This window comes from Triticum aestivum, chromosome 4B (genome assembly GCF_018294505.1).
Source record: "Triticum aestivum cultivar Chinese Spring chromosome 4B, IWGSC CS RefSeq v2.1, whole genome shotgun sequence".
Classification (NCBI taxonomy): Eukaryota; Viridiplantae; Streptophyta; class Magnoliopsida; order Poales; family Poaceae; genus Triticum; species Triticum aestivum.
Genome location: NC_057804.1, coordinates 157,103,319 through 157,175,407, shown reverse-complemented (window position 1 = coordinate 157,175,407; position 72,089 = coordinate 157,103,319). Strand labels below are relative to the sequence as shown.

At 47.4% G+C, this 72,089-nt stretch overlaps 2 protein-coding genes across 10 annotated transcripts; both read left to right on the top strand.

The window, feature by feature from the left end:
- The first annotated feature begins 424 nt into the window (after nt 1-424).
- LOC123091585 (uncharacterized) lies at nt 425-5,489 on the top strand. 8 transcript variants are annotated; one of them, XM_044513151.1, is made up of 3 exons: nt 425-1,980; nt 2,115-2,169; nt 2,301-5,489. In XM_044513151.1, the coding sequence occupies exon 3, from the start codon at nt 2,385-2,387 to the stop codon at nt 3,312-3,314; it is 930 nt and encodes a 309-aa protein (XP_044369086.1). In that variant the 5' UTR covers nt 425-1,980; nt 2,115-2,169; nt 2,301-2,384; the 3' UTR covers nt 3,315-5,489. The 8 variants fall into 8 exon arrangements, with proteins under 8 accessions (XP_044369086.1, XP_044369084.1, XP_044369085.1 ...); XM_044513149.1 differs by having other exon boundaries at nt 2,288-5,489; XM_044513150.1 differs by having other exon boundaries at nt 425-2,022.
- Nucleotides 5,490-34,023: 28,534 nt separating this feature from the next.
- On the top strand, nt 34,024-37,615 carry LOC123094663 (uncharacterized). Of its 2 annotated transcripts, none has more exons than XR_006445908.1 (2): nt 34,024-34,650; nt 35,681-35,763. XR_006445908.1 is itself a non-coding variant. In XM_044516619.1 (2 exons), exons 1-2 carry the CDS (start codon nt 34,270-34,272, stop codon nt 37,412-37,414), a joined length of 459 nt encoding a protein of 152 aa, XP_044372554.1. In that variant the 5' UTR covers nt 34,255-34,269; the 3' UTR covers nt 37,415-37,615. The 2 variants fall into 2 exon arrangements, 1 of the variants encoding a protein (XP_044372554.1); XM_044516619.1 differs by lacking the exon at nt 35,681-35,763 and adding an exon at nt 37,337-37,615 and having other exon boundaries at nt 34,255-34,650.
- The last annotated feature ends 34,474 nt before the right edge of the window (nt 37,616-72,089 follow it).

Below are 72,089 nucleotides of genomic sequence, written 5' to 3'. Positions count from 1 at the left end.
GAAAACGCATTTTTCTGGGTTCAGCTTGATGTCGTATGTTCGGAGGTTATCGAACGTAAGCCTCAAGTCGTCTATTAGGGTTTTGATGTGTCTTGTTTTTATGACCACGTCGTCCACGTATGCCTCCACTATTTTGCCAATTTGCTTTTCCAGGCATGTTTGAATCATGCGTTGATAGGTCGCGTGATAAGTATATTTCACATATATAATTTTGGTACTCAAATATAGCATCTATCGTGACATTTTCGTCCATTCTTGCCATGATTGATTGAATATTGCTTGATAATCATCAAAAAGGATCATTTACTAGTCTTTGGTCTATCTTGCAGAAATGTGCGCAAAGGCACTAATAATCGTCAAGATTCCATCTATTTGGCTATCGAGAAGAGTGAAGAAGAGAAGAGAAGGAAGAAGAGACTTGTGAGATGAAGAGAAGTAACCAGGGGGCTAGATAAAGAAGTGGGAGGACCTTCTTGTGAAGAAAGAAGAGAAGAAAGAGGGCCAAATCACAAAGTGCAGATGAGAGGAGGGGAACAAAATCCCTAGGCGCTGGAGGGATCCGATCGGGCCTGGCACACATCTCTCTCCCCCAACCTCCTTCTCCACCTCCGGCCGCCGCCACGGCCAGGCCGGCATGGTGGTGCGCCAACCAGCGCCATCCATCCACCAGCAGCACCATCACCTCCCAGCCATCCACACAGCCAGTGCCATCAATCATCTCCACCTTCACCCAGCACCTCCGCATCTCCACTTCACCACCACGACATCAAACACCACCACCGTGCCTCCACAGCACCCAGCGCCACCACTCTCAATATCCTGCTGCTCCTAACCTTCTTCTTTCCCCAATCTCGTTGCTGCTCCTAACCTTCCCCGCGCCACCTGCTGCTGCTCTTCTCTGAACCCCGTGCTGCCGCCCTTCTTCTCTTCCTACTGTTACTACTCCATCTCCAGCGCCCCTTGCTGCTGTTGCCTCAACCTGCTGCCCTTCTCTTTAGCTGCTGCTCTTTGTTCTTCTCTGAATCCCGTACTGCTGCTGCTCCTTTCTCCATGCCCCAGTTGCTGCTTCTTCTTTCTCTAATCTCCTGCTGCCATCTCTCTTTCTCCTTCTCTTCTCTGAATTTTTCTGTAGTTTATGACGTGTAGTCTGTAAAATTCAGATTCTAAGAGTACTTGCTTCCTGTACTAGTTACTTCTACTGTCTATTTTTAGTTGTTCAATACTACTCTGTTGATCTGTGATACTAGTCAAGTGGCTTGTTTAATTTGTTTACTTGTGTAACCTGAATCATGGTGTAGTACTCTGTTCGCATATGTGTGCTTATGTGTGTTCTGTAGTCCCTGTGTTAGTTACGTTCATGTGAATATATATATGTTTGTGTTGTGATATATTTCTGTCTCTGTAATAGCATTCTTTCTTCCCCTTTGTTACTTGTATGATAGTAATATATGTGTTCGTGTCCCATTGCTTCCCTTTATGTTAGTGTTTTAGCGTCTCTAGTAAAACAAAATTACCAAAGAAAGTTAGTAAAATCTGAATCTACCTTTGCTTATACGCATTTTCATTGGCGACAATCTTCATAGTTTAGGTTTATTTTGTGTTCCCATCATCTGAATTGTATTACCTAGCTTTAGTCGAGCGTAGCCGCTGATTTCCTAGTCCCTTTGGAGAACACGACATCCGTAGTTTGGGGCGTAAAAACCCCGCTGTACTATCAATTGATCATTTTGGCGCCATTGCTGGGGACTAGCGTCGAGCGTTTGTGTGAGGCTTTAGACTAGGTTTAGCTTGTTTACCTTTTGTGCTTTATATATATGTGATATATATCTAACCCCTAAACCTTATTCCAGTTATTTTCTCTTTCTTTGCTTTGTCATTCTGCAGGTTATTGCATCTTCTCAGATATGGCTTACTATTCAGATCATCATGCTTATGCGAGCAACAGTACAAACAGCACGGAAACTATTCAAGACTTGATAAGTAAGATTTCCCATCAGTTAGATGATTTAGCTCGGCAGCGAGGTATAGTTTTTGAGGATATGTCTAGCTCTTATGATGCTTATTCTAGAGGCCATCCTTATGTTGCTCCTACATGCCATATTTGTGGATTTCAGGGCCATTCACCCGCTGAATGTCAGCGTGGTTACTCTCATCCTCCGGATTGTTTTGGTATGAACTTTTCTCAACAGCATGGCTCATGCCAAAACAATTACTCATATGGGTGGCCTGGAAACCATAATATATCATATAGGAATAACAACCCTGAGATCTCATTGTTTGCCTCTAGTTATCCAATGCAGGGATTTAGGTATGAAGAGGAGAGCCACAACTATGCTCCACAACAGTCTTATTCAGCTCCTATTCATATACCTCAGCACCAGGAGATGTTGCCAATGGAGTTAAATGGTCCTCCATTTGGTCAACCAACACCTTCAACACAAGTGCCCACTCAAGATGAGTTCGATGACATAGACAAGCTCACACTTTTGAGTCTCGAGTTCACTTGGAGTGCCGAGGATGATCCTATTAGGAAGGTTATACTAGATGAAATGAAGAAGATCAAGAGTGGGAATGAGCTAGTGGAAGAAGTAAAGAAGATTGAGAAGAACATCAACGCTGGCAGTACTATTTCTTCACAGCTTGAGTTGAGTAATTCTGGAATTCCCCTTGATACATGTGAGGTTCCAATACCGTCACATCCAGCTGAGCACGATAGCAAGTGCCTTGAGCATGAGATACCTCAGATTGAAGAAGATGAACTAGAAGACAAGGAACAAGATGATCAAGAGCTGCAATTACCAAGTGATCAAGTTGGAGACTCATCATTTACTACTCTCGAAGAAGTACAAGAAGTTGTTGTAGATGAAGATGAAGAACCTGAGATCCATTGGCCTATTGTCATACATGAGCGTGATGTGTCAGGTTTACCCAATCCTCTTGATGACATGATGCCTTGTGATTTCTTTGCTTCTACCTTGCATTGCATGATGCCATCTGTTAAAGTAGATTTGAAAAACTATTTGCTTGGACATGATCATACATACCCTGTTAGTGGCATTGCTCATATCTCTGTTCATGATACTTATGTTCCTGATGCTATACCCATGCTTAATGAAACGTGTGATTCTAATACTAGCATTGAGCTTACTGATTTGTACCATCCTAAACATGTGCTTTATAGCTATGCTTATGTAATTGGGTACTCTATTGATGATTTAGAGGGCATTACCCCTGTCACTTGTATCGCCTCCTTGCTTGAGTGCTCTTTCAGGTTGTTGCTTGTGCATGATCCACTACGTGCTGACCAAGTTTGAGATGACATTCCCTGGGACCCCGGTGGACCCATGGCATGGGGATGAGGAGAAGCAATGAGCACACATGAAGAGAGAAGCTGGAGTAGGCATGAGGATAGAGAAGCAAAAAGAGAAGAGTTGCAGCTTAGAGAGTGATCAAGCGAGTGCTACTTCATAGCGCCCGGTGAGCTGTTTCATGACCCATTCTGAGTATAGCATCCATTGATACATGCTGAAATAAAATGTTATTTGGGTTGCTTAAGCCATGTCTTAAATGTTGCCCCACTGAATTTTATTTGACATATGGTGCTTGATGAGAATATGCGAACTAATTGTTGAATGCCATGTAAACTAGTGATCTACATATTGCTTGCTTTGCTGAAATTAGTGAAAGTTATTAGTTTTGAGTTCTCAAATCCCTAGTACACTAGAAAACTTAATCATTTTCTGCTTTTACCTCAATATACCTAGATCACCATGTTTAGATGTTGAATTTGTGCCAAGTGTGTTCCTTTTGAGAGCAATCACCTAACCACTATGGATTAGCATGTTATGTTCCCTGGATCGGTAGCATGTGAACCAGACATGGAGAAGTGAAGATTCCTTTTTTTGTGCTTATGTGTTGTTCATTCATAAAAAGCATTATCTTATAATGAATAATTATCTGATCTACCTAACAGTAGCATGTCATGTTCCCTGGATCGGTGGCTTGTGAAATCTGGTTGGATCGGATAGGAGTAAATTATATTATAAAAATGTAATTGTAGAACCAGGTGTATACCATGTTCTCGGGATCGGTGGTATGTTACTTTGGGGAGACAGACAAAAAAAACTAATAATTGGTTGAGCCAGGTGTATACCATGTTCTCGGGATCGGTGGTATGTTCCTTTGGTAAGGTCAATAAAATATTATCATTGCTTCCTTCAAATTCAGTAAGTGGTTCAACCACAATGTTCCTGGTAATAAGTGATCAAATCACAAGTTTAAGTTCTTTTTATTTTTTTGGATCGTGCTCTCTTTAGGAACCATTTGGCGCAGTCATCATTTAAACTTGTTGATCCTCTTTTATCATTGTAAAAGTTTAAAATGGTCATGCTTACTAGTATCCTACTGCTTTGTAGCACTCTTAACCATCAATTTTCACTAGCTAAGTCCAAAAGCATGCATTGTTTAGAGATCTGCTTCACTTGGACATTCTTTACTCAGTTCACTATTCACATTCTTGCTCTTGTCATATGCCTTTGCTTGAGGACAAGCAAAGATTTAAGTGTGGGGGAACTTGATAAGTATATTTCACATATATAATTTTGGTACTCAAATATAGCATCTATCGTGACATATTCGTCCATTCTTGCCATGATTGATTGAATATTGCTTGATAATCATCAAAAAGGATCATTTACTAGTCTTTGGTCTATCTTGCAGAAATGTGCGCAAAGGCACTAATAATCGTCAAGATTCCGTCTATGTGGCTATCGAGAAGAGTGAAGAAGAGAAGAGAAGGAAGAAGAGACTTGTGTGATATGAAGAGAAGTAACCAGGGGGCTAGATAAAGAAGTGGGAGGACCTTCTTGTGAAGAAAGAAGAGAAGAAAGATGGCCAAATCACAAAGTGCAGATGAGAGGAGGGGAACAAAATCCCTAGGCGCTGGAGGGATCCGATCGGGCCTGGCACACATCTCTCTCCCCCAACCTCCTTCTCCACCTCCGGCCGCCGCCACGGCGACGCCGGCGTGGTGGTGCGCCAACCAGCGCCATCCATCCACCAGCAGCACCATCACCTCCCAGCCATCCACGCAGCCAGTGCCATCCATCATCTCCACCTTCACCCAGCACCATCATTAACCCTGATGTTTGTTTCCCCTTGTGCCTAGGTGCTAGTTCAACAACGAACATGGGAAGTGTTAGCATACATCAAACTGTGAGACTACATATAAGGAAGCATGCAACTGTAACTTAACTCGAGCAACTACCTTGTTGTTATTGAAGATCACAAGGTTCATCTAATCTTGCCTACTCGTCTTGTGTTAAGAGTGCTTCGGAAGCAGTTTCAGGTGGCAAGGGACCTTGGGAACTTGCCACTAGCAGAGTTGCCAAACGAGTAACTCATGTAGATGTTGGTACTATGGAAAAAGGAGATGTAACAACTAGGGTTGTGGTTCCTTGTTTGGTGGCAGTTATTCGTTTGTGTTTGAATTGTTTTGCAGCTGGCGTAGCATGGGATATCGTGTTTGTACAATTTTTTGGTGGACTTCGACCTTCTATTGCACATCAGTACCAGCAAAATCTTCATAATTCTTTCGCTTCTGTTTCCATGCTTCCTGAGTACTAACACCATCCCCTACCATTATGTGTTCCTCCCTCTTTCTCTTTGCCATGTCAAGTCAAGCCGACAAGAAAAAGGAATAAAAATTTAGTTCTTTAGAACAAATTGATGCATGACAGACAAACTGAACTTTGATATTAGAAAATCGCATGATAGGAGGATGGAATATGTATGAAAAACAGGATGTCATGAGATAATCAACCTATGATATGTAAACTAACCAGAAGGCATTTCAATAAATTAGAAGCAATGCAATGGAAGGTAGACACCATATGATGAGGCTACAAATATTGCTCTGCCAAGTTAACAGTGTCTCTTCATAACTAGCATTTAAACAAATGTGAAGCACTACAAGAAATAAATCATATGCAAGATGCAAACAAGATCATACTGCCAAGTTCAAGGTCTCTCGTCATTAGTGCCATTGCATATTCACAACATTGCATATTCATAGCTATGATGTGTAAACTAAGAAAAAAACATTTCAACAAATTAGAAGCAATGAAAGCTAGACACCATATGTAAGATGCAAAGAATGTCACTCTACCAAGTTAAAATTGTCTTGTCATTACTGCCATTTCAAAAAATTAGTAGTACAAGCTAGAAAATAATCCGAGATGACCTATATCAGACTCCCAAGTTAAACGTGTCTTATGAGAAGTGATTGTTGCAGGTTACTCAACAGTAGTACTTTCATGTAAGAACATGGTGTGATAGACAGATATTGTATGTTCTAAAAACAGCAACACATGTCTTATTCACAAGTATAATGTGTAAAGTAAGAGGATGGAATTCAACAAAATTAGAAGCAATACTATCGATGTTCTGGGAACGGGGGTCCCCAGACTTGCCTGCCTGCAGCCCACGGCGTGGCTCCACCAGTGGCCCAGTATGGCCGGTCTTCATCAGCCAAACACTCAAGACACTCACGAGGCGGACGACACAAGGCCTCCTCAGGCGCGGCCTCACCAGGCAGGCTCGTGAAGGGGCGGAGAGATCAATGCAAGGGGTACCTCGTGAGGTTCCCGTAACACAAGCCATGACAACCAAGGCCAGGCAGGCGCCAGCACGCGCAGTGTCGTCGTTTCCCCTTTGGTGCTAAGGGGGCAAGCGCAGGCATGGAGTACCGAGGCTTCAGGCAAATGTTTCCATATTGGTGCAACAAGACCAAGATCAGCAGGACGGTAGGACGAAGGTCATCGTGGAGCCCCAGATGGCGTCACCACCAGCGCCTTTGACAGGCGAAGACCACCTTTAGTCACGATAGCTTGTACTAGCTGTCCCCTTTCAAATTGGCCGTTGTTGGATCCCTTCCTGCTCAATATTAGGGGAGAGGACCAGGGCCTCTATAAATAGGACTAGCCACCACAGTAGATAGGGGAACGGAGACTGGAACAAACTCAGTTCATCCTCGCATCCACCAAGCACAAGAACACCTCTCCTCAGGAGGCTGTTCTTCCCTTGTACTATTCATCATCAGCACAAGGGGCAATCCACCACCACCACACTGGAGTAGGGTATTACACTACAACGGTGGCCCGAACCAGTATCACTCTTGCATCTCTTGTGTTGAGAGTTCATCGAGCTAAGCTTAGAGATCGCGGAGAGGCTGAGGGCGAGATTCGGTAGGGGGAAATCTTCGTGCACACCCCAGTGTTCGAACCTCAAGGGGTTTGCTGGAACCCTAAATCCGACAAATACAAGCTAGACATCATACATAACATGCAACCACATATAACAGTGCCAAGTTAGAAGGAGCACATGTGATGGTGGACTAGGGGAGACGTGCTCATCATCAACACAGCTACGTTGAGTGTCTATGCCTGTGTTGTCTTGCAAATCTCGTTGGGGGGATGGCGGAGTAGAATCTGTAGAGGCCCTCCATTTTAGTAGGTGGGAAGGAGCACCATTATTCACTTCCTTTCTAATTTCCTTCCGCTTTATTGATTTTCCATTTTCAAGTAAAACCGACAAGAAAAAGCAATAAATTCACTCTTCAGAACTCATTCATGCATGATACTGACAATCACTACTTTGATGTAAGGCAAACACATGATACGAGGATGGAATATGTACGAAAAAGAGGATGCCATGGCATATTCACAACTATTTGTGTAAACTAAGAAGTAATTTAATCAAATTACAAGCAATACAAGCTAGACACGGTATGCAACATGCAAGACAATATCACACTACGAAGCTAGAGAAAGCACCTGGGATGCCGGTTTCGCCGGAAGACCGCCATCAGTTCCTTCCTTATTTTTTTCATTCCTCTTACTTAATTTATTGCCTTGTCAAGTCAATCACATAATAAAAATGGATAAAAATTCGCTTTTCAGAATTCATTGATGCAGGATGTTGATGTGCACTACTTTAATGTAAGGCGACCGAATGATAGGACGATTGAATGTGTAAGAAAAAAGGAGAGCGTTGCATATTCACAGCTATGATGTGTAAACTGAGCAGAAGGCATTTAAACAAAATAGAAGCAATGAAAGCTAGACGACATATGAAAGTGATACGTCTCCAACGTATCTATAATTTATGAAGTATTCATGCCATTATATTATCATTCTTGGATGTTTTACAATCATTTTATAGCACTTCATATCATTTTTTGGGACTAACCTATTGACCCACTGCCCAGTGCCAGTTGCTGTTTTTGCTTGTTTTTTACATCGCAGGAAATCAATATCAAATGGAGTCTAAATCCCGCGTAACTTTTTTGAGATTTTTTCTAGACCAGAAGGAACCCAATGGGCCTGAGCTGCACCTGGGGGGTGCCCCGAGGGGGGCACAACCCACCAGGGCGCGCCAGGGCCCCCTGGCGTGCCCAGGTGGGTTGTGTCCACCTCAGTGGCCTCCTGCACCCCCTCTCTGCACTATAAATTCCGAAATATTCTGAAACCCTTCGGGGTAGCCCTTGATCAGAAGTTTCGCCATCGCAATGTCTTTGTATCCGCGAAAAGCAATCTAGACCTCGTTCCGGCATCCTGCCGAAGGGGGGAATCATGTCCTGTGGCCATCTTCATCATCCCGGTGGCTACCATGATGAGGAGGGAGTAGTCCACCCTCGGGGCTGAGGGTTTGTACCAGTAGCTATGTGTTTGATCTCTCTCTCTCTCGTGATCTATATCGTCGGCTTTGTTAATATAGTCGGATCATATGATGTTTCTCCCGTCTATACTCTTGTTATGATGAATTGAATCTTTACCCTTCAAAGTTTTGTTTTGTCAGATTGAATATTCACATATGAGAACACATGATATATGTCTAGCATTATGAATAGTTGAGGTGCAATGAGGTATATTATTGATTCACTTGATATGTGTTATGGCATTCAACTCGCGGATTCCCACGATGACATTGGGTAGTCTATGCATACGGGTTGATGCATGTTTTTCTCCGACGGAAACATTAGGGTCTCTTTATAGTTCTTTGTGTGGATTGAGTATTATGAATATGAAGTTTCTTTGGTGTTATTCTAGTACGAACTCTTGGATAGATCGACCGGAAAAAATAGCTTTGTGTTATTTTAGTACGAACTCTTTAACAGATCGAACAGAAAGAATAGCTTTGAGGTGGTTTCGTGCCCTACAAACAATTCCTATCTTTCGTTCTCCGCTAATAGGAACTCGGGAGTGATTCTTTATTTCACTCTAAGGCATAATCATATGAACCAACTATGTTAGCATTGTTGAGAGGTTGCACTAGCGAAAGTACGGACCCTAGGCCTCATTTTTAGGCATTGCAACACCGTTTTTGTGCCCGCCTACCTTGCTGTTTTTATTTATTGAGATTATAAAAATATATTTCTACCATCCATATTACCCTTTTATCACCATCTCTTTGCTGAACTAGTGCACCTATACAATTTGCCATTGTATTGGGTGTGTTGGGGACACAAGAGATTTCTTGTATTTGGTTGTAGGATTGTTTGAGAGAGACCATCTTCATCCAACACCTCTCACGGATTGATAAACCTTAGGTCATCCACTTGAGGGAAAATTTCTACTGTCCTACAAAACTCTGCGCTTCGAGACCCAACACGTGTCGACAAGAATAAAGTTGCGTAGTAGACATCAAGCTCTTTTCTGGTGCCATTGCCGAGAAGGTTAGGAAAGAGGCACTCACACCCCATCAACGAAGCTCTTTTCTGGCGCCGTTGCTGGGGAGGTGAGTGCTTGAAGGTACATCATTAGATCTTGCAACTGAATCTTTTAGTTTCTTGTTTTATCACTAGTTTAATTTACAAAATAAAACTACATAAAAAATGGAATTGAGGTTCCATCATATTATTGATCATATTTATAATATATTTCTTGAAAATGATGGATTGGAAAATTGTGCTCAATTGTTAGAAGAAGTTAATAAAATGTTTGGCACAAAATATTTGAATGATGAGCATGGTTGCAATATTGTTGGTATGAACTCTTTGAATATCCATGATGCTAACGATATGCAAAGCCATAAGCTTGGGGATGCTATGTTTGATGAAGATGATATTTTTAGCCCCCCATGTTTGATGTGCAAATTTGTTATAATTATTGCATGCCTCCTATTTATGATGATTATAATGATGAAAGTGGATTTGGAGAGGTCATGACTTTATTTAGTGATGAATCCACTATTTTGGAGGAGGTTGCAATTGACCATGACAACAAAATTCCTACCTATGATGACTATGGTGATGACATGTATGCTATAAAGAATAATAATAACCATGAAATTTGTCATCGTGATTTTAATTTTCAATCCCATGATAGTTATTTTGTTGAGTTTGCTCCCACAACTATGCATGAGAATAATTTTTCTTATCTGGAGAGTAATAAAATTTCTATGCTCATGCATCATGAAAAGAGTGCTTTATGTGATAGTTATATTGTTGAATTCATTCACGATGCTACTGAAAATCATTATGGGAGAGGAACATGTGCTTCTACATATTGCAATAATATCAAGTTTCCTCTCTTTATGTTGAAAGTTTTGAAGTTATGCATGTTTTTCCTTCCTATGCTAGTTAATTCTTGTTCCCATGAATTATTTGCTCACAAAATCCCTATGCATAGGAAGTGGGTTAGTCTTCAATGTGCTTGCCATGTGATTCATGATGCTCTTTTTCATGTTTCAATTCTTATCTTTTATGCGAGCATCATTGAAATCATCATGCCTAGCTAGAAGGCATTAAAGAAAAGCGCTTGTTGGGAGACAACCCAACACTTTTACCTACTGTTTTTGTGTGTTCACATGATTATGATAGTTTAGTAATAATTTTTTATTTCTTTTGTTTCAATAAAGTGCCAAGTAAAGCCTTTGGGATCATGTTGGGTGATAGTTGATTTGATCTTGCTGAAAACCAGAAACTCTTGCGCTCACGAAAATAGCTCTCATTTTTAACAAAAGAGTGCTTTTGAGTTGATTCTTTTTGCAGAAGATTAATATACAAATTTCTCACGTGGTCCAATTTTTTTATAATTGTTGGAGTAGCAGAAGTATGGTTTGAGTACAGATTACTACAGACTATTCTATTTTTAACAGATTCTATTTTCAATGCATAGTTTGCTTGTTTCCTTGTTTCTATGGCTTATATTGCTCAATATAAATTGTGGAAATGATATGATACAGTAGTAATTGTGTGTAAACAATTATTAATCTTGTATTTGACAGTACCAGAAGTGAAATGGTTTGCTCTTTATCATACTAACCTATCTCACAAGGTTCCGTTAAGTTTTGTGTGATTGAAAATTTCATGTTTTGGGTGAGATGTCGATATGAGGAGAATAAGGAGTGACAATACCCTAAGATTGGGGATGCCCAAGGCAACCCCAAGGTAATATTCAAGGAAGATCCAAGCAACTAAGGTTGGGGATGCCCCTGATGGCATCCCCTCTTTCGTCACCAACATTATCAGTAACCTAACTTGGAGCTATGTTTTCATTCGTCACATGCTATGTGTTTTACTTGGAGCGTCAATTTATTTTGTTTGGATTTTCTTGATGTTATTTATAATAATGTTTTGCATCTTTTATTTCAATAAAAGTGGCATTGATAGCCTTTACTATGCTTATTTTACAAGTCTACATGTTGCTGTTTGAAAACAGAAAGTTTATCCATGTTGAAAAAATTCCCTAGAAAAGTCAGAATATGATAAATTGTTGAATTTTTTTGCAAAATAAGCTCTGATAAATTTTATACAGTTTAGTATTTTTCTAATAATTTTTGGAGTTAGGGAAGTATGATGAATCTTGCATTCTTTACATATTGTACTGTTTTGGCAGATTGCTATTATGTTTGCTTGTTTAATGATTCTATTTGAGGATAGGAGTATTAAATATGCAGAGGCATTTAGTATGCAATGTTGAATAATAATTTTACTGATTTGCCACGGTTGAGAATGATAAGGTTTTGCACTGATTTATGCTAACTTATCTCACGAGTTCTTGTTGAGTTTTGTGTGGATGAAGTTTTTGAGATTTAGGGAAACCGTTATATAAGAGGAATTAAGGAGACACAAAAGCTCAAGCTTGGGGATGCTCAAGCCATCCCAAGCTAATATTTTAATAAGTCTCAAGAATCTATGCTTGGGGATGCCCCGGTAGGCGTCCCACCTTTCTTCTTCAACAATTACCGGTTAGTATCGGTCGAGCCTAAGTTTTTCCTTCTTCACATTAGTTGTGATACTCTTGAAATGTAATATTATTTTCATTTTGCTTGTTGTTTTAATAAAATACTTAGATCTGAAAGTTTTTGAATAAGAGAGAGTCCTCAAATAGCTACCTATTTACTTAACTACTCGCATGATCTTCACGTATATCTTTTTGGAGTAGCTTGTCATTTACTCTTGTTCTTCACTTATATCCTATGAGTAAATTGTTGAATAAATTTAATGTCATGAAGTTTAAATCATATCATGCCTAGTGGTAGCTTCACATTGGGTTTAGAAAGTGAAATCTTTTGGGGCTTGACAATCACAATATTGGTCATACAAGCAATTCACTAATAATTAGTATAAGGAAGAGAACCTTCACATGCAAATATACTATCATGGAAATCTTTTGTGATTCTGAGCCCCCATCAAAATATTATATGCCAAAATTGTTGACGTTGGACAAGGAAGACAACGTAATGATTTATGTTTTCCCATATTCACCTAGAAGTTATATTGTCATAGATCCTTCAACATGTGGTGCTTCCCCCCATCTTTGCTAGCCAAAAAATCCGCACCAAGTAGAGATACTACTTGTGCATCAAAAAACCCTTAAACCTCTTATTTTCAAGAGTCCACCATACCTACATAAGGATTGACAAAGATCCTTCAAATAAGTTGTCATCGGTGCAATAAGGCAATAAAAATTGCTTCTAAAAGTGTTAGATCATTTAGTGTAAGAGAAAATAGAGTGTTGTACGAACTTATGATGGCAAAGCAATAAAAGCGACGGACTGCATAATAAAGATTGCTATCATACGGGGCAATATAACGTGACGTTCTTTTCACTAAGAGGTTGAGTATACAAACAAATAAGCGCATGGCAACCTCTGCTTCCCTCTATGAAGGGCCTATCTTTACTTTTTAGTATTTACTTTTATGCAAAGAGTCAAAGTTTTTCTCTCTATTCCTTTTTATTTTTCTCTTTTGGCTATGTCCAATTGAATATGGGTAGCATGAGTTATTATTGTTGACATCACCCAAAGGTGAATACGTTGGGAGGCGAAATTATAAGCCCCTATCTTTCTATGTGTCCGGTTGAAACATTTTGCTCATGCGTATGCGGTGAGTGTTAGCAATCATAGAAGACTATAAGATGGTTGAGTATGTGGATCTCTTACTGACTCTGTTGAATAAGTTGAATTGCAATTGCCTGGTGACTGAGAACATAGGTTGTTCAGTTTCAAGGGAGTTCATTTGAACCTTAACATGAGAAATTTTATAAGAAAAGATTTATGTTATGATGATAGGAAAAGTGATTGAAATTGTCATTGATCAAACTTATGCACTTTGCCAGCATTCACACTTCATAAATTATTTCTTTTATCATTTACCTACTCGAGGATGAGTAGGAGTTAAGCTTGGGGATGCTGATACGTCTCCAACCTATCAATAATTTATGAAGTATTCATGCCATTATATTATCATTCTAGGATGTTTTACAATCATTTTATAGCAACTTTATATCATTTTGGGACTAACCTATTGACCTAGTGCCCAGTGCCAGTTGCTTTTTTTTGCTTGTTTTTTACATCGCAGGAAATCAATATCAAATGGAGTCCAAACACCGCGTAACTTCTTGGAGATTTTTTCTGGACCAGAAGGAACCCAATGGGCATGAGCTTCACCTAGGGGTGCCCCGAGGGGGGCACAACCCACCAGGGCGCGCCAGGGCCCCCTGGCACGCCCGGGTGGGTTATGCCCACCTCGGTGGCCTCTCGCACCCCCTATTTGCACTATAAATTCCCCAATATTCTCTAACCCTTTGAGGTAGCCCTAGATCAGAAGTTCTGCCGCTGCAAGGTCTTTGAATCCACGAAAACCAATCTAGACCCCGTTTCGGCACCCTGTCAGAGGGGGAATCATCTCCGATGGCCATCTTCATCATCCCGGCGGCCACCTCAGTGAGGAGGGAGTAGTCCACCCATGGGGCTGAGGGTTTGTACAAGTAGCTATGTGTGATCTCTCTCTCTCTCTCGTGGTCTATATCATGGGCTTTGTTAATATAGTCAGATCATATGATGTTTCTCCCATCTATACTCTTGTTATGATGAATTGAATCTTTACCGTTCAAAGTTTTGTCTTGTCGTATTGAATACTCAGAGATGAGAACACATTATATATGTCTTGCAATATGAATACTTGAGGTGACAATGAGGTATCTTATCGATTCACTTGATATGTGTTATGGCATTCAACTGGCGGATCCCCGCGGTGATATTGGGGTAATCTATGCATAGGGGTTGATGCACGTTTTTCTCCGACAGAAACTTTGGGGTCTCTTTGTAGTTCTTTGTGTGGATTGAGTATTATGGTTATGAATTTGCTTTGGTGTTATTCTAGTACGAAATCTAGGATAGATCGAACGAAAAAATAGCTTTGTGTTATTTTAGTACGAACTCTTGAATAAATCGAACGGAAAGAATAGCTTTGAGGTGGTTTCGTGACCTACAAACAATTCCTATGTTTTTTTCTCCGCTAATAGGAACTCGGGTGTGATTCTTCATTGCATTTTGAGGGATAAGCATATGATCCAACGATGTTAGCATTGTTGAGAGGTTGCACTGGCGAAAGTACGGACCCTAGGCCTCATTTTTATGCATTGCAACACCATTTTTGTGCCCGTTTCCTATTTTTGTGCCCATCCATTTTACACTTTTACCACCATCACTTAGCCGAACTGGTGCACCTATACAATTTTCCATTGTATTGGGTGTGTTGGGGACACAAGAGATTTCTTGTATTTGGTTGCAGGGTCATTTGAGAGAGACCATCTTCATCCTACACCTTTCACGAATTGATAAACCTTAGGTCATCCACTTGAGGGAAAATTGCTACTGTCCTACAAAACTCTGCGCTTGGAGGCCCAACACGTGTCTACAATAATAAAGTTGCATAGTAGACATCAGAAAGATGAAACGAATATAACTCTACCAACTTAAAACTCTCTCGTCATAAGTTCCATTTCAACAAATTAGAAGTAGCGCAAGCTATAAAAGAATGCGAGATGTAACATGTATCACACTCCCACATTAAATGTGTCTAATGATAAGTGATTGTTGCAGGTTACATAGCAATAGTACTTTGATGTAAGAACATGGTTTGATAGACAGATATTGTATGTTCTACAAACAGGAACACGTGTCTTATTCACAAGTATAATGTGTAAATTAAGAAGATGGAATTCAACAAAATTAGAAGCAATACAAACTAGACATCGTACATAACATCCAACCACATATAACAGTGCCAAGTTAGAGGGAGCACCTATCATTGTGGACTAGGGGAGACGTGCTCATCATCAACACAGCTACGTTGAGTGTCTATTCATGTGTTATCTTGCAAATCTTGTTCGGGGGTGGCGGATTAGAATATGTACAGGCCCTCCATTTCAGTTGGTCGGAAGGAGCACCATTATCCGTTGCCTTTCTAATTTCCTTCCGCTCTATTGATTTCGCATTGTCAAGTAAAACCGGCAAGAAAAAGCAATAAAATTTGCTCTTCAGAACTCATTCATGCATGATACGGACAATCACTACTTTGATGTAAGGCAAACACATGATACGAGGATGGAATATGTACGAAAAACAGGACAACATGGCATATTCATAACTATTTGTGTAAACAAATCCGAAGTAATTTAATCAAAATACAAGCAATACAAGCGAGACGTCGTATGCAACATGCAAGACAATATCACACTGCCAAGCTAGAGAAAGCACCTGGGATGCCAATTTTGCCGGAAGACCGCCATCAGTCCCTGCCTTAATTTTTTCCTTCCTCTTACTTAATTTTATTGCCTTGCCAATTTAGACCCACAAGAAAAATGAATAAAAATTTGCTTTTCAGAACTCATTGATGCAGGATGTTGATGAGCACTACTTTAATGTAAGCCGACCGCATGATAGGACGATTGAATGTGTAAGAAAAAAGGACAACATTGCATATTCACAGTTATGATGTGTAAACTAAGTAGAAGACTGTCACATCCTAGTTAGCCATGCATTAGAGTGTTGCATCATGTCTACCTTTTCATCAGAAACTTGAAATGGGGATGACAGAACCCCCAGTCCCCTCTGAAACCAACTAGGGTTACTAAAAAAACTTTTCAATGAACCTGAAATGCCCTTCTAAAATGCCCATCATTTTTGTCTTGGTTCAGAACCTCTGCCAAAAGTGGTGCACATTTTCCTAGGCCATCTTAGGGTTTTTGAATTAAATCATAAATATTTGAATTTGGGCATTTAAAATTATATAAAATATTTAAATGCTCAAATATCTCCAAACTAAAATGTTCCATGTTGGAAATAATCCAACTATGGACCAGGAGTAATTTGGTGATTTTAGGAGTTGCCTAAGTATTTTATTTAATTCAACAAAGTTGCAGAAATAAAAAAAAACAGAAACAGAAAGGAAAAGGGAAAACTTACCTGGCGCCACCACAGGCCCACCAGCCAGCCCACCTGGCCGGCCCAGCCCGGCCACCGCTCCAGCGAGCTGCTTGGCTTGCCAGGCAGGCAGCCAAGGTGCTCGGCGGCGGCACCGCAGCTCGCCACGCAGCTGCACGCCGCCCTGCTTCCCCCTCTCGCCGCCCTGATGGCCTGGACGAGCTCCACGTCGCGCCCCGACCCCCCTGGACACCTCCATTCGCCCCCAGTTCCTCTCCCTCGCGCTCCCACGCCATGGCCGACGCCACCGTCGCCGCACCGCCGCCGTAGCCGTGCTCCCCGTCGTCTCCACGCCGCGCCACCGTGTCCAGAAGCTCCGCCGTCCTCTACTTCTTCGAGCTAGCCGAGCCCCGAGCGCTCGCGTGCCCCGAAGCCGCCGCACCAACCTCGCCCGAACTGCCATCGCCGGAGATCCCCTTCGCCGTCGCCGCCGCAGCAGCTCGTCCCCGACCACGCCGTCCTTTCCATCAAGACCGCAGTGAGCTAGGCTAACTTCCCCTTCCTCTCTTTCTCTCTCTCGTGCACCACAGCGAGCACACTAAGCTCACCCGCACGCGCCGTCGCGGACCTCTTCGCCGACGTGCTCCCGGCCATCCTCCGGCCACCTCGCCTTGTCCATCGCACTCACCATGCCGCGTTGGGGCTAACCATGCACTCCCCGCACCTCACCGCACACTCTAGCCACGAGTTCGTCTTCAACCGAACTCCGGCGGCCGCCAAAGTCGCCGCCGGCGCCAACTCCGGCCACCCCGAGCCCAACTACCACCACCAATAGTCGCGGCTCAACCTCAGCAACACGTAGATGCCTTCCGCCGTCCATTTGGTTGCCGGAATGGCAAAAAGCACTTTCGCCGCCGCGTCGGGCTCGCCGGCGGCTAGACGCCAGCGTGTTTGACTCTGACTTTGACCACGGGTGGGCCCCGGTTGACCCCCTGGGTCTATGACATGTGGGGCCCCCTCTGCTAATTAATCCAGTTAGTTTAAATCTAATTTAATTAAACTAATTGAATACTGACATGCAGGACCCACTGGTCAGTTTGACCTGGACCAGCCCGTTGACCACTGACGTCATCATGACGTAGTGCTGACGCAGTAATTTAATTACTGGAATTATATTTTACACAGGAAATTCCAGAATATTATTTAAACTTCAAAAATTCATAACTTTTATTCTGTAACTCCAAATTGGACAAATTATATATGAAAAATGATCAGAAAAATCCAATCTATCCATCTGTACTATTTTCATGCATGATCAAACAAGTTAAATTGATGTTAAATGCAGAACAAGGAAAAGCACTTAAAGAGGCCATGTTTGAGTTTGAAATTTGAATCTTTGATTCAAATTTGTTCAAACCCTTCTGGTTTTAGTTGCATTAGCCCAACACACTCATATTGCCATGTTTCATGCATGCATCATATTGTTGCACATTGTTTGGTGATGCTTGTGTATCGATGTCCTTTGCGACAGGTTCTGCCTCCGAAGAGTACCGTGATTACCCTAACGAAGAACCGTATCAGTGCATCGAACCATCAGGCAAGCAACCAACCATTTGATCATATCGATACAATCCCATGTTCTCGCTCCTGCTCTCTTTTACTGCATTAAGACAACGCGTTTCAAACTGCTGTGTGCTACGGTAGTTGAACCCTTTTCCTCTGCATGACCTGTCATTGCCACAGTAACTAGATGAAACCCACTAGCATGTGTAGGAGTTGATTGAGCCATATGTATGTGTTGTTCCTACCTTGCTATGCCTGCTATGCTTAGAGTCGTGTCAGGTCCGGTTCATCTGGGTGATGGGCTAGAGTGAAATGATTATGTCGGTAATGAGAGTGGTGTGGTGAACACGATTTGGTAAAGGTATCGATGAGAGGCCATGTAGGAGTACATGGTGGGTTGTTTCATTGAAGCCGACCTTAAGCACTGAGATCTGTATGTGTGATTTAAGAATCAGCTACTACCATGCATTGGGCCCGAAACCAATGGACCCTCTCGGCTTCTTATTCACCCTAGTTCTCCGTCCAGGAGTTGCAAGTAGTTTCTGGTGTTTGTAGCCTACTGGAGGCCGTGGACAGCGCTGACCGTAGGGGTGGGCTGTGATGCGGTAGGTACGTGGCCGGGTGTACCGAATACCCGTTAGGTATCTCGGGAACCCTGTTCACATCGTTCGGGGCCGTATGGGAAACCTCGGCCGGACTCCCTGCGGATGGAACCTGAATAGGCGATAAACCTGGACTGGAGGCTTAGGTGATTAGGTAGGTCGTGGCCGACACCCACGTTGGGCTTCCGCTTGAAGATTGCCGAGTACATGTCGTGTAAACGACGGTAAGTGGTGAGAGCGTGTATGAAGAAGTACACCCCTGCAGGGTTAACATGATCTATTCGAATAGCCGCGTCCGCGGTAAAGGACTACTTGGTTGCCTATACAGTTCATAGACAAGTAAATGGAAACTACTAAAAGCCTCAAGATAAGTGTGAGTGCCGAGGATGGCCCTTCCGTAGGAAGACGGAGGTGGATCCTCGGTAGTGTATTGAAGTGGTGAGTAGTGGACTCGTGTGCGCAAAACCATTTCAAGTTGGAGTATCGTAGGATAGTCTAGCCAAGAGTCAAAGCTGGCTTGCTGCAATAACTCCACCAACCCTTCTTGATAATATGCATGTATGTAGGATCTGATGTAAGTCTTGCTGATTACCTTTGTACTCATGTTGCTATAATCTACATTTTTTACAGAAGACGCTGCAACCCCTTCTGATGGGTTCTATGTAGACGTTGACATCAACGAGTAGGCTAAAAGACCCAGGTGGTGACCCTGAGCTTGTGATGGACCACGTAGTATAGCTAGGCTTTCCAAGCCTCTTTTATTTTACTAGTTGTCTGTACTCAGACAATGTACTTCCGCTACTGGTTTGTATGACTGTATGACTTGTATGTTGGGTCGTGAGACCCGTACCTTTGTGTAAGATATGTATGGCTCCCTGAGCCTTAAATAAAGTACTTGTGTCGTAGAGTCATGTTGTGATGCTTCGTTGTATTTGCACATATCGAGCATATTGTGTGTATGATTGAAATGCTTGGTATGTGTGGGATCTGACTATCTAGTTGTTGATCTTTAGTAGCCTCTCTTACCGGGAAATGTCTCCTAGTGTTACCGCTGAGCCATGGTAGCTTGCTACTGCTCTGGAACACTTAGGCTGGCCGGCATGTGTCCTTCTTCGTTCCTGTGTCTGTCCCTTCGGGGAAATGTAACGCTTGAGTACCGGAGTCCTGTTAGCCAGCTACAGCCCGGTTTACCGGAGTCTTGCTAGCCCAGTGCTACAGCCCGGACCCATTTGCTGATGACCGACACGTTGGGAGCTGGGTCATGGATGCCTGTCCCTGTAAGTCTGTGCCACTTTGGGTTTACGACAAGTCATGTCAGCCCGGGCTCTTTATCATATGGATGCTAGCGACACTATCATATACGTGAGCCAAAAGGCGCAAACGGTCCCGGGAAAAAGTAAGGCGACACCCGTGGGGATACCGTGCGTGAGGCCGCAAAGTGATATGAGGTGTTACCGGCTAGATCGATGTGACATCGAGTCGGGGTCCTGACAAAGACATTTGGAAAAATTAGAAGCAATGAAAGCTAGACATTGTCGTTGTAACACCCCGAGAGTCATACTACATTAACTCCACACTAATGATGCCATGTCATCATAATTATTTTTGCTAATCCTCACGTTCTTTCAAAGTCCAAATTCTAATGCCAAGAGAAATATTTTTTTTATTATAAATTAGTAAATTAAAAATGTTCATTAGGTTCAAAATATTCACTACATGATTGTCTTGCATTAGCAAACAATTTTGGAGTTGTTTATAATGCCCCTGGACTCTATAACAGTGGACTAACCGCCAAGTAATTGACCTTTTCAATTTTTAAAAATAGTTAAAAAATCCCAAAATAAATTGAAACTGTTTGGGCAACCCCCAGGTATTGCGTTGCAAGTATGTGCAAATGTACCTGCTCAACCAAATTCATTTGATAGTTGAAACTAATTAACACGGCAGCTAATAATTGAAAATCCCTACTCTACTTTGCATTTAGGCCTACTTCCAACAGTGTTGGCCCAGCCCACCTCCACCGTTGTCTCCTTCCCCTGTTCACCGAAGGTGTGCTGGAGGCAGCGCGTGCGTCCGCACCGCGGATGGCCACGAGGCGGCCATCCGCCGCATCCCCGACACGTACTAGGTCACCCTCGACACCCCCGGAACCCTAGCCCCCTCATTTTCTTCCTCCTCGAGCCGCTCCGCTCGATTTTCTCGATCCCGAATGCCATCGCCACCACTGCCTCGTCGCCGTCGTGGCCAAAGGCCTCCTTGCCGACCAAGAAGACGCCAAGAGAAGTGTAGTTGTCGTTTTCGTTGACTACACCACCGGATCGGGCGGAGGAGCTGCAGCAACGACGCCCGCGCCCGTTTTCCCCTGCTAGAATCTGCCTCGGCCGCGACCTTGATCCGTCGTCGACCGAGCCTCACCGCCCCCTCGACCTCCTCCAGCTGCCCCGGGTCGCTCCTCGTCACCGATGTGAGCACCAACTTCGTCCTCCCCCGTTTCCCCCTTTCCCCTTCGGATCCGATGCCTTAGGCCACCGTCATCGCCGTGCCCGGAGCCACCTGAGGCCGCGCTCACCGCCCCTTCGTCGTGCAGATGCCGTGCCCGCTGCTGCGCCTCCCTGCCCTGGTCGCGCCCTTGCGCCTCGCCGCACACGCACGCGCGTGCCTGGCCCGCATCTCGCCCGTGTGCGCCCGCTCGTCGCCTCCGATGTCTACTGCTTGTTGATATTGCGCCGCGGCTACCTGTCGCTGCTGCGTTGCCGCTCTGTAGCCGCCGCTGCTGCTCGCCTCTGCCTCCTGCTCTTGCACTATTGTGCTGCTTGGGCATTGCTAATGCTTCGCCTTGCTACTGCTTTGCTTACCACTGCCGCTAGTTGTTGGAGTCGGCTACCGCTGATGCTTGGGCATGGCCGTGTGTGTGTGCACAAGGTGCAGACCCGGCTATGCCTCTGGCCGGCTTAGTTAATTAGAGATAGATTAGTTTAGGATTAGATTAGTGGAATAAAAAGCCTAATGTGCAAATGACATGTGGCCCCACTAGTTTAAATGACTTTAGACTAATTGAACTGACCCTGTGACACTTACATATGGGCCACACCTCCCTTTTGACTAGTCAAATTGACTTGGCAATTCGAATTAAAAGTAATTTAGAAAATCTAGAGTATTGATAAAACTTAAAAAAATCATAGAAAATTAACCGTAACTCGGATGGAAATACTTTGTACATGAAAGTTGCTCAGAACGACGAGACGAATCTGAATAAGCTCTCCGTTCGTCCGCCACACGTCCCTAGCATAGCGAACAAGCAATCTTTCCCCTCCGTTTCATCTGTCCGAAAATGCCAAACTTCAGGGAAACTTTCCCGGATGTTTTTCCCCTTCCCAGGTACCGCGTTGCCTTGCGTTAGTTCACCCCTAGCGCTGCTTATTGTGTTATCATGCATAGTATTGTACTTGTTTGCTCTGTATTCATTGTTTCTTCCTCCTCTTATCTCCGGTAGACTCCGAGACCGATGTTGATGCCGCTGTGATCGACTACGTCACCGACGACCCTTCTTCCCTTTCAGCGGAGCTTCCAAGCAAGCCCCCCCTTTGATCATCCCGATATCGCACATTCCATTCTCTCATGCTTGCATTAGATTTTGCTACTGTAACTGTTTGCTCCTATTCTGATGCATAGCCTGCTTTTGTATCTGTTGTTGTACCTTACTTGCTTATCCTAAACTGCTTAGTATAGGTTGGTTAGTGATCCATCAGTGACCCCCACCTTGTCCTTGTTGCCCCTACTTCATCATCGAAGACCCGATCAATGGGATCGAAGACCAGGCCCCGGCACCGCACATCACTTCCCCTTAGTTGCTCGACACTACTGGGTTACTATCCAGTGACGAGGTTGATACCTCATTAGCACTTCTGATGTAAACCCTGTAGTGTAGCTATTCGGTCGTGGTCATCGAGGGTGATTTCCTCTTTAACCACTTCCGATACCACTCTGTCGTGCAACCCCTGAAGTGTGGACCTCGATGGTTTATCCTCTTACGCTCACCTTGATGATTACATCGAGTGGAATTCACCGGGGGTGATTCCTCGGGTTTTCCCCTTGATGTTTGGACACACGGATATTTGGACCTTACAACTGTTACATGAAAACGCGGGTCGACCCTGAGGGGTACCCGCGAGTGATGTGGAGACGGGTTGACCTGGATTGTGCCCGCGAGATACTTATGAGGCATGGCCGGGCATTCCTAGCCCTTGCCGCGAGTCCTCGAGACGGGGCAACGGGGTCACATCTTTCGTGAGTCTCTCCTTGTTACCGCGTGCTCCTAATCCACTACGATTTGGATATTTCATCCGAGGGCCTCTGGCCTGATAGCACTAACCATCATGTGGGCATAGTATGGGCGTTCTTTGCCGTATGCATCAGCCGAAGCTTAATAGACGTCAGCGACTGAGCGGCGCACGCCGGGTTGGACTGGTAAGCACCTACCTTTTTGAAGGAGGTAGCTAGGTCTGCTCACCGGCCGCGTACCCAACGTGTAGGAGTTCCAGGGGCGATGGCCCGTGACCCCTGGGGGCATAGGTTTAGTCCGACGTGCTGACCACTCTATTAAGCCAAGGTCGGGTTGCGGCGTATTGTTTGGCCGAGGCCAGGCATGACCCAGGAAAGTGTGTCCGGCCGGAATTAATCGAGCATGGTGGGTAAGTTGGTGCACCCCTGCAGGGAAGAAAACATCTATCGACAGCCTGTCCTATGGTAACGGACACTTAGAGTTGTATCCCGATCGATACAACTAGAATTGGATACTTGAGGTGATAACTGGATAGTATGGCTCTGGGATTGCTTTCTCGCAGGGAGTCGAGAAAGGATCTCTGGCCGAGGTTGATAACACCACTACTACTTTACTTTAAGCTACTATTATCTCTCTTCTGATGTTGCAAGATGCTTGGTACTGCTTGAAGATGGTAGTCTTCCATAGGATAGGCTTCCCCCTTCTCTTCTAGCATTCTGCAGTCTAGTCCACAGATACATCGCATTTCATTTATACCGATGCATATGTAGTGTAGATCCTTGCTTGCGAGTAGTTTGGATGAGTACTCACGGTTGGTTTGCTCCCCCTTTCCCCCCTTTCTCCATCTTTCCAGTTGATGCAACCAGATGTCGGACCCCAGGAGCCAGATGCCACCGCCGATGCCTACTACTACGTGGAGACTGTTGACGACCAGGAGTAGTTAGGAGGCTCCCAGGCAGGAGGCCTTGCCTTTTTAATCGATGTTGTTTTTGTGCTAGCCTTTTTAAGGCAAACTTGTTTAACTCATGTCTGTACTCAGAGATTGTTGCTTCCGCTGACTCTTTTGTATTCAAGCTTATGTATTCGAGCCCTCGAGGCCCCTGGCTTGTAATATAAAGCTTGTATTATTTTAATTTGTGTCTAGAGTTGTGTTGTCATATCTTCCCATGAGTCCTTCATCTTGATCATACACATTTGCGTGTATGATTAGTGTACGATTGAATCAAGGGAGCCACAAGTTGGTATCAGAGCCGACTGCCTGTAGGTAGCCCCCTTTCCAACTCCTTGGCCGAAGTTGAGTCTAGTTGTCGCTGTCAAAACCGGCGGATCTCGGGTAGGGGGTCCCGAACTGTGCGTCTAGGCGGATGGTAACAGGAGACAAGGGACACGATGTTTTTACCCAGGTTCGGGCCCTCTCGATGGAGGTAAAACCCTACTCCTGCTTGATTAATATTGATGATATGGGTAGTACAAGAGTAGATGTACCACGAGATCGGAGTGGCTAAACCCTAGAAGCTAGCCTATGGTATGATTGTTGTTCGTCCTACGGACTAAAACTCTCCGGTTTATATAGACACCGGAGAGGGCTAGGGTTACACAGAGTCGGTTACAATGGGAGGAGATCTTCATCTCGTATCGCCAAGCTTGCCTTCCACGCCAAGGAAAGTCCCATCCGGACATGGGACGGAGTCTTCAATCTTGTATCTTCATAGTCCGGGAGTCCGGCCAAAGGTCTTAGTCTAGCCATCCGGACACCCCCTAATCCAGGACTCCCTCAGTAGCCCCTGAACCAGGCTTCAATGACGACGAGTCCGACGCACAAGTTGTCTTCGGCATTGCAAGGCGGGTTCCTCCTCCGAATATTCCATAGAAGATGTTGAACACCAGGGTACTGTCTGGCTCTGCAAAATAAGTTCCACATTCCACCATAGAGAGAATAATATTTGCGTTAATCGGATCTGCCGACGTATTCCGCAGCGTGACATCATGCCACGGCCAGGATTTTATTCATTTTATTGTTCCACCTCAGTGCGTTTAGCGAGGCGGTTTCCTTGGCACATTTTGTCAAAGCAGAGATTGTGTCCCCTTATTCCGGGATTCTCATCAATACGGGCGTGGGTAACCCAACTGCGCCACTAACCGCGGCGCTTGGGAGATAAGCGAGTTTTTATTAGGCTGGTGGGGGGCTCGTAGTTTTGGCCGCCCATATAAGGGTATAAGAATCCGCCCTTTCCATTCACGCCTTCTTCCTCCTCTGCTTATCCGTCCCTGCGCGCTTGAGCTCCAGCGCCCAAGCACGCACTTCCCACCTCAACCTTCTCCAACCATGTCCGGAGCGGGAGGTAGATGGATGGCCTCCTCCGTCACGGAGGGGCAAATCAAAAACCTGAGGAAGGCCGGATACTTGTCTAATGACATCGGGCACCGGCTTCCAGATGTGGGGCAACTCATCCCCACCCCCAGGCCCAATGAGAGGGTTGTTTTTCTTCCCCATTTCCTCCGCGGACTGGGTTTTCCTCTTCATCCGTTCGTCCGGGGGCTCATGTTCTACTACGGCCTGGACTTCCACGATCTGGCCCCGAACTTCATCCTCAATATCTCGGCATTTATCGTTGTGTGCGAGGCCTTCTTCCGCATCCAGCCCCACTTTGGCCTATGGCTGAAGATCTTCAGCGCCAAGCCGAAGGTCGTGCAAGGCCGACAGGCAGAATGCGGAGGTGCCATGGTGGGCAAGATAGCCAACGTCACCTGGCTCGAGGGTGCCTTCGTGGAAACCATCAAAGGGTGGCAATCAGGGTGGTTTTATATCACCGAGCCGCGTGACCCTAAATGGGCAGCGGCCCCCGAATTTCGATCTGACATCCCCACCCGGCTCACATCTTGGAAAGAGACGGGCCTGTCGTGGGGTAATCCGGAAGAGGTGACTGGACTCCAAACCTGCGTCCGAGACCTGGTGACCAAGAAGGTCAAGCTTGTCAACGTGGTCCAGGTCATGCTCTTCCACCGGATCCTCCCGTGTCAACGACGGGACTTCAATTTGTGGGAGTTCGACCCGGCCCAGCACCAGACTCTATCCCGGCTCTTCGAAACGAAGCACGAGGACGCTTGGAAGGTGCTTTTCAAGAGTTTCGAGGTCTCCCCTCCCGTCACCAAGGATCGCGGATTCTGCGCCAAACGTCAAGCCTCCGAAGTAAGCTTACATTTAGTCCCTTACGGGATACCCGAATTTAATAGTGTGACTTTATGTGGGATCTAAACTCCCGTTCCTTTGATAGGACTGGAAGAGGACATCCGGACAGTTTGACTGTCCGGCCCCTTTGCCCTAAGGCCCAGTAGACGCACACTTAGCGAAGCTACTGGTTCCGGCACCTCACGTGGTGCCGGAGAAGAAGGCCAAGGAGAAGGCCACGGGGACCCGAAAGAGTTCCCGGCGCCCAGTGTTGTCGGATTTGCCCGACGGCCCCAACGCACCCTCCGCCTCTGAAGACGAGGAGGAGGAAGAAGAAGAAGATGCCTCTCCCCCTCCAACGGGGGGAGGAAAGTAGAGAAAGGCCGCCCCAACTAGGGAAGCCAGAGGGTCCAAGAAGGGGAAGACCCTTCTGTCGTACTACGCCCCCGACGCCGAAGACGACAGGGGGGACTGGCCATCCTAGGTCGAGCCCCTGGCAAAATCGTAAGTGTCCGGCTACTCGAATGACTTATTGCACTCCTTTATTATTCGATAGCTTTTAATGCCGAATCTAATCATGCAGTCCGCCTAGAGCTCAGCTTGGCGATTCGTTGAGCGGATCTCTGAATTCGTCGGACGAGAATAGCGCTTCACTTCCGACGGCCTCCTCCCCTCTCCCTACAGACGATGCTAAGGTAGAGTCCCGTAGGGGACAAAACCAGGAGGAGGTGGTCCTGGAGGCGCCACAAGGCGACCTTCCGGACTCCAGGACCAAAGGGGGTAAAGCCCCGGAGGGATCTAAGTCCGGCCCCGGGCCGGACACTGCTTCGGAACCATCAGCGGTTCCAGAGTCTGACAGGCGGCGCCTTCATAGTAAGGGCAAGCCTGCGACGCTGGCGACTTCCGTCCACCCGGAGGCGCCGGACAATTTGCTGGAGGCGCTTAACGGCGCCTCCATCGATGAAGAACACCACACTGTTATGAGTGCGGTGATTCAGAATGTTCAGTCCGCCAAGAGCGGGCTGACGGAAGCCTGCACAAGCCTGTTAACGGGCTTTGAGGTATGTGTTCAAAAACATATATAAAAATATTACCGCATAGACAGTAGCCCCTGATGCTCAGTTCGGTGTTCGGAACGAAAAGCCGAGCTGAGGATCTAAAAAGATATACGCAGGAGTCTAATAGAAATATGTCAATATGGGAATGCAGGCTGCGCTGCTGACATCTGCCACACTGACTGCGGAGGCCAATGTATTGAAGGAAAGCCTCGAGCGGTCCGAGAGCGAGCTCAGCCGTGCCAAGAAGCAGCTCGAGGATAAAGAGGGTACATAGTACCTCCTGTAAATGTATATAGAAATACTTGGCTGCAAAATAATAACAGGACCAACGTAAATGTTGCAGGGGCCACGAACGAGGTGGCGACCCTGAAGGAGGGGGTCTCCAAGGCCGAAAAGAGTGCGGCCTTGGAGCGCACCGAGTGAGAGAAGCAGGAGGCACGGGTGGCGGAGGTGCAGCAAGAGCTCCAGGCTCTCGTGGAAAAACACGAGTGTTTGGAGCGTGACTCGAAGACTCGAGAGTCCGAGCTTGCCTTGCCCCTTGTGAGTGCCAAGACCGCTAAGGCCGAAGCCCAGAAGGCCCTTCAGGAGATCGAGGCGATGAAGAAGATAGCAGCGGGTAAGGCATTCTTTATGCAAAGCAAAAATATAAAAGTTAATTATCTGCTACTTACCCGAATCCGGAGCTCTCTAGGAGCGTTCACCGATCTGCCCCGTAGTGTGTCTGATGCTGCCACATACTACCGAGCCGAAGAGGGGAGCTCGACTGAAAAAGTGTTCTGGTCTTAGTATGCTGAGGCCGAACATCCGGTGCCCTTGAGCGACGAGCTGAAGCAGCTGGTCGAGCTCCACAAGGTGGCCGAACAGGCCATGAAGGGCCTCATAGCTCAGCTGTGGCCTGGAGAAGTCATGCCTGGGAGCTACTTTGGTCTGGTGCGGTGGCTGGTGGACGCGTGTCCGTGGATCGAGGTCGTCAAGCGCTCTGTTTGTATTGAAGGTGCCCGCCGGGCCCTTGCCCGTGCTAAGGTGCACTGGGGCAAGCTAGACGCGGAGAAGCTGTTGACGGACGCGCCACCGCCGGGCAAGGAGTATCATACGCCCGAGATGTATTATAATGGTGTTCTGAAGGGTGCTCGCCGTATAGCAGATGAGTGCTCCAAAGATGTAACTTTTGAGTAGACTCGCATTTGTTATCCTGTACGCTGAAGCTTTGTTCATATGCGTTAAGCAACGCTTGTTAATTTAAAATATTACCTTCTGTGCGGCCGTTTATCAAATCTGAGAGATGCAAGTCGTCGGCTTCGACCCCCATGCCACGAGTGCTGGGGTGTTCGGGATAAACCTGAGCGCTCTTGTTCCCATTCTTGGGTCCATCTAAGGAGGCGTTCAGCACAACGAACCAGGCTGTCGGGCTTATAATGCTTTATCGCTCTCACGAATTCTATAATTCTAAATTTCGGCGAAGCCCCTAGTATTCAGAAGACCGAGTTCGGGGCGCTATCCACGCCTAGGCCGGATAAGTCCGGTTCCTCGCTCGAAGCGGCATAAGTCTTTAAGGACTCGATGAAACCTCGCGAACAGCGACCGGTCTCTCGCACTATCATGACAGTCAGTTTTAGCTTTCTCTACTGAGGTGTTAACCCAGCTCAACTGGGGCACAATCGCAGTAGTTCTCCCAACGCTACCTTAGCCAACAATGCGGAACGTAAGGTACCAAAACATGGGAGCCGGGCAAACCCAACTATTGACCAAAGACATGATTCGGAACCGATGCATATAGTGCTATAAGTTCGGGGTGCCGCACTCGTTAGAGTGTTCGGTCTTCTCACACCATGTTATGGGGTGTTGTAAGCCCCTGGTGTATTATCCGTACCAAAGTGTACGGTTGCAGAATGTCATGACTGAACATATTTGTCTGTAAAAATAATAATAGGTAAGAGCTATATATTGTTTATTAAAAAAGGGCTGCTGCGAAAGCAGAACATACAAGCAGTGCGGTAAGCAAGAGATGGGAGTATTGGACATATTCCCCTCGAGGGGCAAGCTGCGGGATTGTAAGTAAAATAGGTATTAAACACATTATAGAGACCACCTAGACTTTTGACGTGGCTTGCTTCCTCCCTGGCTATTGCATCGTGGGTTCGGCGAGTGTATTGTCGAACAGGCCTTCCGAATAGTTGGGTCCTGAAAGTGTGTGAAAAGGAAAACGGCGAAATAGGGAGCCCCTTAGTGCGGTTGAACCGCATTCTGGGCGTGCCGTTGTTGTGCCCCTCCCCTTATGCCCATGGTATCTCTAAGGCGTAATTATGTACGCGTGGTACCAGTATCGCCGTTTGGCGGCGGCTGGGGTTGGGGCCGCACTGCTATGCTTGCTCGGAATGTGCCAGCCGGATTTGTTGTAGGTTACTTCGGGTTCGCTTGACGTTGTCCGGACGTTTGACGCCTGGATTGGAGAACTGCCTTGAGAGGCTACTCTATACTTCCACCGCCAGGGCCGCCGTGTGCTCCTCCGTTCGGAGAGAGCGTTCGGTGTTTCCATTTACCGTGATGACTCCGCGAGGTCCTGGCATCTTGAGCTTGAGATATGCGTATTGCGGCACCGCATTGAATTTTGCGAATGCGGTTCGTCCGAGCAGGGCGTGATAGCCGCTGCGGAATGGGACTATGTCGAAGATTAACTCCTCGCTCCGGAAGTTATCCGGGGATCCGAAGACCACCTCGAGTGTGACCGAGCCTGTACAGCTGGCTTCTACCCCTGGTATGACACCTTTGAAGGTTGTCTTTGTGGGTTTTATCCTTGAAGGATCGATGCCCATTTTCCGCACTGTGTCCTGATAAAGCAGGTTCAGGCTACTGCCGCCATCCATTAGGACTCTGGTAAGGTGAAATCCGTCGATAATTGGGTCTAGGACCAGTGCGGCGAATCTTCCATGACGGATGCTGGTGGGATGGTCCCTTCGATCGAAGTGATCAGGCAGGAGGACCATGGGTTGAACTTTGGGGCGACTGGCTCCAGCGCATAGACCTCCTTGAGAGCACGCTTCCGCTCCCTTTTGGGGATGTGGGTTGCGTATATCATATTCACCATCCGAACTTGTGGGGGAAATCCCTTCTGTCCTTTGTTGTTCGGCGGCCGGGGCCCTTCCTCGTCATCGCTATGTAGCCCCTTGTCTCTGGTCTCGGCACTTAACTTGCCTGCCTACTTGAACACCCAACAATCCCTGTTGGTGTGATTGGCTGGCTGTTCGGGGGTGCCATGTATCTGGCATGAGCGATCGAGTATCCGGTCTAAGCTGGATGGGCCCTAAGGGTTTCTTTTCAATGGCTTCTTCCACTGACCCGGTTTAGAGCCTCTGAATCCGGCATTGACTGTCATATCTTCAGTATTGTCACCGTTAATGCGGCGCTTATGCTTGTTGCGACATGACCTGCCGTTCTTATCCTTGGTATCCGAATTGCCGGGGCTCTTGGTTATGTTATTGCTACGAGCCAGCCAGCTGTCTTCTCCCACACAGAAGCGGGTCATGAGTGTCGTGAGGGCTGCCATAGACTTTGGCTTTTCCTGTCCTAGGTGCCGGGCAAGCCATTCGTACACTTCATTGTTCCGAGAATCTTTGTGCCTTCTGCTTTGCATCTTCTTTTCGCACTGCGGATAATTCACTTAACCGGGGTTTGTTCGTCCCCGGTTGTTCATATGCTTTCCAAAATACCTGAAAGTGCTATCTGATCTTTCAAAATCCTCTGCAACCTATTGCTCTCGATTCTCCCTTCATGCTTGCATTAGGATTAATTCCATATGTCTAGCAATATTCTTTAAAATTCTTTGTGATTGTCATTCTGTTCCTATGAATTCAGCGTGTGTGTGAATACTCGCAATCATCAATTAATCCTTGAAAATTTTCTTTCCGGCTCAGACATCCTTCCAGATGTGAGATGGTTCTTGCCCAATCAAGATTTGACCGGGTGCACCTCTAAGTCTATTCAACTTACTCATCTTTTGATCAGAGCCTCTGCTTCTGATCCTTCGTCTTGAAACCATGACTCCTTTGTACTCAAGCATCGAATTATTCAGATGTTTCTATAATCGAATGCCTTTGCATTCTTTCCTTCATCTGATTGAGTACTGATACTCACATCAGATCCATTGAGGACCACTAAATCCTTTGTTGGATTATTATCCTGTAGTGTCCTTCATATTCAAAATTTTGTGCGCTCTTCCCCTGATACATATTGCCTTTGGTAAATTGTATTCTCTACTTTTTCAACCATGCTTTGCTTTCGAGCTTGAGTTAATTACCATTGAAGTTTTTGCAAATGTTCCTAAGATGCCCCGACGGGTTGAACTAATGATTTCCTTAATTTGTGTGAACCCGTAAATTTCTATGGGTCGTACTCTATTGGTGTTACGCCGGATAAATAAAAATAAAAATTGTACACTACAACTTCATCAAAAGCGAGAAGTAAATGAGAGGTTATGCATTGAAGAAGTGGGAGTCGACCATGAACTTTGTGTTCATGCCCATAGACACGATGTAGATCTTATCATGGAAGCTTCTCTTATAATCAAATATTCCCTTGGTATAAGCTCATCTTGCATCTGTAAATTGATTCTTTGCAATCATGGTTCCGACCATATTTTCTCCTTGATTCCATTTCCCGGACAAGTTAAACTACTTGTCTTCTACAGATCATTTCATCTTTCCAACCTCTATTTTGATCTACCTCGAGTATTTCCCCCTGTTATCTCGAGGATATTGTTTCATTGCGCTACCTCTTGTGAATTCTCATTGGAATGACACTCCATCACATCATTCCTAGCCTGATCAGCTATATCATTATCGAGCTAATTTTAACTGTGGTACCCTGTCCTTCTTCCCGGAGCACAACTTCCAATGACGAGCTAAGCTTACGTCGATCTTCCTCATCTTGTCATTTCACCTCAAACAACAAGCTTGATTTCGAGCTTGTGGCGCATCCGTGGATCCAATAACCTTTCGCTTCATCATTCCTTTTGCTTGATGTGGTCGCTGTTCGATGGCCTCTTCATAGTACCTCGACAAAATCTATCGTGATCCCCATCAATATACTGACCTGTTTTAGGATATCAATCGAATTCATGATGAGAAATGCCATCCTCGCCCCTCGATGATTGGGTTATCATCAACAACGTCCTTGACTTCCTGCCAACACAGACCTGTTTGTGTTTGGTTATACCTTATGTTCCGAGATAATCTTGGATTTGAATCTCTTATGATCTACAGACCCAATCCTTAATTGAAACACCATATCAGTGCTATCTCGAAGCATGACTGTGGTATTCCGAATATCTACACGAACATTTGAATTGAAATGCTAAATGCTTCTTGATCTATTATCCAAACACCGTTGTATGGGTAATATCCTAATTCTTCGCTCGCCCGTTTATCTAAATGCTTTTGCACTTAATGTCCTATCATGTATATCGTGCTCCGCTTTTCTTTGGGAAGGATATATTCTCAATTCTCGTGTGAAACACATTTTCCTTTCCATTGATCTGTTAAGTTTGATAGACACATTTTCCCTTCCATTGGTCCGTTTACTCCGATAATTTCATTTTCCTTTCCATTGGTTGTTCAACCTTTCTTGTGGTCTATATGACCTAAGCAATATTAATTCTCTTCCTATGAAAACACCTCGGTCTACAACTCTGTTAGTGTGACCCTGTTATTATTGTTGATGACATTCCGGTAACTGCCGATGGACGAGAACTTTGCCTAATGGCCCGCCTCGTTCCAACGAGCAGGAAAATGGTTCTCTTTGTCCCTCAGCCTTGGTACCAACATTGTTGCCAACACAACTGATAGGCTATCCTCTGTCATGCCTTGCTATCGTGACCATGCAAGATGTCAGCGCCCCTTATCTACTTTTGACCCACATGGTGGGCCCATAACCCAAAGTTCCACAGGATCGAAACCTGACTCTCCTATACATCCCTGTTTTCTAAATTTCTCCTCGCGCTTGGCTTAGTATGTAAATCACTAGCCACCTATCTAGTGATCTATTCTAGTATCAGGTGCAATACTTATTCCCATTGCTACGAACCCCTTTCACCCCCTGTATCACACAACGAACGGTTGCTTACCCTCTTGAAGCATTTTATTGCACCTTCTTACCTTGCTCTTGATGACTTTCTTGAATTTTAACTCGAGAGATGCCTCTGTGTCATGTTCACTGAGGTAGCCCGTAGGTACCTATCTTGTGTTGAGCTCCATCCTTTCCGAGTCTTTCCCCCTTACTCCACCCCTTAAATCTTGGGATGAGATTTCTTGTAGTGGCGGGCATTTGTAACACCCCGAGAGTCATATTACATTAACTCCACACTAATGATGCCATGTCATCATAATTATTTTTGCTAATCCTCACTTTCTTTCAAACCAAACTAAAGTCCAAATTCTAATGCCAAGAGAAATATTTTTTTATTATAAATCAGTAAACTAAAAATGTTCATTAGGTTCAAAATATTCACTACATGATTGTCTTGCATTAGCAAACAATTTTGGAGTTGTTTATAATGCCCATGCACTTTATAACAGTGGACCAACCGTCAAGTAATTGACCGTTTCAATTTTTAAAAATAGTTAAACAATCCCAAAATAAATTGAAACTGTTTGGGCAACCCCCAGGTATTGCATTGCAATTATGTGCAAATGTACATGCTCAACAAAATTCATTTGATAGTTGAAACTAATTAAAACAGAAGCTAATTCAAAATAAAAGGGAAAAGCCCTACTCTACTTTGCACTTAGGCCTACTGCCAACAGTGTTGGCCCAGCCCACCTCCACCGTCGTCTCCTTCCCCTGTTCATCGAAGGTGTGCTGGAGGCAGCGGGTGCGTCCGCGCTGCGGATGGCCACGCGGCGGCCATCCGCCGCATCCCCGACGCATATTAGGTCACCCTCGACACACCCGGAACGCTGGCCCCCTCATTTTCTTCCTCCTCGAGCTGCTCCGCTCGATTTGCTCGATCCCAAAAGCCATCACCATCACTGCCTCGTCGGCGTCGTGGCCAAAGGCCTCCTTGCCGACCAGGAAGACGCCAAGAGAAGTGCAGTCATCGTCTTCATCGACTACACCACCGGATCGGGGCGGAGGAGCTGCAGCAACGGCGCCCGCGCTCGTTTTCCCCCACTGGAATCTGCCTTGGCCGCGACCTCGATCTGCCATGGACTGAGCCTCACCGCCCCCTCTACCTCCTCCGGCTGCCTCGGGTCGCTCCTCGTCACCGATGTGAGCAGCAACTTTGTCCTCCCCCGTTTCCCCTTTCCCCTTCAAATATGTTGCCTTAGGCCGCCGTCATCGCCTGCCCGGAGCCACCGGAGGCCGCGCTCACCGCCCCGTCGCCGTGCAGAAGCCGCGCTCGCTGCCGCTCCTCCCTGCCCTGGCCGCGCCCTTGCGCCTCGCCGCACACGCACGCGCGTGCCCGGCCCGCATCTCGCCCATGTGTGCCCGGTCGTCGCCTCCGATGTCTACTGCCTGTTGCTGTTGCGCTGCGGCTACATGTCGCTACTGCTTTGCCGCTCTGCAGCCGCCGCCGCTGCTCGCCTCTGTCTGCTGCTCTTGTACTGCTGTGCTGCTTGGCCGCTGCTGATGCTTCACCTTGCTACTGCTTTGCTTACCACTGCCGCTAGTTGCTGTAGTCGGCTGCTGCTGATGCTTGGGCATGGCCGTGTGTGTGTGCACAAGGTGCAGACCTGGCTATGCCTCTGGCCGGCTTAGTTAATTAGAGATAGATTAGTTTATGACTAGATTACTGGAATAAAAAGCCTAATGTGCAGATGACATGTGGGCCCACTAGTTTAAATTACTTTACACTAATTAAACTGGCCCTGTGACACTTACATACGGGCCACACCTCTCCTTTTGACTAGACAAATTGACTTGGTCATTTCGAATTAAAAGTAATTTAGAAAATCTAGAGTATTGATAAAACTTTAAAAAAATCATAAAAAATTGACCGTAACTCGGATAAAAATACTTTGTACATGAAAGTTGCTCAGAGCGACGAGACGAATCTGAATACGCTCTCCGTTCGTCCGCCACACGTCCCTTGCATAGCGAACATGCAACCTTTCCCCTCCGTTTCATCTGTCCGAAAATGCCAAACTTTGGGAAAACTTTCCCGGATGTTTTTACCCTTCCCCGGTACCGCGTAGCCTCGCGTTAGTTCACCCCTAGCGCTGCTTATTGTGTTGTCATGCATAGTATTGTACTTGTTTGCTCTATATTTATTGTTTCTTCCACCTCTTATCTTCGGTAGACTCCGAGGCCGATGTTGATGCCGCTATGATCGACTACGTCACCGACGACCCTTCTTCCCTCTTAGCGGAGCTTCCAGGCAAGCCCCCCCTTTGATCATCCCGATATCGCCCATTCCTTTCTCTCATGCTTGCATTAGATTTTGCTACTGTAACTATTTGCTCCTATTCTGATGCATAGCATGCTTTAGTATCTGTTGTTGTACCTTACTTGCTTATCCTAAACTTCTTAGTATAGGTTGGTTAGTGATCCATCAGTGACCCCCACCTTGTCCATGTTACCCCTGCTTAATGATCGAAGACCCGATCAACGGGATCGAAGACCAGGCCCCGGCATCGCACATCACTTCACCTTAGTTTCTTGACACTACTGGGTTACTATCGAGTGCCGAGGGTGAGACCTCATCAGCACTTCTGATGTAAACCCTGTAGTGTAGCTATCCGGTCGTGGTTATCAAGGGTGATTTCCTCATTAACCACTCCTGGTACGACTCTGTCGTGCAACCCCTCAAGTGTGGACCTCGAGGGTGGATCCTCTTACGTTCACCTTGATGATTACATTGAGTGGAATTCACCGGGAGTGATTCCTCGGGTTTTCCCCTTGATATTTGGACACACGGACACTTGGACCTTGCAACTTTTACTTGAAAAGGCGGGTCGACCCTGAGGGGTACCCGCGAGTGATGTGGAGACGGGTTGACCTGGAAGGTGCCCGCGAGATAATTTCGAGGCGTGGCCGGGCATTTCTAGCCCTTGCCGCAGGTCCTCGAGACGGGGCAACGGGGTCACATCTTTCGTGAGTCTCTGCTTGTTACCGCGTGCTCCTAATCCACTATGATTTGGATATTTGATCCGAGGGGCCTCTGGCCTGATAGCACTAACCATCACGTGGGCATAGTATGGGCGTTCTGCGTCGTATGCATCAGCCAAAGCTTAATAAACGCCAGCGATTGAGCGGCGCGCACCGGGTTGGACTGGTAAGCACCTGCCTTTTTGAAGGAAGTAGCTAGGTCTGCTCACTGGCCGCGTACACAACATGCAGGAGTTCCCGGGGCGATGGCCCATGGCCCCTGGGGGCATAGGTTTAGTCCGGTGTGCTGACCTCTCTATTAAGCTTAGGTCGGGTTGCAGTGTATTGTTTGGCCGAGGCCGGGCATTACCCAGGAAAGTGTGTCCGACCGGAGTTAATCGAGCATGGTGGGTAAGTTGGTGCACCCATGCAGGGATGAAAACATTTATCGATAGCCTGTCCTACGGTAACGGACACTTGGAGTTGTATTCCGATCGATACAACTAGAACTGGATACTTGAGGTGATAACTGGATAGTATGGCTCTGGGATTGCTTTCTCGCATGGAGTCGAGAAAGGATCTCTGGCCGAGGTTGAGAACACTACTACTACTTTACTTTATGCTACTCTTATCTCTCTTTTGATGCTGCAAGATACTTGGTGCTGCTTGAAGATGCTAGTCTTCGATAGGCTAGGCTTTCCCCTTCTCTTCTGGCATTCTGCAGTCCAGTCTACAGATACATCCCATTTCATTTATACCGATGCATATGTAGTGTAGATCTTTGATTGCGAGTACTTTGGATGAGTACTCACGGTTGCTTTGCTCCCCCTTTTCCCCCATTCTTCTTCTTTCCGGTTGATGCAACCAGATGTCGGAGCCCAGGAGCCAAATGCCACCGCCGATGCCTACTACTACATGGAGACCGTTGACGACCAGGAGTATTTAGCAGGCTCCCCGGCAGGAGGCCTTGCCTTTTCGATCGATGTTGCTTTTGTGCTAGCCTTCTTAAGGAAAACATGTTTAACTCATGTCTGTACTCAGATATTGTTGCTTCCGCTGACTCTTGTGTATTCAATCTTATATATTCGAGCCCTCGAGGCCCCTGGCTTGTAATATAAAGCTTGTATTATTTTAATTTGTGTCTAGAGTTGTGTTGTGATATCTTCCCGTGAGTCGTTGATCTTGATCGTATACATTTGTGTGTATGATTAGTGTATGATTGAATCGAGGGCGTCACAGTCGTGGTATAACATGGCCACCTATGGAACCATCGGCCCCTTGTGGTTTGGCAAGAGGGAAGAGCACATTTCACAAAGGGCGGAGAGCGTAGAGCAGCACGACAGTGATGACACGAGGAGTTTTTACCTAGGTTCGGGGCGCCATGAGGCATAAAACCCTACACCTTCTTTGGTGGATTGATGAAAGGACTGTGTGGAGACGCAGCGCTCTAACCCGACAAGGTCGCCTTGGGACGAGAGTAGCTACGCGCGTATGAGCGTATAGGAGTCCACATCCTTTTTAAGGTAGCCGCAACCCTCCTTTTATAGGTCAAGGGTCACCACAATGGCAATTAGCCATTACGTATTGATTGGATAGCAAAGAGTGCTATCATACCTAACTCTGCAGACAGGACAAGGCGCATTAAATGCATCGCTTAGTGTCACATCATGGGTGTAGCCGGCAAGTCTAGTCGTGCCATTCAGCCACCTCCTTGCCTGTCTGCGTGTTATGTCTCCTGGACGACTGTCATTCAGGGGTGATCTTCCTCGGAGATGGCTGCCACGTGCCAAATAACAGCCACTTAACCACTTGAGAGCTTGACACCGCACTGATAGGTGACTTGTATTGTTGTGAGGTGGAGTGGTGGAGCCTTGGCGGGGTAATCCGCCCTCGGTGTCCCAAGCAAGCCTGCTTGGGGAGTCTTGGGACTTGTATTTGGGGTAACCTCGACCCTGCCAGGCAGCCGAGGTTTTTCCTTAGTGATATCTTGCTTATTTGGTTCGTCTTGGTCTTCTTGATCCGCCCTTTATTTTCTCTAAGAGCTATCTCTTCTGCCCGGACTTATCTTGGATGTTGCAACCTTGCTTGAGCCTGTGTATAGTCCGGCGAACACATATCTGGGGTTTGTTGCACCGACAGGAGCCCCCGGGCCTGGCCTGAACGCGATGCCGAGCGTCGTCCAGGTAGGCCCTGTCTAGTACACAGACGAGGGGGTTGCAGTAGCTCATCCTTTGAGATCTTCTTTGCTCCTTCATTAACCTGTGCTTGAGTTAGTTCCCAGTTTTTTCGCGTGTCGCGTGATGCTAATTGTAGTGGGGCCATCTCTGTAATGCCCCTTTAATGACATTAACACACGGGAGAGTAACTACCAATTCACTCATCCCACCACGCTCTTATCCTTTTGCCATGTACGCTGCACGCATTCAATGGGGTAGGTAACGGGGGTGCGTGCTGCGGGAGAGAGCGTCATGGCAGGGGCCCGGTCTTCTTTGGTTGGTATAAGGGGACAGCAATCGGATCCGGCCGTCAGCGGTAGTTTAGATGAGTTGCATTAGAAAGAACCCCACTAGGGTGGGGGTGAGGGGTCATCCCCCAACCCCAGTCTGCCTATAAAAAGGGGGTCAGAAGGGGCGGAGGTGCTCATCCACGCACCTTTCCTCTTTCATTCCTTGTCTTCTCCTTTGTTATGTTAAGGGGGAGAGGCTAGGGCCAGGCCCCGGGCTCTAGCTCGGGGTCGACGGTACCGAATGCTCATGTTGACGCTCGAGGAGTGAGTTTGGTCCGGGGCTGTAGGAGATGCGGTGGTCAAAGATGTGGACACCGAATCGTCCTCAGTGTGGGTGGCGTTACACTTCTCCGAAATGGTGAAGCGCCTGTCTCTCCCACACGAGCCAGCCGCCTGGTGGGAAGTGCTTGTCCCTGTTGGAAGTCGTCGGGGTTCATCATCCTGACGACGAGGTTCCTGGGGCTTCCGGCGCCGGTCTGGGGTGAAGTGCTCGGGATCCTTGGTAATCCCAGCACTGCTCGTTCCAGCGGAGTCAGGGTTAACACTGAAGACGGTGGCGCCTTCCTACCCGCCAAGGTGGGGAGCGGTGCTCATCGCGCGCCTTAGATGTCTTCGTTGTCCCGTTGTTTCTACGAGGGAGGCGACGGCCCGAGGGGCCGGCGTCCTCCTGGAGTGGTGGTGATGAGGAAAAAACAAGGGAAGATGGAGAAGGAGGGTGGCAGGTCGTCAGGTCGGAGTATAATGGCACTAACGCCTTTGTCTAATATTTCCGGCCCGCTGTCTTGTCTTTTCGCTCTTCCCCTCCCTCCCCGGCACCATCATCACCGGCCTCTTCAGGACAGTTGCCGGGGAGGGGGTCGCTCTCTTGGTGCCTTCGCCTCCTCCAGCAATCTTCTAGTTGAGCTCCGGCGGCTCTCCCCACCGGCACTTGTGCTAGGGCTTCTTGCTGGCCCTTGGGGTGGTGACCAGGGCACCATTGAGAAGCTCCCTCCATCCCTCTCCTTCGCAGCCTTGCGACTCCCAATCTTGTCAGGCTACGCCCGGCAAGCCCTGACAGGATCGGCCCGGGTTTCTGCTCAGGCACTCCTTTTGCCCTCTTCACCTCACACTCCAGTTCCTAGGAGTAGAGGGACAAGAAAGGGATTATGGGGCACTTATCTTTTTTCAGTCTAAAAGGTGTGGGCATTTGCCAAACTTTGTCTAAATTATGTAATCTTCTTTATCCATGTTCGTGTTCTGTAAGATCTATACTTGCTTATCAGCATATTAATTAAAAAACAAGCCTTTCCGGGTACTTGTGCATCTAACATGTCCATACAAAGGTGAGATGCCTCTATACGTTTAAGTAAACAAGTTTTCTCCGGCAAGCTATCCTACCAGTGCCTTTAGTTTGCTCTCGCGGGGCTAGGCCTGCCGGGCATAAAACTATAAAAAGGGAACAGTCTCGTCAAACCTTCTCCCTGAAAGGCCACTGCGACCACCTTGACCGAAGCAACGTCCGGGACAAAGGATGGGAGCACCTATGTTTTGAAGGTGACGAGGTTTTCTTATGACAAGTTTTCACATTACAGAACACGTATGGATACGAAGGAACTTATCTGTTTGGCTCACCAGGGACCGCTATGTAGGCTCATCTCCATTTCTTCTCTTCAAGACCAACTCTGCTGCATGAACCCTGCAACTTAGTGCGGATGAAAATAGAGCTACATGTGATCTTATCTAAAATATCATGCTATGCTCATGATATACTTATGCATGCATGCAAGTTGTTTTTTTGTTGGGGTCCCTAGCGCTTTGTTTATCTATCTATTGCTCAGAGTCTGTGCCTGGCTTTGTACAAAGGGTTATATGCAACATCAGCAAGGCTTGTACAAAAGGGTGGCTGCCGGGCAGGGCCCGGTAGCAGCGCCTTACGGGTAGAACTTACGGAGATGCTTAATGTGCCATGAGTTTTTCAATTGAATGACATCTCCGGTGTTCGGACGGACTACGCTGGGTCTAGTTACTCGTACTACTCGGTAAGGGCCTTCCCACTTCAACATTAACTTGTTTCCACCCTTCGCAAACTGAACACACCTAAGGACAAGGTCGCCTTCCTCAAAGCTCCGGGCATGAACCCTGCGGCTGTGATAGTGATGCGTGGCTTGCTAGTAGCGTGCAGCACGCGTAGCTGCCCGGAGATGGTTCTCCTCAAGTAGCACAGCATCGTCACACCGGTGGTGTTCTTGCGCTACTTCATCGTAGGCAAGTACTTGAGGTGATCTGTATATGAGTTTGGTGGGGATGATTGCTTCTTCCCCATAGACTAGGTAAATGGGAATCTAGCTGGTAGCTCGGTTTAGTGTCGTACGGAGGGTCCAAAAAACCACTGGCAGCTTGTTGATCCATCGCCTGCAACACTTCTGTAGCTTATTAAATGTTCTTGGCTTGAATCCTCGTAGCACTTCAGCTTTTGCCATCTCAGCTTGTCCGTTCCTTCTGGGATGGGCTATAGAGGCAAATGAGACCTTGCTTCCAAGGGCATGAACATATTGCATGAAGGCGCGGCTTGTGAATTGGGTGCCATTATTAGCGATGACTCTGGTGGGTACTCTGAAACGGCACACCAATCCTTTCAAGAACTTGATAGCTAATTGTGCGGTCACCTTTCTCACGGGCTCCACTTCCAGCAACTTTGTAAACTTGTCGATTGCAACGTACAAGAATTCGAAGCCCACGGTAGGATGGGGGAAGGGGCCCAAAATGTCGAGCCCTCGACCAAAAATGGCCATGACTAAGGGATCATTTGAAGAGCTTGAGCAGGCTGATGGATATTGTTGGAGTGGAACTGGCAGGCTTCACACTTGGTGACTAGCTCAATTGCATCTTGGAGGGCTGTGGGCCAGTAGAAACCTTACTGAAAAGATTTTCCAACCAGGGCCCTTGAACTAGTATGAGAGCCACACATACCCATGTGTATCTCTGCCAACAGTTCTTGTCCTTCTTCCCGGCAAATGCATTTCAACTTCACACCATTGGGCCTTCTTCTGTATAGCATGTCGTCAACGAACTGATACATACTAGCCCTTCGGGCTACTCTTTTAGCTTCTTCTTGCTATTCGGGACGTTCTCCTGTTTGGAGGAAATGAAATATGTGTCGCGCCCTAGTTGGAGCCCGAGGCTCGGCAATAAGGACCAGCGGTACCTCCTCGTTTATTGGAGCGCACGCCTCAACCAGAAAGACTGGTAGTTCGGCGGGAGGGTGCAGCTCACCGATCGAAGGGGAGGTGTTCCCGCCAAGCTCTCTGTCGGGGGCTTCGGGAAGCTCTGCCCGGAGAGGCTTGCCGGAGTCTAGTTTGCTCCTCTTTATAGCCATTGTTGCCAGGATACAGAGGGTTGAGTCAGATGGAGAAAAAAGTCCCTGGTACCAAAAGGGCTTTTTGCACATCGCACTTTGATAGATGCTCAGCAATGGTGTTTTCCGCACGCGACACGTGCTCTGTTTGCAATCCATCAAAGTACTCCTCAAACTTTCTCACTTCGTCTATGTATGCCTCCATCAGTGGGCTTTGATACCTTGTTTACTTGCCTCAGCACAAGTAGCAAATCTCCATGAATGATCAACTTCTTGATTCCCCGCTCTATTGCGATCCTGAGCCCGGCAAGGAGTCCTTCATATTCTACACTGTTCTTGGTAGCCTTTTCCCAAGAAAAATGCATTTGAATCACGTACTTGAGGTGCTCCCCAGTGAGAGAAATGAGAAGCACGCCAACTCCTACACATTCTAGGGAGAAGGCACCATCAAAGTACATGATCCATTCTTGGGGCACTTCCTTGCCGGGGACAATTGTCTCCAATACTTCTTTGTTAGGGGTAGACGTCCATTCATCAACAAACCTTGCTAGTGCTTTGCTCTGAATAGTTGACGTGCTTTGAAACTTCAAACCAAAGCTGGATAACTCCAAAGCGCATTCCACTGTTCTGCCAGTGGCGGGGTTCCTCATTATGCCTTGCAAGGGGAAGCGGGTGACAGCCATGATCTCGTGGGCTTGGAGGTAGTGGTGCAGTTTCCTTGAGGCCATGATGAGGCCAAAGATCAACTTTCGCATGGCAGAGTACCTCAACCTAGCCCCTGCAGCAGGGAGATGACAAAGTCCACTGGCCACTACATTACCTTCCTCCTTCCCGTGACCTTGGAACTGTCTCCATTGCCCCGCTCCTCCTTGTTTTGATCTACATCTGACCTTGCCGGGATGAGTTCACTATCCTCTCCAGAGGGGACGGCAGTTGCGTCTGCTCCTTCATCTACTTCCCTCTATGCAACCAACGTTGCACTAACCACTTGATTAGTTGCCTCTAGGTATAGCAACAATGGCTCTTGTGGTTTAGGAGCGACTACGGTGGAAACAGAGGAAAGATAGGTCTTCAAACCTTGCAGCACAACATCTGCCTTTGGGGTCCACTCCACCTGCCCTACCTTCTTCAATATTTTGAAGAACGGCAGGGTGTGCTTGGAAGTCTTGGAAATGAACCCGCTCAACGCGGCAACACATCCAGTCGAACGCCTCACATCTTTAACTGTCTTGGGTGCTTCAATCTGCTCAATCGCCTCGATATTGTCGGGGTTGGCCTCTATCCCCTGGTCGGAGACAAAGAAGCCAAGTAGCTTGCCGGAAGGAACGCCAAGCACACACTTCTCTGGGTTCAGCTTCAAGTTGATCTTGCATAGATTTCCAAAGGTCTCTTCCAAGTCATGAATGAGAGACGATTTGTCCTTGGTTTTGACCACTATATCGACCATGTAGGTTTCAATATTCTTGTGCAGCTGGGACTCAAAGCTAGTCTGTACTGCTCTTGCAAAAGTGGGTCGAATGCTTTTTAACCCAAAAGGCATATATGGTACCAGGAGTAGCCATGCAAGAAGGAAAGCAGGTTGCATCTAGAGGTGGAATCCACAATCTGATCGATGCGCGGCAAGGGGAATGGATAATTCGGGCATGCTTTATTCAGATCTATGAAATCTATGCAAAGCCTCCACTTCCCATTCACCTTGCACATCACCACTGGATTCGCCAACCAAGTCGGATGCAATACTCCTATGACAAAACCAGCAGCTTCGAGTTTCCTGATTTCTTTGGCAATAAACTAGTGCCGCTTCAAAGCTTGCTTTCGGACCTTCTGTTTGACGGGCCGGGCATGTGGGCAGATAGCAAGGTGGTGCTTGATTACCTTCCTGGGAACACCGGAGATGTCATATGGTTTCCAAGCAAACACAATGTCACTCGCCCGCAGGAAGGCACCGAGCATGCTTTCCTATTTGTCGTCGAGGGTGGAGCTTGTAGTAAATGTACCATCAGTGCCAACCAACCCTACTGGGACCTTCTTCTCAGCGGGTGCGTCAACCTTTAATATCTTTCTACTGGAACTCTTCGGCAAGTCATCAACAGGCGGAGCGCACTGCAAAGAGGCACGCTACCCAGATTGTTTGCTGGCATCCTTGCTAGCTCTCTTCCCTTTCTTGCTTTACTTCGTGGGAGTGGTAGCTTTTGCGGCTTCTGCAGCGACTGCTTCTCGATACATCTTATCCACACATATGATTGCGTCCTTCCTGTCTGATGGAATGGAACGGATGCCCATTGGCCCTGGCATCTTTAGCATGTTGTAGGCAAAGTGGGATGCTGCCATGAATTTTGCCAGGGCTGGATGACCAAGGATTCCATTATATAATAGGGGGAGGTTAACCACATCGAACACGATCTTATCAGTCCGGTAGTTTAACCCCACCCCCCCAAACGTTACCTCCAACGTGATGTTCCCCTTAGGACGACTCCTACCGGGGTTGATCCCTTGGAATGTACCAGTAACCTTGAGCTCTTCATCCTCTATCTGCAGCTTGCTGATGACCTTGGGAGATATCAGATTCAACCCGGCCCCGCCGTCAACCAACATCTTTGTGACCTTGAGGTTGCGGATCATTGGTGAAACCAACAATGGAAAACACCCTACCGCGGTGGTGCGGTCAGGGTGATCCTCTTCTTCAAAGATGATGCGTGTGCAGGACCACTTGAGTGGCTTCCGAGAATCTGTCGCTGGCTCCATGGCATTGACCTCATGCGCCCACTGTTTAAGCTGGCGGTGAGAGGAGTGCAAGGATGCACCTCCATCAATGCATAGGGCGTCAATGGCCTTCTGGAATTCCTGCTCGCTGGTTTCCTCTTCATCTCCTTCATCACTCTTGTCATTGCATTCCTTCTTCTCACGGCTTCTAGCAGGTTTCCCCGAATAATGAGGGGCCTTGCTGGGTGACTTCCTCTGCCACCTTGGCCCTTCCCGCTGGCACCATCTTGGTCTCTCTCTCTTTGTCACGCTTCTCGTACTCAGCCTTCTGCTTCTTGACGAGTTGCTCAACCTGATGACACCCTTGAAGATCAGGGCCCTTGGTCCATTGGATCTTGCAGTACGACCCGTTAGCCTTCCTAGCCTTCTCGGCAGCTGCAGCCTCCCAGCAATCAGTGCATGCAACAACTTCCTTGCCGCGAACCTTGGTCTTGGCCTTCTTGCCGGTACTAGGAGTGCTCGATCCTTCAACAACCAGCACTGCTTTGTCCTTGCACTTTCTTGTTGCGTTTCTTGTTCTTCTTCTTCTTATGATTGGTGGCGTCGTCGTCGTCCTCTGAGTCAACGTCAACGCAACTTATTCGCCGGGGAGTCGCCTCCCCTCCTCTGTTCGGGCACACTTATCCGCCAAAGTGTATATCTCATTCATAGTCTTAGGCGTCCGGACGTTCATCTTGGAACATATCCTGCAGTTGCGTAATTGGACTGGAATGCAGCTATCACAACTACCGGGTGGATGTCTATAATGTTCATGTGCACCCTGTTGAACCTCTACATGTACTTCCGCAAACTATCTCCTTCCTTCTGTTGGAGATATGTAAGTCGCTGGGCCACCCTGGTTCTTGATGGCCGCCCGCGAAGGTGCTAGCAAATTCATGGCGCAGGTCAGCCCAGGTCGAGATGGAGTTCTCAGGCAGGTGCATCAGCCATGACCTCACGTTTGGCTTGAGTGCCAAAGTGAAGTAGTTGGCGAATACCTTCTCATATCTTCCTCTGGCGGCTTGAACAACGATGGTGTAGACGCTCAGGAACTCTGCCGGGTTCAATCTTCCATCATAATTTTCTGGTATCTCTGGCTTGATTGTACGGGCAGATGGCCGACGGACTTGCCACAGATCATGAGTGAAGGTGAGGCACCCAAACTTAAAAGGCAGGTATATGTCTCCACCGGGCATGGGCTCCTCGACGTCAGGGCCATTGCGCCTATGAAACTGGCGCCGGGTTTCACGGCGTCGTTCGATGGTGATGCATGTGTCTTCCCTCTGCCTGTCTTCCAGGACTCGTCACTGGTCTCGACGTGCCTGAGGGTCAGATGAAGCCATCGATACGTCATTGGTTCTTGGTTGGGTGGTTCTGGCCGCGGCCCTGCGCTGGCTACCATGGAGGGGATGACACCGTAGGGGTGCCCCCTTCAGGACGGCCTGTGGCTCGGTCCGTTGTCACCGCCTATGGAGGCCGTGGAAAGCCTCCCTGCTGAGATCCTCCTGCCTCAGCAAAACCAATCAGGCTCTGAATGGTGTCTCTCCACTCATCCATCTGGTCGGCCGCTGGTGGAAATCTCAACAAGAGTTCGGCCCGCGCCATGGCTTCCGAAGCGGTTCTCGGCATAGACAACGATGTAGATCATGATGTCGCCTGGATTCTCATGGTGCCGGTAGTGATGATGCCGTGCTCTCGTCACCGTAAGCCGGTCGTCAGGGTGGTGTGGCAACAAGGTGTATGCGCTTGGGGATTGGTGACCCCATTCGACGCATCGTCTCGACAAGTTTGTTCTGGGGGTGGTGCATTCCCTACAGCCGCACCCGCAGCAGGGGCAGCAAGAGGGCTGTAGTTCGCCGTAGAGCGAGCGCCACCACTGCGGATGCGTCCTTCAGTGGGGTGGAGAGGGGGAGATGGAATAATCTCTCCACCCCCATCTTGTGGAGCATGGTCGCTGGGATTCTGTTGACATTGTCCTTCTTCGGCGCCTCCCGCTCCCGTTTCGGCCGGAGGGGGAATGGTGACAACGCCTCCTGCGCCGGCCATGTCTCCCACAGCGTCCACATTCCCGTGCATCCCCGTAGCCCCCACGGCCTCAGTGGCCGCATGCGAAGGGGCCTTCGAGGTGGACAGGATAGCCATAGCACCAGGCTTTTTCTTGGGCGCCATGGATGATGAAGCCGTTGATGAAGAAAATGATGATGAAGATGACGCGCTGCTTACACCCTTGGGTTCGTGCAAGATCTTACCCCTACCTGGCGTGCCAAAGATGTCGTGGTATAACACAGCCACCTATGGGACCATCGGCCCCTTGTGTGTCGGCAAGGGGGAAGAGCATATTACACAAAGAGCTGAGAGCGTAGAGCAGCACGGTAGTGATGACACGAGCAGTTTTTACCCAGGTTCAGGCCGCCACGATGCGTAAAACCCTACTCCTGCTTTGGTGAATTGATGAAAGGACTGTGTGGAGACGCAACGCTCTAGCCCGACAAGGTCACCTTGGGACGAGAGCAGCTATGCACGTATGAGCGTACAGGGGTCCGAATTCTTTCTAAGGTAGCCACAACCCTCCTTTCATAGGTCAAGGGTCACCACAATGGAAATTAGTCATTATGTATTGACTGGATAGCAAACAGTGCTATCATACCTAACTCTGCAGACAGGAAAAGGCACATTAAATTCACTGTTTAGTGTCACATCGTGGGTGTAGCCCAGCAAGCCTTGCCGTGCCATTCAGCCACCTCCTCGCCTGTCTGTGTGACACGTCTCCTGGACGGGTGTCATTTAGGGGTGATCTTCCTCGGCGATGCCTTCCACGTGCCAAATAACAGCCACCTACCCACTTGAGGGCTCGAAACTGCACTGATACGGGGCTTGTGTTGCTGTGAGGTGGACTGGTGGAGCCTTGGCTAGGTAATCCGCCCTCGGCGTCCCTGGTAAGCCTGCCTGGGGACTCTTGGGACTTGTATTTGGGGTAACCTCGACCCCGCCAGGCTCGCCTGCCCGACACGGGAGGTTTTTCCTTAGTGATATCTTGCTTTGGTTGGTCTTTGTCTTCTTCATCCGCCCTTTGATTTCTCAAAGAGCTATCTCTTCTACACGGCCTTGTCTTGGATGTTGCAACCTTGCTCTTGAGCCTGTGTATAGTTCTGGCAACACACGTCTGGGGTTTTTTGCACCGACATACACCATATGAAAATGCAACGAATATCACTCTACCAAGTTAAAATTGTCTCGTCACAAGTGCCATTTCAACAAATTAGAAGTAGCAGAAGCAAGAATGGGATATGTAACCTATATCACACTCCCACGTTAAATGTGTCTTATGATAAGTGATTGTTGCAAGTTACACAACAGTAGTACTTTGATGTAAGAACATGGTGTGATAGACAGATATTGTATGTTCTAGAAACAGGAACACGTGTCTTATTCACAAGTATAATGTGTAAATTAAGGAGATGGAATTCAAGAAAATTAGAAGCAATACAAGCTAGACATTGATGACCCAGAAGTACTGAACCCACCGAGGAGCAGAAGGAAATGACAAGCGGTTTTCAGCAAGGTATTCTCTGCAAGCACTGAAACTATCGGTAACAAATAGTTTTGTGATAAGATAATTCGTAACGGGTAACAAGTAAGAAAAGTAACAAAGTTGCAGCAAGGTGGCCCAATCCTTTTTTTAGCAAAGGACAAGCCTGGACAAATTCTTATATAATGGAAAGCGCTCCTGAGGACACATGGGAATTACTGTCAAGTTAGTTTTCATCATGCTCATATGATTCGCGTTCGTTACTTCGATAATTTGATATGTGGGTGGACCGGTGCTTGGGTGTTGTCCTTACTTGGACAAGCCTCCCACTTCTGATTAACCCCTCTCGCAAGTATCCACAACTATGAAAGAAGAATTAAGATAAATCTAACCATAGCATGAAACGTATGGATCCAAATCAGCCCCTTAAGAAGCAACACATAAACTAGGGTTTAAGCTTCTGTCACTCTAGCAACCCATTATCTACTTATTACATCCCAGTGCCTTCCCCTAGGCCCAAATCATGGTGAAGTGTCATGTAGTCGATGTTCACATAACACTACTAGAGGAGAGACAACATACATCTCATCAAAATATCGAACAAATACCAAATTCACATGATTACTTATAACAAGACTTCTCCCATGTCCTCAGGAACAAACGTAACTACTCACAAAGCATATTCATGTTCATAATCAAAGGAGTATTAATTATCATTAAGGATCTGAACATATGATCTTCCACCGAATAAACCAACTAGCATCAACTACAAGGAGTAATCAACACTACTAGCAACCCACATGTACCAATTTGAGGTTTTGAGACAAAGATCAGATACAAGAGATGAACTTGGGTCTGATAGGAGATGGTGCTGGGGAAGTTGTTGATGGAGATTGACCCCCTCTTGATGAGAGCATCGTTGGTCATGATGGTGGCTTCGATTTCCCCCTCTGGGAGGGAAGTTTCCCCGGCAGAATAGCTCCGCCGGAGCCCTAGATTGCTTCTGCCTAGGTCCGCCTCGAGACGGCGGCACTTCGTCCCAAAAGCTTCCTCTTGATTTTTTCCAGGTCAAAACACATCATATAGCATAAGATGGTCACCGGAGGCCTGCAAGGGGGCCCACAAGGCAGGGGCGCTCCCAGGGGGGTAGGGCGCGCCCCCACCCTTGGGAATTCCTTGTGGGGCCCTGACGTCTCCAATGTATCTATAATTTTTGATTGTTCCATGCTATTATATTACCCGTTTTGGATGTTTATGGGGTTTACTTTACACTTCTATATCATTTTTGGGACTAACGTACTAACCGGAGGCCCAGCCCGAATTGCTGTTTTTTGCCTATTTCAGTGTTTCGAAGAAAAGGAATAGCAAACAGAGTCCAAATGGAATGAAACCTTTGGCAGCGATCTTTTTGGAACAAACGTGATCCAGAGGACTTGGAGTGTAAGTCAAGAAAGAAGCGAGGTGGCCACGAGGGTACCCGGAGCGCCCCCTACAGGTGGGCACGCCCCCACCATCGTGGGCCCCTTGAGCGTCCACCGACCTACTTCTTCCTCCTATATATACCCACGTACCCTAAAAACATCATAAGCGACCACAAAAACCATTTTCACTGCCGTAACCTTCTGTATTCGTGAGATCCCATCTTGGAGCCTTCACCGGCGCTCCGCCGGAGGGGGAATCGATCATGGAGGGCCTCTACATCATCTCCAAGGCCCTTCCGATAGTTATTAGCTAGATGGCTTCTTCTCTCTCTTTGAATCTCAATACAAAGTTCTCCTTGATCTTCTTGGAGATCTATTCGATGTAACTCTTTTTGCGGTGTGTTTGTCGAGATCCGATGAATTGTGGGTTTATGATCAAGTTTATCTATGAGAAATATTTGAATCTCCTCTGAATTCTTTGCAAGTCTCTTCGAATTATCAGTTTGGTTTGGCCTACTAGAATGATCTTTCTTGCAATGGGAGAAGTGCTTAGCTTTGGGTTCAATCTTGCGGTGTCCTTTCCCAGTGACAGCAAGGGCAGCAAGGCACGTATTGTATTGTTTCCATCGAGGATAAGAAGATGGGGTTTATATCATATTGCATGAGTTTATCGCTCTACATCATGTCATCTTTTTAATGCGTTACTCTGTTCTTTATGAACTTAATACTCTAGATGCATGCTAGATAGCGGTCGATGTGTGGAGTAATAGTAGTAGATGCAGGCACGTGTCGGTCTACTTGTCACAGACGTGATGCCTATATACATGATCATGCCTAGATAATCTCATAATTATTCACTTTTCTATCAATTGCTCGATAGTAATTTGTTCACCCATCGTAATACTTATGCTATCTTGAGAGAAGCCACTAGTGAAACCTATGGCCCCCGGGTCTATCTCTTATCATATAAGCTTTCAATCTACTTTTATTTGCATCTTTACTTTTCCAATCTATATCATAAAAATAGCAAAAATATATTTATCTTATCATATTATCTCTATCAGATCACACTTTCGCAAGTGGCCAAAGGGATTAATTGATAACCCCTTTATTGCGTTGGTTGCGAGTTCTTGTTTGTTTGTGTAGGTGCGTGGGACTTTTGAGGAGCCTCCTACTGGATTGATACCTTGGTTCTCAAAAACTGAGGGAAATACTTATGCTACTATTACTGCATCACCCTTTCCTCTTTAAGAAAAACCAACGCAAGCTCAAGACGTAGCAGGCCCCTCTAGTACGTTCTTCGCCCAATACTTTTACTAATTCCAAAATAATTCCCCGTAAAGTTTCAGGACTTTTAGAGTTGTGCAGAATAGATCTCTCAGATTTGCTCCTTTTCCAGTCGAGAATTCCCGATGTCGGCATTCTCCCTCTTCATGCAAACGTTGTGAAATTAGAGAGAAAATGCATAAGTACTGTGCTATAATGTGTAATAACATCCCATAATGCAATAAATATCAATATAAAACATGATGCACAATGGACATACCAGACATCATACATAACATGCAACCACATATAACAGTGCCAAGTTAGAGGGAGCACCTCTGATGGTAGACTAGGGGATACGTGCTCATCATCAACACAACTACGTTGAGTATCTATGCAGGTGTTGTCTTGCAAATATTCCTGGGGGTGGCGGAGTAGAATCTGTAGAGGCCCTCCATTTCAGTTGGTCAGAACAAGCACCATTATCCGCTGCCTTGCTAATTTCCTTCTGCTGTATTGATTTTGCATTGTTAAGTAAAACCGATAAGAAAATGCAATAAAATTCACTCTTCAGAACTCATTCATTCATGATACTGACAATGACTACTTTGATGTAAGGCAAACACATGATACGAGGATGGAATATGTACGAAAAACAGGACGGCATGGCATATTCACAACTATTTTTGTAAACCAAGCAGAAGTAATTTAATCAATTACAAGCAATACAAGCTAGACATCCTATGCAACATGCAAGACAAATATCACACTCCCAAGCTAGACAAAGCACCTGGGATGCGGGTTCGCTGGAAGACCGCCATCAGTCCCTGCCTTAATCTTTTTCCTTCCTCTTACTTAATTTATTGCCTTGTCAAGTCAAACCCACAAGAAAAATGAATAAAAATTTGCTATTTAGAACTCATTGATGCGGGATGTGTTGATGAGCACTACTTTAATGTAAGACGACCGCATGATAGGACGATTGAATGTGTAAGAAAAAGGACATCATTACACATTCATAGCTATGATGTGTAAACTAAGCAGAAGATATTTCAACAATTTAGAAGCAATGAAATATAGAAACCATATGGAAGATGCAACGAATATCACTCCACTAAGTTAAAACGGTCTCGTCATAAGTGCCATTTCAACAAATTAGAAGTAGTACCAGCTAGAAAAAATGCGAGATGTAACCTATATCACACTCCCATGTTAAACGTGTCTTATGATAAGTGATTATTGCAGGTTACACAACAATAGTACTCTGATGTAAGAACATGGTGTGATAGACAGATATTGTATGGTCTCGAAACAGGAACACGTGTCTTATCCACAAGTATAATGTGTAAAGAAAGTAGATGGAATTCAACAAAATTAGAAGCAATAGCAGCTAGACATCATACATAACATGCAACCACATATAACAGTGCAAAGTTAGAGGGAGCAACTGTGATGGCGGACTAGGGGAGACGAGCTCATCATCAACATAGCTACATTGAGTTTCTATGCATGTGTTGTCTTGCAAATCTTGTTGGGGTTGGCGGAGTAGAATCTATAGAGGCCCTCCATTTCAGTTGGCCGGAAGGAGCGCCATTATCCGCTGGCTTTCTAATTTCCTTCCGCTTTATTGATTTTGCATTGTGAAGTAAAAATGACAAGAAAAAGTAATAAAATAACTCTTTAGAACTCATTCACGAATGATACTGACAATCACTACATTGATGTAAGGCGAACACATGATACAAGGATGGAATATGTACGAAAAACAGGACGACATGGCATATGATACTAAGAAGAAGTCATTTCAACAAAGTTAGAAGCAATTCAAGCTAGACACCACATGAAGGATGCAACCCATATGACTCTGCCAAGTTAAAAGCGTCCCATCATAAATGGCATTTCAACAAATTAGGAGCAATGCATGCGATAAATCATATGAAAGATGCAAGCAATATCACACTACATATACTAAAGGTGTATCATCATAATTGATTGATGCGGGATACAAAAAAATAGTAGTTTTATGTAAGGACATACTTAATAGACAGATGTACTATGTACCAAAAACAGGAAGGCAAGTCACATTAACAGGTATAATGTATAAACTAAGCAGAATGGCACATTCAATTTAACCAGATTGGAAGAATTACAATCTAGACACCATATCCACCATGCAACAACATATCACGCTGCCAAGTTAGAACAAGCACTTGCAACGGTGGTGTAGGGGAAATGTGGTCATCAACTACAGAGCTACATTGACTTCTTCATCTAGCCTTGCCGTTTCTCGAGAATCTTGTGGGGAGGTTAACACTGCATTCTTTAAAGGAGGATCATTTCTCATAGTAATCCACGTGCCTGACTGTCTCATCATAAGTGATTGATGAGGGATACACAAGAACATTAGTTTTGTTAGGACCGAGGTTATATCGACCAAAGGAGGGTGAATCGGAGATTCAAAATTTCTTTCGAAAGTTTTGAAACTTATCCCAATCACATCAGCGGAATAGAGTATCGAAGGAATTAAATTGAATCAATCTATTTCATCAGAAGCATATTCCTTGATGAAGGATGTAATGACGGTACGTGCACGAGAAATGATAGGTTTAACTACGACGAGGGTAGTGCAGCATGCAAACAGATGTAGTAGAACAAGACACAACATGGTGCATACAAAGATCACGAGTAAATACAAGGAATAAGATGGTGATGAATAATACAGGAGATGTGAATGAAACGGAATGAGCATAGATACACAAGTTGGCAACAACAGAACGAAATGATCAAATAAACTACAGGCACAGAGCACGAATATAAACTATTGAAGGAAATGCAGGTAGAGTAGATTGAACAAGTGGTTCTCTATGGAGACAGAGAGATTTGGTAGACCAGTTCATGCTTCTGCCAAAGTATGTTTGGTTGGAGGGGCTGTGACGTAACACGTAAGATAAACTCTCTTCACCCTATTCTCCTTCAACACATAGTTGGTTAGACTCAGGTTGATTTCAATCGTGGTAGATCCTTGCCGGCGATCTCCAAACCTTCAGTCAACCTTCGCGAACCACAATCACTCTTGGTTGCTGAAGATCAGGCTAGGTGAAGACAACAACTGTTCAACACTCGAGCCGAAAGCTATCCTCTAGAGAGTGCGTAGCTCTCAAGAGTAATAGGTACAAGAACTATCACTCAGAACTACTATGATGCTAAACCACTGTCTAAGTTTGGGCTCTTGGTTTTTCTCCTGGTGGATGTTAAACTCAAATCACTCAGAGAGGGGTTGCTCAAATCAATCTTCTAAGAAATCTCAAGAGAGCAGCCAACGAACAATGTTGGAGCGGGGTAGCTATTTATAGGCGCAGCCTTCCCAGATGGGAAAAGACCAAATTGGACATCGGGATCAACCAATGGCTGAATGACATGAGTGGATTTGAGCACAACGGTAACATTACTTGCAGAGCAATTAATGCTAACTCCTCTCCAAGGCAAATTTCTCAGAGTGAAGAAGATTACAATCTCTTGCTGGCAAGTATTTGCACAGAGCACAAAGAGATTTCTCTCAAAACTTTCATAGGGTTTGGCTAAGCATCATAGCGGATCTATTTATCGAGAAACTATACCCCTCTTAATAGTATGGAGGTCCTATGTTGGTGCAATAAACCCTGGGTCCGTTGCCGAGACTATGCACAGGCCTAAGGAAAAGTTTGCAGCACCCAAGATCGGATCAAGCACGAAGGGATCAACTCTTTTGAAGAATCAGAGAGCTGGTCAAGAAGATCTGGTCAAGCAAGAGAAGCTAGATATCACTAAGGGAAAAACCTCCCTTATTGGGTAGGCGAGCCTGGCGAGGCTGAGTTCACTCCGGAAGTAAGCCTCCAGATCATCTCGGCAGGCTTGCCGAGACTTGCAGAGGCAAACCAGTCCACCGCACCACCTCACAACGACGCAAATCATCGATTGGTGTGGTGTCAAGCTCCTAAGTGACGAAGTGTCTGCTTCCAGCCACATGGCAGCCACTTCCTACATAAAACACCTCCATATGACACCCGTCCTGAGATGTTTCAAGCAAGCAGGTGCAAAGTTGGAAAAATAGTTGCCAGGCACGCTGTGATATGACACTAAGCGGCAAATTTAATGCGCTCAGTCCGCCTGCAGAGTTACGTATGATAGCACTATTTGCTATCTAATCAGTATATAAAGACTGATTTGCCACTACGGTGACCTCTTGATCTATAAAAGGAGGCCCATGGTAATCGTAGAAAGGATTTGGACCCTCGCACATTCATACGCGTGTAGCTATTCTCACCCTGAGGCAACCCTATCAGGCAAGAGTGGCGCTTTCTCCACCATTATCCACCATCAATACACCAAAGAAAGAATAGGGTTTTACGCCTCGCGGCGGCCCAAACCTAGGTAAAAACTGCCCGGGTGATCTCTGTCGTGCTGTGGTACGCTTCTTTGCTCTTTGTGCTACGTGCCCATCCCCCCGACGAACCAAAAGGGGCTCATGGTCCCATAGGTGGTCGTGGTTTCCCACCACATCTTTGGTGCGGCAGGTAGGGGGATCACTTGCATGAACACAGAGAGCGTAAGCAGCAGGTCATCTTCATCGCCACTTTCATTGTGGATGACTCCATCAACTATGGCACCCAAGAAGAAGATCAGAGACGCAGCTCACGCGTCCACCTTGAAGGCCCCGCCACCCGCGACCGCCAACGTCGTGGGGACCACGGGGACACATGAAGATGTGGACGCTGCGGGGGACGTGGTCGACGTAGGCGACGTTGTTACCGCCTCCCCATTGCCAGAGCAGGAGTGAAATGCACCGGGGAAGGACATCATCAGCAACATCCCAGTGGGCATGCTCCACGAGGTAAGGATGGAGACATTATTCCGTCTGCACCCATCTACCCAACCAAAGGGCACATCCGCAGCTGTGGTGCTCATTTTGGGGCGAATCGCAACTCTCCGGCCACTCCCGCTATGGGCGCGACCGCAGGGCATTCGCCACCCTGGAGCAAGTTGACCTAGCTACTGTGCCTAATGGAGACGCCGGCCCTCAAGCGCCCCCACCTCGTCACCACGCCATCCAAGCTGTTGGTTCACAAAAACGAGGGCATGACGAAGTCGCTGCCGGCACCATTAGGAGCCGAGCGATGCTACGATCTATATTGTCATCAGCTATGCCAAGCACCAGTGAGCAGGAATTCCAGAAGGCCACTAACGCCCTGTGCATTGATGGGGGTGCAACTTTGCACTCCTCTCATCGCCAACTTAAACAATGGGAGCATGAAGTTAATGATGTGGAGCCAGCGATAGATTCTCGGAAGCCGCTCAAATGGTCACACACGCCCATCATCTTTGACTAAGAGGACCACCCTGACCACACCATCGCGGTAGGGTGATTGTCGTTGTTGGTCTCATCAACAATCCGCAACCTCAGTGTCCCAAAGATGTTGGTTGACGGCGGGGCCGGGTTGAATCTGATTTCCCAAAAGGTCACCAGCAAACTTCAAATAGCAGAGGAAGAGCTCAAGGTCATGGGCACATTTCAAGGAAATCATCCGCGGCAAGAGTCGTCCTAAGGGAAAGATCATGTTTCTAGTGACATTCGGGGGAGAGTTGAATTACTGGACTGAGAAGGTAGTGTTTGATGTGGTCGACCCTCTCCCTGCCGTACAACAGAATCGTTGGAAGCCCAGCTCTGGCCAAATTCATTGTGGCATCCCACTATGCCTACAACACCTTGAAGGACGCAATTATTTGCGTGGATAAGATGTAGCAGGATGTAGTCAGGGAATCCAGGAAGAAGGCTAGAAAGGGAAAGAAGAAGGCTAGCAGGGATGCCAGCAAGGAATCCAGGAAGCGTACCTCTTCGGAGTATGTTGTGCTTATTGATGACTTGCTAGAGAGTTCCAGTAGCAAGAGGTCCAAGGCTGGTGCACCTCATGTGAAAAAGGTCCCGACAGGGCTGCCTGGCGTTGATGGTACTTTCACTATCAGTGCCACCCTCGATGACTAATAGGAAAGCACACTCGTTGCCTTCTTGTGGGTGAATATCGATGTGTTTGCCTGGCAACCATTTAATATCCCCGGTTTTCCCTGGGAGCTAATCGAGCATCACCTTGTTGTCTACCCACCTGCTCGAACCGTCAAGCAGAAGTTCCAAAAGCAAGCCTTGGAGCTGTAGCAGTTCATTGCCGAGGAAATCAAGAAACTTGAGGCGACTGGTTTGGTCTTAGGAGTACTACATCCAACATGGTTAGCAAACCCAGTGGTCTTGAGCAAGCCTAATTGGAAATGGAGGCTTTTGTCGGATGTTGGGTTCCGGCAGACCCTTAAGGTTCGAACTCTGGGGTGCGCGCGAAGATCTTCCCCCTACCACTTCACGTGCGATCGCCTCACGAGAATCTAAGCTAAAACGATGAACAACACGAGGGACACAAGATTTATACTGGTTCGGGCCACCGTTGTTGTAACACCCACGATGCGGCTATATCTCCCACGTGTCGAAGCACGACTTAGAGGCATAACCTCATGGTGGTTTTGTCGCAAGAAGGGTCATCTTCACACAATCCCATGTAATGAACAAGAGTGGGATAAAGAGAGAGTTGGCTTACAATCGCCACTTCACACAATACATAATTAAGATCATACATCATTCAAAATACACTCATAGACCGGCTACGGTCAAATTCAAATGAAAAGAAGACAACCCCAAATGCTAGATCCCCGATCGTCCCGACTGGGCTCCGCTACTGATCATCTGGAAACGATACATAGTAACGACCAAGGTCCTCATCAAACTCCCACTTTAGCTCAGTTGCGCCATCTGCGCTGGTATCCTGGGCACCTGCATCTGTTTTCGTAGGAGCCACGGGAACTCAGCAATCTCACACCCGTGAGATCAAGACTATTTAAGCTCATAGGTAGGAAAAGGGGGTAATATGGCTAACATACACAAGTGAGAGCGAGAAGAGAAGCAACGCAACGGTCGAGAAGCTAGAAGCGATCAAGAAGTGATCCTGAAACTACTTATGTCAAACATAACTCAAACCGTGTTCACTTCCCGGACTCCACTGAGAAGAGACCATCACAGTTACACACGTTGTTGATGCATTTTAATGAAGTCAAGTGTCAAGTTATCTACAACCGTACATTAACAAATTCCCATCTACCTCATAACCGCGGGCACGACTTTCGAAAGATAATATACCCTGCAGGGGTGTTCCAACTTAGCCCATCACAAGCTCTCACGGTCAACGAAGGATATACCTTCTCCCGGGAAGACCCGATCAGCCTCGGAATCCCAGTTCGCAAAACATTTCGACAATGGTAAAACAAGACCAGCAAGACCGCCCGATGTGCCGACAAATCCCGATAGGAGCAGCACATATCTCCTTCTCAGGGCACACCGGATGAACACTACGTACAACTAGAACCAGCCCTCAAGTTTCCCCAAGGTGGCGCTGCAAGTGGCTCTAGTTCGGACCAACACTCGAAGGAGCACTGGCCCTGGGGGGGGGGGGTTAAAATAAAGATGACCCTTGGGCTCGCGAAAACCCAAGGGAAAAAGGCTTAGGTGTAAAATGGTAAAACCAAGGTTGGGCCTTGGTGGAGGAGTTTTATTCAAAGCGAACTGTCAAGGGGGTCCCATAAATCACCCGACCGTGTAAGGAACACAAAATCAAGGAACATAACACCGGTATGAGAGAAACTAGGGCGGCAAGAGTGGAACAAGTCACCAGGCATAAGGCCGAGCCTTCCACCCTTTATCAAGTATATAAGGTGCATTAATTAAACAGGAGATATTGTGATATCCCAAAATATCCATGTTCCGACCAGGAACAAACTTCATCTTCACCTGCAACTAACAACGCTATAAGAGGGGCTGAGCAAAAGCGGTGACGTAGCCAAACAACGGTTTGATAGGACAGGATAGTTAGAGGTTTGACATGGCAATAGGGAGGCATGATAAACAATGGCAGGTAGAGCTAACATAGCGATAGAGCGAGCACTAGCAAGCAAAGATAGAAGTGATGTCGAAGGTATGGTCATCTTGCCTGCAAGGTTCTCAGAGTTGTCGAAGGCTTGATCCTCGTTAGCGTACTCAACAGGTTCCTCGTTCACGTACTCGTCTCCCGGCTCTACCCAAAGCAAGAACACAAGCAAAGGAACCACAATAAATCACGGTGCAATGCACAAGCAACATGATGCAATACATGTCATGATATGCGAGATGTGATATGCAATGCGTATGCGTGCTCCGGGAGGAAAAAGGATGAACAAGGCATCAACTTGGCAAACCAAGTATGCCGCTGGAAACATGAGATGATTTCGGTTGAAATCGACATAAGGATCACCGGAAACGGATGCACGGTTTGCAAATGGCAAGCAAAACAAGAATGGCACAAAGCTGCGATTAACAGCACGATGCTACTTAGCATGCAACAAGAAACTATACTACATCACCCCAACATAAAAACAAATCATATGGCAGTGATCTACAGGAGATTTTTAACAAAAGAGGAACACTGAGCTATGGCTAAATCACATCATAACAGGTTCAAACAAGGATGGCAAAAGAGCAAAAAATATCAGGTTGGACATGGCATAAACAGCATCACAAAGCAATGTTCAGAGCAAGTTATCAACATGCTACAGGAACTTATAATAGCAAAACAAGGCATGGCATGAATCTACTCAAAGCATAGATCAAAAGTCCCTTACTGACCACAAGCCAAAAAGGACCAGAGAATATGATGGCACCCATGTAAACTTAGCAATTTTCGTCAACAGATTCAGCAAACAAAGCATGGCATTGACAGAATTACGACGACACCTTCGTGAGCTCGATGCACTCACTACAGAGCATTTCATGATAAACTAAGCATACATCCATCAAGAAGACATGAAATAGAAGCTATACATGGCAAGAACAACATTATAGCATACACGGATCAACTACAACAACCTTGGCAAAATTGAATAACATGTAAACAATCTGCCAGGAAACATTTTGAAGCAAAAGTAGAGCACGAAAATGACATACTAGATTACTCTATAATTGCAACGGGAGCCATCTAGGCGACGCGGGCGGCGAGAGCAGCCCGACACTCGGCACGAGCCCGGTGAGCGTCTGCCATGGACACGACGGAAGATCGACGCGAAACGATGGAAGAAAGATTCCGGCGCACCCCTACCTAGCGCGCCAAATGTCGGATGTTTGGTTCCGGTAGACCCTTAAGGTTCGAACTTTGGGGTGCGCATGAAGATCTTCCCCCTACCACTTCATGTTTGATCGCCTCACGAGAATCTAAGCTAAAACGATGAACAACACGAAGCACACAAGATTTATACTGGATCGGGCCACCGTTGTGGTGTAATACCCTACTCCAGTGTGTGGTGTGGTGGATTGCCTCAGGGGCTGATGATGGACAGTACAATGGATGAATAGCCTCGCGAGAGGTATTCTTGAGCTGGTGCGATGAACTGCTTGGGTGAGTTTGATCGCCTCTCGGTCTAATGAGCACTCGATCCGATTGTCCCCTACTCTGTGGTTGCTAGTCCTATTTATAGAGGCCCTGGTCCTCTCCCAAATATTGAGCGGGAAGGGCGCCAACAACGGCCATTTTAAAGGGGAACATCTAGTACAAGTTATCCTGACTAAAGTTGGTCTTCGGCTGCCAAAGGCACTTGCGATGACGCCGTCTTGGGCTCCACGGTGACCTCCGTCTTGCCGTTCTGCTAGTCTTGGTCTTGTTGCACTGAAATGGCAAGCTTTGCCTGATGCCTCGGTACTTCACGCCCGTGCTTGCCCCATTTGCACCAACGAGGAAACAAGGACACTGCGCAGGCCGGCGCCTGCCTGGCGCCAGCCTGGTCTCGATCGTCATGGCTTGCGTCATGAGCACCTAGCGAGGTACCCTGCCTTGATCTCTCCGCCTCCTCGCGAGCCTGCCTAGCGAGGCCACTCCTGAGGAGGTCTTGTGTTATTCGCCCCGCGAGGCTTGGCCCCTCGCGAGGGTCTTGAGTCTTGCACTGATGAAGATGGGTCGTACTGGGCCACCACCTGAGCCACGCCGCAGACCGCAGCCAGGCAAGTCTAGGGACCCCCAATCCCAAAACACCGACAGCTTTGCATAGATTTCACGGATCTGAACAAGGCATGCCCGAAGGACCCATTCCCCTTGCCGCGCATCGACCAGATTGTGGATTACACTTTCGGGTGTGATTTGCCCTCCTTTCTGGATGCATACTCTGGATACCATCAAATCTTTATGTCCAAGGAAGACGAAAAGAAGACCTCATTCATCACCCCATGTGGCACATACTGCCTCGTGCGAATGCCTCTCAGGTTGAAGAGCATCGGATCTACTTTTGCAAGGGAAGTCCAGATTGGTTTTGAATCATAGTTTCACAGGAACATTGATGCTTATATGGATGATATTATGGTCAAGACCAATGACAGATCAACCCTCATCCAAGACTTAGAAGAGATGTTTGCTCGCAAGATCAACTTGAAGCTGGACCCGGAGAAGTGTGTGTTTGGCGTTCCCTCCGGAAAGCTACTTGGCTTCTTTGTGTCCCATTGGAGGATAGAGGCCAACCCCGATAAGATCAAGGCTATAGGGCAGATTCAGGCACCTAAGACAGTTAAGGATGTGAGGCATTTGACAAGGTGCGTTGCCGCACTTAGCAGGTACATCTCTAAGTCTGCCGAGCGTGCCTTGTCGTTCTTCAAAATTTTGAAGAAGGGAGGACCCATGAAGTGTAATCTAGAAGCAGACGAAACACTTCAAGATTTAAAGACCTACTTGTCCTTTGTGCCCACTTTGGTTGCTCCCAAACCACAAGAGCCGTTGCTGCTATACCTGGCGGTAACTAATCAAGTGGTTAGTGCAGCACTAGTGGCGCAGTGGGAAGTGGAGGAAGCAGTAACCTCAGCCAGTGTCCCTTCCAGGAGAGAGAGTGAGCACAACCCGACAAGGCCAGACGTGGATCAAGATAGAGAAGAGCACTGTAGCGGAGGCAACCCCAAGGACGCGGCAAGGAAGAAAGTGGTGTAGCGCCTAGTATACTTCGTCAGATCCATATTAGAGGGGGCTAGATCGAGGTATTCTGGCGTGCAAAAATTGATTGCTGGCCTGGTCATGGCCTCAAGAAAACTACGCCACTACTTCCAAGCCCGCTAGATCACAGTTGTCACCCGCTTCCCTTTGCAAAGGACCCTAAGAAACCCTAAGGCTATCAGCAGAATAGTGGAGTGGGCATTGGAGTTATCCAGCTTTTTCTTCAAGTTCGAAAGCACATCCACAATTCAGAGCAGAGCATTGGCAGAGTTATTGCAGAATGGACGCCAACCCCTGATGAAGAGGTACTAGAGACAGTTATTCTCGGTAAAGAAGCACCCTAAGAATGGATCATGTATTTCCATGGTGCCTTCTCCCTACAAGGTGCAAGGGCTGGCATGCTTCTTATTTCTCCCACTGAAGAACACCTGAAGTATGTCGTCCAAATGCATTTTCCCCGGGAGGAGGTGACAAAAATACTGCATAGTATGAAGGGCTCCTTGTCGGGCTCAGGATTGCCACAGAATTGGGGATCAAGAAGTTGATCATTCGACGAGATTCACAACTTGTGGTGAGACGAGTCAACAAGGATTATGCTACATCTTGAGCTTGCGTTGGTTTTTCCCTTGAAATGGAAATGGTGATGTAGGAAAGTAGAGTAAGTATTCCCTCAGTTTGAGAACCAAGGTATCAATCCAGTAGGAGACAACGCACAAGTCACTGAATACCTGCACAAATAATCAAACAAACTTGCACCCAATGCGATAAAGGGGTTGTCAATCCCTTCATGGTTACTTGCAAAAGTGAGATCTGATAGAGATAGATAAACGGTAAAGTAAATATTTTTGGTATTTTTGGTTTATATATCGGAAAGTAAAAGATTGCAACATAGTAGATCGGAAACTAATATGATGGAAAAGAGAACTTATATGATGGAAAAGAGAACTTATATGATGGAAAAGAGACCCGACGGACATAGGTTTCACTAGTGGCTTCTCTCAAGATAGCAAATAATATGGTGGATGAACAAATTACTACCGAGCAATTGATAGAAGAGCGCATAATTATGACAATATCTAAGGCAATGATCATGAACATAGGCATCACGTCCGGGTCAAGTAGACCGAAATGATTCAGCATCTACTACTATTACTCCACACATCGACTGCTATCCAGCATGCATCTAGAGTATTAAGTTCATAAAGAACGGAGTAACACATTAAGTAAGATGACATGATGTAGAGGAATTAACTCAAGCAATATGATGAAAACCCCACCTTTTTATCCTCAATGGCAACAATATAATACGTGCCTTGCTGCCCCTACTGTCACTGGGAAAGGACACCGCAAGATTGAGCCCAAAGCTAAGCACTTCTCCAATTGCAAGAAAAACCAATCTAGTAGGCCAAACTAAACAGACAATTCGAAGAACTTGCAAATATATCAAATCATGCATATAGGAATTCAGAGAAGATTCAAAGAATATTCATAGATAATCTGATCATAAATCCACAATTCATTGGATCTCGGCAAACACACCGCAAAAGAGTATTACATCGAATAGATCTTCAAGAACATCGAGGAGAGCATGGTATTGAGAATCAAAGAGAGAGAAGAAGCCATCTAGCTACTAGCTATAGACCTATTGGTCTGGGGTAAACTACGCACGCTTCATCAGAAAGGCAATGGTGTTGATTTAGAAGCCCTTGTCGGATTCTCGGCTCCGTAGACCCAAGAAAGGTTCGAACTTAGGGGCGTGTGCGAAGAACTCAACCTCTCAAGCCTCCCGGTCCGCTGCTCTCATGACCTAGCTCGACGAACACGACGGAGAAAGACACAATAGTTTACCCAGGTTCGGGCCACCTTGCGGTGTAATACCCTACTTCTGCTTTGTGGTGGATTAGCCTCGGGAGGGGCTGAGGATGAACTAGTTCAAGTGGAAGAATAGCCTCAGGAGGCGTGTTCTTGTGATGGGATCTTGGTGGTTCGATGAGCTGATCACCTGGTGAGTCGCTCTAGGGGAACAAGAAGTACATCAAATCCTGACGAAAGGTGGTCTTTGCCTACAAAGCCTTTGAGAGTGACGTCGTGGTGGGTTCAGCAATGACATCCATCATGTCGTTCTGGCGGTCTTCCTCTCGTTGCAAGAAAATGGCAACCTTTGGCTGGTTCATTGGGACACCACACCTGCGTCGGCCTCATTTGCACCAAAGAGGAAACCTGCTCCTCTGTGCCCACTGGTGTGCGCCTGGCCTGGGTCGTCATGGCTGATGTCATCCCAGCGTCATAAGGCTGGGCCTTGCATATAAATCTCCACTTCGCTCAGGAGGCATCCTAAGGAGGCCGCTCCCTTGGGAGGTCTTGGGGTCGCCCACCTCGCGAGGCTTGGACCCTCACGAGGGTCTTGTCTTGCCGTAGTCGAAGCTGGGTTGTACCAGGCCATCGATGAAGCCACGTCGTGGGCCGCAGGCAAGCAGGTCTGGGTACGCTGGTTCCCATAACGCCGATAGAAGCCCCCGGGCCCAAGGCGTGCTCGCACTTGGCTTCGAGGCAAAGCCAAAGGACAAGTGCGAAACGCCGCGGGCCCCAATCACCTACGGACCAAGCCGACACATAGCGCTTGACGGGACGTGGGCATCTTGACTTCTCCACGTCGCCTCGTCAACCATTCGACTTGACAACTGCATGCTGCATGCAGAGAGAATCATCATTACTGGGGATCATAGGAGGCCGACGATTTACCTTCTCTGGGCTATAAATGCGGAAGCGGGCGGATCCCCATCTCATCTTTGTCTTCTTGCTCCTCGCTCATCCTTCCCCTTGCTCCTTCGTCTTGCCAGAGAATCTATGGCGCTGACCAGGAGGTTCTCCGCAGTGGAGTAGGGGAAAGCCCCTCAGATGGAACCCGAGCTGCTCCCACCGAAGAAGAGGCCGGACCACTCCCGGGGCAATGATGATGATGCCGTGGTGACACGATCTTGGCACGAACTGCCTCCGCCGGGCTTCCCGAATCCCTTGTTCGCCCGCGCGTAGGGCCCTCCGTAAGATGACTGGAATCGCGAGGAGGGGAGCCATGGAGGAAGGCGAGCAGCAACAGCAAGGCTGCCTCCTTTGCGGACCCACGCCGAAGGCTCTCTCGGGAGTTCATGGTGTGGGCGACAACACCACCGCACACATGTATTCGCCTCCCGAGGCCCTTCACGGGGGAGATACCGCCAAGAGGACCCATCGAGATGTTGCTGCAACACGACAGGTACTGCGGCCAGGCTGCAGAAGTGGAAGTTGAGGTCATGGACGCCGGCGACGCCTTCATGACCCGTGGGTGTGGCGCGATTGCCCACGCGTTCGGCCTGGAGGGGGCCCATGCGATCTACTTCATGTACGACGGGGCGTGGACGCTCTTATTCAGGATCTTCAACAAGGAAGGCTGATACTTAGGGTGTTGCCCTGATGGAGGAGGTTGCGGCGACAAGGCCAGCAATGGTGAACTTGCCCTTGGCCTTGCCAGCGACTTTTCCGGCAGCGGTAGCGCCTCTTTGGAGAGCAATAGCGCTTCTTCCGAGCATGATTCGAGCGACGATGTTAGATACGAGCTGCCATGCTCGCGCATCGGGTATGGCGTCAGCCCGGCGTCGCCGGTGAAGCTATTGGGGCCGCGCTCTCCTTAGAACTCCCTCTTTTGTTTCGTCCCTGCAGCATGTCATAACAAACCCCATGGGGGCATGTAAAAAACATGCAATGCATTTTCTTAGTAACTATCATTCTCCAACCAATGTTACGCTTGTGTCTCTCGCTAAGGCACGGTCCCCCTTTCATTCTCGCGGTAGCTTAGCGCTCTACGTCTGCAGGACCTAGTCCCTAGGCAGGCTTTAGCCATCGCTGGTATGCCAGATCGCGATGTCGTGGTCAAGGCCAGGAGGTGGGCAGTCCAAGGTCCGGTGAGAGCCCCTGAGGCGCGATGCTCAGGAGGTCCCCCTTGACGCGCAAGCAGCTCCCAAAGGAATGAAAGGGAAACATCCTTGCCCCAGCTAGGTCACGGGGGGCATGGTGTCAATTGTGAGATTAACACTATGCACACGTTCAAGGACTTATCTTTTGATCCACGTTTGTCTTCACATTGAAGTGGCAACATGGCCGCGTTTCCACGGCCGCGACAATCCTTAAGCAAGGCTCACATCGTCCCCTTCCCCTCCCCTCATATGGGTGATCTACGTCCTTAGGTCCTGGCTCCCGAACGTGGCTCAGCCGCTGCTGGTATGCTAGGTCGTGATGCCGTGGACAAGGCCAGGGGGTGAATGCTCGGGGCCAGTAGGGGCCCTTGCGGCGCGATGCTCAGAGACTCCCCCTTTAACGCACAAGCGAGTTGGGTGGAGGAAGGAGACAGTTGGCCTCACGCAGGCGCCTTAGAGGGATCATGACCCGCCGCACCGGGTCCTGAGATTCCTGAAGGTTAGCTGGAGGAAGGAAGCATGGTATATAACAATGCTTGCTGACCTGTCGGCGATCCTTCCGCGAGAAGGCGAAGGCACTGAGGACCTGGTGAGGTGGCGTGTGCAGAGCTGGCCACGAGCCAGAGTTTGGTCCCTCAAGTTTTTCAGCGCTGTTGGGACGGACCCGTGCACAGGTGCGGTGCCGACAGCCCTTACGTCCTGATGGACTCAAGGCGGGTTAACAACGCGCGGGGGTCGCGTGGGGCGGCCTCACGAATAACAGGGCAATGGATATGATGCCGATAATAGCATGAAGCAGCTCATTAAAATGGCGAAATCTGTCGTGATAGATGCGCAAACGATACATGTTGTGGGGCAGACCCAGAAAGCTTGAGGATAATGCAGCTCGAGGGGCGCCCTCAGCTGAACAAACTAAAAAGTCACCTGGCACCGTTGGGGTAGTAGTGTTGAAGTAGCTAGAGATGTGCGCCGCAGAAGTTGCTCCTCAGGGGGCTCCGGAGGCGCTGGCTCTTCCTCCGTCAGGACTGTCTGGCTCCTGGCTTCATGAGACGCCATGAAACCATGCATGCATCGCTGGAGAGAGGCTACTGCGCCCGGCAGGCCAAAAGGCATGCGGGGTAGCTGTGGGGGCAGCCTCCACACTAGCCGATGCTGGACGGCCAGAAGAGCTCCTGAGAAGCAGGTCTGTTAAGGCTCGGGATGTTGATGCAGATGCGCAGCTCGCCACTCGTGTCCTGAGCAGCAGTTGCGTTGAGTGGTGACGGCCGTCGATCGCCTGGCATGGCTCGTGCCTCTTGAAGATCCTCGATCGCTCTGGTGATGAACTTCTATGCGCTTGGTGCCTCACGCCCTACGCCTTGCTCCTGGAAGTGCACGTTGAAGCACGCCTCCACATGGTGCCTGAACGCCTCCCTCATGACATTGGCTAGGTCAGAGGCCTTCCAGAGAAGAGCCCCCTAGCCCAACCTGAGGGGGGTGCCTTGCGCGCCTTCCTATACGAGAGGAAAAGGCGTCCCAACATAGGGCGAGGGGCCTGAGTCACGACAATCTGGCTTGACAGCTTCCTAAGTGCCCTTGAGGAGGAGCTACTTCTTCTTCTTGGGGGCAACCTCGGGGGGAAGGACGACGCCTTGTCCATCTGAGTCCTCGACCGCTGCAGCCTGGTAGGCATGCTTGAGGGAGCACACCGCGTCTTTCTCATTGTAGGCGATCGTGAGGATGCCGCCGCTCCCTGGCATCTTGAGGGCATTGTAGTCGTGGTGCGTTCCCGCCATGAACTTAGCGAGAGCTGGGTACCCGACGATAGCATTGTACGGCAGGCGAATGTCATCGACATCAAAGTCAATGAGCTCTATGTGGTAGTTGTCATGCTTGTCGAAGGTGACGGGGAGGCGAATCTACCCGATGGGGTGCGTGGAGCCATCAGTCACCCCTGAGAATGGCTTGGTGGGCTGAAGCTGGTCGTATGGCACCTGGAGCCTGTCAAATGTCTCGACGGAGAGGACATTGAGCCTAGCACAGCCATCAACGAGTGTCTTGGTGACGAGAACGTTGCTGATGGTAGGTGAGCAGAGCATGGGGAGCGCGCCTGAGGTGGCCGCCCACTTGAGCTGGTCCGATGAATCGAAGGTGATGGCGCACTTGGACCACGTGAGCGGACGCGATGCCTCGAGCTTGGGGAGGGCCGCGTTCACCTCAGGAGCGAACTGCTTGAAGATGCGATGGGAGGCTGGGGCCTGAGCACCCCCTAGGATGCAAGCGATAGCACGAGGCTCTTGGAACCCCCCAGCCCCATCATCTTCATGGTGGTTGTCGTTCCTTCTTGGTGGCGGCGACATTGGAGGGAGGCCGGCGTTACCCTAAGGATGGTGCTCGCGAGGCTGATAATGCCATGGGCCGTCACGAGGTTGGTCCTGCCAGCGGTCTTCATGAGGCTGATCGCGGCAACCCTGACGGAAGCCACGATCATCCCAATGGCCTCCGCCGCAGCTTCCTCCACGGCCGTAGCCACGGTCGTTATGCTCGGGGCATCGACCGAAGCGTCCGTCACGGATAGCCCTGAGCTCTTGGCAGTCATCGTTGTTGTGGTTGTGCACGTTGTGGAAGACGCAGAACGGGCAGTTGCCCTTGGAGGACTCGCGCTGATCATAGTTGTGCTTCATGTCAGGCTCGACTGCGAGCATAGCCGGACCCTTGTGCTTCACATCCTTTGCGTCGCCCTTCTTGTCTTCACGGTCGGCTTAAGGGAGCTCGAGGAGCGAGATGCAACCTTCTTCTGCCCTCGTGTACCGGGTCACCATGTTGAACATATCCAGAGTCCAGCACAGGTCCTCATGTATAGTGAGCTCCTCTTTCATCTTGACATCCGGACGCCATTAGTGAATGCTGAAATGATGGCCTCGTCCGACACCTTGGGGATCTTGAGGCGAACGATGGTGAAACGCTGGATGTACTTATGCAAGGTCTTTCCTGGTTCTTGCTTGACGCCTCAGAGGTCACCAGCTGCAGGAGCACGGTTGCAGGTGCATTGGAAGTTGGTGATGAAGTGCTCGCGCAGATCGTCCCAGGAGGAGATTGACCAGAACGGGTGGTTCAGGTGCCACGAGCGTGCGCCATCCTTGAGTGCCATGGGGAACCAATTCGCCATGACCTTCTCATCACCACTTGCCGCCTCGATGCGCAACTCGTAGAGCTGAAGGAACTCGGCCGGGTCGGGGCTGCCGTCATAGCGGGGACGCAGATTTGGCTTGAACTTGCCAGGTGAGACGACGCGGCGAAGCTCTGGAGTAAATGCTCGGCATCTCGCCGTGGCCACGGGGGCCTGCCTCGGAGAGGAAGCCAGGTCTTAACACCCACGTGCAACCACTTCAGGCTGCACACGGTCTTGGCGTGGAGGTGCATGCTACCTCTTGAGCACTGCGTTGGTTTTCCCTTGAAGAGGAAAGGGTGATGCATCAAAGTAGCGTAAGTATTTCCCTTAGTTATTGAGAACCAAGGTATCAATCCAGTAGGAGGCTCCTCAAAAGTTCCTCGTACCTACACAAACAAACAAGAACCACGCAACCAACGCGATAAAGGGGTTGTCAATCCCTTCACCGTAACTTGCGAAGGTCAGATCTGATAGAGATAATAAGATAAGATAAATATTTTTGGTATTTTTATGATATAGATGGGAAAGTAAAAGATGCAAATAAAAGTAAATCGGAAACTTATATGATAAAAGATAGACCCCGGGGCCATAGGTTTCACTTGTGGCTTCTCTCAAGATAGCATAAGTATTACGGTGGGTGAATAAATTAGTGTCGAGCAATTTATAGAAAAGTGCATAGTTATGAGATTATCTAGGCATGATCATGTATATAGGCATCACGTCCGCAACAAGTAGATCGAAATGATTCTGCATCTACTACTATTACTCCACACATCAACCGACTCCTGCCTGCATCTAGAGTATTAAGTTCATAAGAACAGAGTAACACATTAAGCAAGATGACATGATGTGGAGGGATAAACTCAAGCAATATGATATAAACCCCATCTTTTTATCCTCGATGGCAACAATACAATACGTGCCTTGCTGACCTGCTGTCACTGGTAAAGGACACCGCAAGATTGAACCCAAAGCTAAGCACTTCTCCCATTGCAAGAAAGATCAATCTAGTAGGCCAAGCCAAACTGATAATTCAAAGAGACTTGCAAAGATAACCAATCACACATAAAATAATTCAGAGGAGATTCAAATACTTCTCATAGATAAACTTGATCATAAACCCACAATTCATCGGATCTCGACACACACACCGCAAAAAGAGTTACATCGAATAGATCTCCAAGAAGATCGAGGAGAACTTGGTATTGAGATTCAAAGAGAGAGAAGAAGCCATCTAGCTAATAACTATGGAACCGAAGGTCTGTGGTAAACTACTCACAACTCATCGGAGATGCCTTGGTGATGAAGTAGAGGCCCTCCATGGTCGACTCCCCCTCTGGTGGAGCGCCGGTGAAGGCTCCAAGATGGGATCTCGCGGATACAGAAGGTTGCGGCGGTGGGATTAGGTTTTCGTAGTCCTCCTGGATGTTCTCGGGGTACGTGGATATATATAGGAGGAAGAAGTGGGTCGGTTCAGCCACGAGGGGCCTACGAGGGTGGGGGCGCACCCACCCCCCTTGGGCGTGCTAGGCACCCTCGTGGTCGCCTCGTTTGCTGCTTGACGTCCACTCCAAGTCTCCTGGATTGCGTTTGTTCCAAAAAGATCGCTCCCGAAGGTTTCATTCTGTTTGGACTCTGTTTGATATTCCTTTTCTTCGAAACACTAAAATAGGCAAAAAACAACAATTTAGGCTGGGCCTCTGGTTAGTAGGTTAGTCCCAAAAATGATATAGAAGTGTAAAGTAAAGCCCATAAACATCCAAAACGGGTAATATAATAGCATGGAACAATCAAAATTATAAATACGTTGGAGACGTATCAAGCATCCCCAAGCTTAATTCCTGCTCGTCCTCGAGTAGGTAAATGATAAAAATAGAATTTTTTATGTGGAATGCTACCTAGCATATTTCTCATTGTAATTTTTTTTATTGTGGCATGAATGTTCAGATCCAAATGATTCTAAAATAAAAGTTCATATTGACATAAGAGTAATAATACTTCAAGCATACTAACAAAGCAATCATGTCTCCTCAAAATAACATGGCTAAAGAAAGCTATCCCTACAAAATCATATAGTCTGGCTATGCTCTATCTTCATCACACAAAGTATTTAATAATGTGCAACCCCGATGACAAGCCAAGCAATTGTTTCATACTTTAGTATTCTCAAACTTTTTCAACCTTCACGCAATACCTGAGCATGAGCCATGGACATAGCACTATATGTGGAATAGAATGGTGGTTGTGGAGAAAAAAAGGAGAAGATAGTCTCACATCAACTAGGCGTATCAACGGGCTATGGAGATGTAACACCCCGGATGTATCTTTCCATCTTTGTAACTCCAACTCTTGCCATTTTCGGCTATGTGTTATGATATTCCCTCCGTGGTTGGGTTTTTGTCTTTTATTTTGCATTTTATTCATGTCATGCATCTCATATCATGTCATTTGGAGCTCGTTTGATACTCCAACGGTTAACCGCATAACCGCAGAGGCCTCTTTTGGGTTGCAGCCCAACACTCCTCCAAAACAGACCAATAACCCATCTAAGTCACTTCCATGCTCTCCGTCATCGGATCACGATCGTGTTGGCGAAAACCACACTCCATTTGGAGCCTCCTAGCTCCTCCTACCTATAAATATGTCCTCGCCG

Excerpts from the sequence above, each read along its gene's own strand:
- LOC123091585 (XM_044513145.1), top strand. The coding sequence starts at position 2,172 with ATGAACTTTTCTCAACAGCATGGCTCATGCCAAAACAATTACTCATAT.
- LOC123094663 (XM_044516619.1), top strand. The coding sequence starts at position 34,270 with ATGGCCACGCGGCGGCCATCCGCCGCATCCCCGACGCATATTAGGTCA. Across the intron at positions 34,651-37,336 it reads GGTCGCTCCTCGTCACCGAT|ATGTCGGAGCCCAGGAGCCA; the intron begins GTGAGCAGCAAC and ends TGATGCAACCAG.